Raw genomic sequence first — 72,089 nt, forward strand, 5'->3', positions numbered from 1 at the left:
GTATTTTCTAACTCATCTTAGAAGGCTGGAATTACTGATACTAAAACAAGGCAAAGGCAAAATAGGGACAAAATAGAGAGTCCAGGTACAGACATAGACATATGGTTGATTTTTGACAAAGTTGCTAAGATAATTTAATGGAGAAAGAATAATGTTTTCGACAAATGGTGTTGGAACAGTTAGGTATCAAATGGAAGAAAAAGATCCTAACACCATATGTAATTGTTGATTTGATGTATCATGGTTCTAAACATAAGAGCTAAAAATATAACACTTCTAGAAAAAAGTAGGAGAAACTTTTCTGACCTAGGTGAGACAAAAATATCTCAGGACACAATCATAAACTGTAAAATAAAATGAAGAAATTACCTCATCAAAATTCAAAATTTTGCCCTACAAAACTTTTGGCTTTGTAAATGGACAAGCAAGCCACAGACTGGGAGACAGTATTTTCAAAACATATGTCTGATAAAGGCTTCCAACCAGAATATACAAAGAATACTTTTATCTCCATAGCAAGAATAGAAACAAATCAGTTAAAAAGTGAGAAAAAAAATATGGACAGACACTTCTCCAAAGAAGATATAGAAATGGAAAATAAACATATCAAAAAATGCTCAATATCATTAATCTTTAGGAAAATGCAAATTAAAACCATGATAAAATGCTTGTTCTCATGCACTAGAATAGCTAAAGTTAAAAATATTGACAACATCCCTTGTTGGCTAGGATATGGAGCAACTGGAACTCTTACATATCACCAGTGGGGATACAAAATGGTGGGAATGCAAAATGGATAAAGTTAGGTAGTTTCTTAGAAAGGTAAGCCAACACTTCCCATATGTATTTTCTCAGAGAAAAGAAAACCTATGTCCACAGAAAAACTAGTATGTGAATGTTCATAGCATTTTTTTCACAGTAACCTTGAACCAAATGTGATATATCCATACTATTCAGCAATAAAAGGGAATAGACAGCTGATGCAAAATACAACATGGATAAATCTCAAAAGCATTTTGCTGAGTGAAAGAAACTAGTTATAAAATGGTGGGCACTGTATGATACTGTTTACCTTAAATTCCATAAATGATGGAACAACAGTGAGAGAAAGCAGATCAGCTGGTGCCAGGTACTGAGGAGAAGAGGAAAGGATTAACAACAAAGAGGCAGAGGAAAGTTTGAGGTGATGAAAAGGACTTGATTATGGCAATTGGACCATATAGTCAAAATTATTGCACATTATTGTATGTAAGTTTTGCCTTAATAAAGGTTATTTTTAAAAAACAACTCGAAAAACTGGTTAACTCCAGTGTTATGCAAGGGAAAATAGCTTCCCCTAGGATATCTTTTTGTGCCTGACAGTAAAGAACTGTGCAGAGTATACTGGGGGGGATGTCAAAAGGACCAAGGGACCAGTCCAAAGGAAGGGACTCCCACTGAACAAGTCAGAGACAACTTGAACATCAAAATAAATAATGATAAACCTCACTGCATAAAGTGAGAATTGACCAATCCACACTGTTATAAATAAATTAATGAAAAAAATAAATCAGTGGGAGGAGTAAATGGAACACTCTTCTTTATAGCTAAATGCCATGCAAGTAAAGGTGGAATGGTGGTATTAGAAAATCATCAGTGGACAGTAAAACTAAAAGTTTTACAACAGACAGGATATTAATGTAGTCTCGAAGTGTCCCACCCCTCCTAATCGTTCTTAACTATAAAGGGAAAAATGGTAACTTCACAGTGGAGAAAACTGACAAACACCATGTTAACTCAGTGATCAAAGCTAGTATGGCCAATACTGGGACAGAAGATACTGATAGCATCTTCTGAGAAGGATGCAGCAACAATTCCTTGCAAAAATGCATAACCTGAATCTAATAATTAGGCAGGACCAGAAAAACCCAAATTAAAGGACAGCCTATTTAAAAACACTAGGATATATTCTGCAGAAATGTCAAGGTCAAAAACGAAAGGCTCAGGGACTAGAACTCCAGATTAAAGGAGACGAGGGAGAAATAACAGTAAAATATGTTTTGATCTTGGGTTGGCTCAGGAAAAAATAGCTATAAAAGACATTACTGGCAAAATAGTAGCTATAAAATAGCTATAAACAAATGACATTGTAGGCACAATTTGAATCTGGACTGTGAGTTAGATAACAGTATTATGTGAACATTAAACTTCCTGATTTTGATAACTTCACTGTGGTTACATAAGAGAATATCTTTGCTTTTAGAAAATACACACTAAAGTATTCAGAGGTAAAGGGGCATGATGTTTTCAACCTACTCCCAAATGGTTTAGAAATAGTATGGATACAGATGGAGAGAATCATAAAGCAGTATAAACAATTCATGAATCTGGATAAGACATCCATGGGAGTTCTTTGTAATAGTATATTACAACTTTCCTGTAAGCTTTAAATTATATCAAAATAAAATGTTGTAAAATAATAATAACCTGGCTTAAAAGGGTCTGGGTCTCTTTTTAGATTCATCTTCCATTCTCTTAATAACTTGACAGCCATCAATTGAAAATCTGCCATGTGTCAGGAATGGATCTAAGCTCAATCAGCTCTACAGAAACAAAGCTCAATATATTGTTTCTAATGTCAAGAAGTGCACTCCCTAAGAAATATAGAACTGGGATAAGTGATGTAGCAGAGTTGATCCAGGACAACATGTGAGACATGAGAGAGGCACTGAGCAGATTTGGGAGGCAGGGAGACATCTGGGAGGAGATGACCTTTGAGCTGCGCTTGGAAATTGAGTGGGAGTTAACCAGGTGCAGGAGGCTTCCAGGCAGAAAGGGCACAGATTCAAAGGAATGAGTTCAAGTTCAAATGAATGTGTTCAAAGAAATGCAAGTTGGTTTGTTATGAATGGTCGGGGAGAGGTGAGCAGAGACAAGGTGAAACAGGAGCCCAGAGAGCAGCCAGGGTCAAATTATGAGCACCCTCGATGCCATGTTGAAGATCTTTTCATTGTACCCCGAATGTGACATTTCTGGAAGATATTCAAGTGGAGATATTCTTCAACACAGAAGAGTCTGTGGCTCAGGAGGATAGTGTTGGGTTGGAAACTGACTTTTAGGAAACATCCAAGTACAGAGGTCATTGAAGGCATGGGGGTGGCTGGGCTCATGAAGAGAGAGGGAGTTGGAGCATGAAGAGAAAAAGATATCAATATGATCCTTGAGATCATCAATATTTATAGGACACTAGGAGGGAAAGGATGCAAGTTCAGAAAAAGAGGCCAAACATTTGGAGGAAAACCAGGAGAGAATGAAATAGCAGAAACCAATTTTAAAAAAGCAGTGGGGGGATTTCAACAACAACAGCAATCCACAAAGCTTAATAGTAACACTTTTATTCCCAGATGAAAATCCCGTATATAGTATCTGAACTAAAAATTCATCTCCTCAGTCATCTACACGTTCCTCGCAATGTGACTTACTGAGCCCTGTGGATAAGTAGGTCAGCTACCTTTCCCCCCCCGCCCGCCTCTGTTTATAGAACTTCATCAGGAAAAGTAAGGAACTGTACCATCTGATTTCCAAAGTCTTTTCTGCTTTAACTCCCTGAGATATTACAGATGCTTGCTCAGGATCCAGGACTCGGATTTTTCTATGTTAATAGAAAACAAAGTTGCATGTGTTTCATCTATACTGTGATGTGGCAGGAACTGCAGCTGGATGTGACTTATTTCCAAAGAGGGCAGAGGCAAGCCTTTGGAAACATATTCCAAATAATTCTAACAGTCTGCAGTCATGTGAAACTTCAAGCGTTTAAAGCTACAGGAGAAACGAGACTGCTATTTGTTAGGCCTGCTCGACCACATGGCTTCATTTACATCATTACGTTGGGCTGTGATGTGGGGCTGAGGTTAAAAGTTTAGTCTTCAGACAAAACAGGTGATTCAGATGGTGTCACACATGAAGGGCCCAGCCATATACTCTCACACAGACTGTTTCTGGTTTTTAAAAGAAAACTAGTTGTTCATCTACTTGAAAGTATTTGTACACACATGTCATTTGTGTGCTTTTCCTATCAGTTTTGCTCAAATAAGTGTCAAATATGTGCTTTGTGTAAACCCAGTGCCGACCACTGCTGAGGAATAAAAAGATGAAAATGACACAGCCCCAGATCTCGAGGAACTTCCCATCTAACAAGGGCAGACTGACATAGAGGTGTGCAAAATGGGATCACTGCTATGGCAGGAGGGGAGAAAGAAGTCTTAGCTCACCGTGTCCTACTGCAGACACAAACAGTACACCAAACCCTGAGATCTGAGTTGTAACAGCACAAAGCCTTGGAAGGAAGAGACAGTATGCATTTGAATTTGGCTATCAGCTAAAATATTAATTAGAGGTGATACAAATTTACATGAAGACTTGATATTAAAGGTGGGGTGAAATTCCATTTCCCCTTGTCCCCTTTCCCAAGGGAAGGAAGAGGAGCTTCTGGAAGGATAAGGTAATGTGGTTGCCGTTGGGGCTCTAATATTGTGCTCACCTGTGAGATTCTTCAGCTCCCCGTTTGTGCTGTTTATATGTGAAGGAAGATTCTGAAGAAGTAAGACATTATGTATTTAAACAGCCACTTAAGTAGCTCTTACTCTGTGCCAGGTACTGTTCTGATTCACAAAGAGTAACTCGATGCTTTTAATAAACATGTAAAACCTTATTATCCCCATTTTACAGGTAAAAAATTGAGGCATAGAAGGGTTAAATAATTTGCCACAGTCACATTTATTTTATTTCATTTTGTTGAAAGTTCTCAGAGGTGAAAATGGCCTAAGACATTGTTAAGAAGAGAAGGGGAGGACCTGGCAAATGACACGACAGATGGCTCAGTCCTTAGGCTTAGAATTTTGATGCCGTCTTCAATGCCTCTCTCTCTACTTCGTGTGCACTCTTCAGAACTTACTGTTCCTTCCCTGTGGTATCCCACAAAGCACTGCCCTTAGTCCTGGGCCACTGGGGTCCCTCCTCTGGGTCCCACACCTCAGGGCCCCCCTCTGGTTCCTGGAACTGGCTGGGTCTACTGGTGCCATTCTGGAGGGTGTCCCAAGCCTGTAGGGGTCCTGGGTGGTCCCTGTTTCTCCCTTCAGGGCACCCTCCTTGTTCACTGAGGAAATACAGACCACTTCCCACTCTTGCATCCTTTCAATCTAACTACAGATCACCTTTCCAACGCCACCTCTCAGGTGTTACACGCTGTAACAAAGCTGAACTGGCTCTTCTTCAAGCTGTCTGTCCCTTTCTTATCTCCTCACCTTTGCTTTTAATATTCCTGCCCCACTTCTGTCTCTCCCATTTCTCTCCATTAAAATTGTACCCAATCTTGAAGGTTTCACATGCCTCCCTTTCCCCAAACCTTAAGTCATATGTCATAGCTCCTTCTTTTCATCTACAGTGCTTATTTATAAAACTATACTTCTTTTGTAGATTTTTCGGGGCCTCTTTAGAAGCTGACTTAAATGGCATGAAGACTAAGAGGCTTGGGCAGGGTTAGGGTTCAAATTAGTCCAATAGTTGTTCACATTGGCAGAAACATTTTTACTGCTGCCAACTATTGGCACTTACATGATTAGTTTTATTACAGAGAATCACAGACATTAAAGAGAATATGAAGCTTGTTCTTAAGGGGAAGCTGGTAACAGGAATAAGCTTGCAGTTCTCAAGATGAAAAGCCCAAATGCTATTTTGAGTAAAAACTAAGGACAAAAACAGTCTAAACCAAGACGGCCTAAAAATCTTATTAAATGCCATGCATCCACAAAGACATTTTTTTTCTTTTGGAAAAGAATAGAGTAGGAGAAAAGCAGCTTTCTATTTATTGCCTTTGTTGTCTTAAAAAAACAGATTCTGCCAAAACTATAGCAATCGTGCAGATCTTGGCATCTGTGATCTCTAACAGGTTTCAGATTTCCGAAAATGACTTGAAAGTCACATGTCAGCCAACCAAAGGGGCAAAGGGAAATGCTGATAGGGAGTGAGTTTTATGTGCTTTCGAAATTCTGAGGAAAAAAATATGCAAAATGCTAATCAGAGAGCCTTCAATCTTTCATCTTCCCTTTAGAACAGTGATTAAGCTCATAATGTCTTACAGAGACTTGGGCAAAGAAAAAAAGCTGGAAAATCAGTACAGCAAATGGTAAACATGCCATGGGTGTGGATTAGACCAGGAACCAGCATCAGTGAGAACATGGTATTTGGGTAACACTGTCCCGGGATTGGTAGACTTAGATCTGTTATATTTTTAGTCTGAAACACAGATGTGGATGTGAAGGCACAGATGCGATTAGAACAAGCAGTTTGGTGATGAAAGTTCAGATACCTCTGACTTCATCTAAATCCAGCCCACCTGTCACAAAGGAGGAAAAGAAGACTCCAGAATAGTGAAGTGACCTGCTCAAGTGAACAGGCTAGCTGGTGACAGGAACACAATTAGAATCCAGGTCTCTTGATTCTTAGTGCTCTGTCTGTTCTTCACATTGCCTTTCCTTTTTCATTAAGCTCCATTCAGCTTAAAAAGTAATGTTAGAGCCTGAGATCCTATGGTTATCTTACTGTCAAAGATGAACAATTAGAAAATAGATCAAAATTGTATTTTCACTTCTATTGTGAAGGAACCCAACTTGATAGTTTAAGGAAGCCCTTATGTCAATGAGATATCAGGTAGCATGTGATGGTGCAATCGGATTGGGGGCTGGTGGGCCACTAGGTCATAGTTAGCCCAGCTGAACTGCTAGCTACGACAACAGAAATATAAATAGGAGAATATTCTCACGTTTTGCAGACTTTAGAATGTTTGTGTGTGTATGTATATATCACTTACATATAAAAGGTATTTGCTTTATTTCTTTTATTTGTGGAAGTCAGAACCTGCTATTTCCTGAAATCAGTAGTGATTGGAGGGGTGCCTGGAAACAAAATATTGCTACTTAGCAACATATCTTTGGGACATGGACTAAGGGAATGTGGAAAGAGCAAGGAAGTACAGGCCAGATAGTGATCAACTGGGTAATTTGAGTTTTCCAGGTAAATAGGTACATGGGACCTTGAAATTTTTTTTAAAAGGTAATTTGACATTGTATTTATTTGTTTGAAATCACTTAGAAATTGATGTGTCACAGGAAACCTTTCAGACCTATGCAAGTACACCAGTTGCAAGAATTAGACTTTCTTTTAGAAAAGCAAGGGAATGTTTACATGGTAGAGCATAAACTGCAGATTTTTCAAAAAACTCTCCCCCAAGGCATTTTTGTTCCCAGCTCTAAAGCAGAAATCGAAGGAAGATATAAAACAGGGAACACAAAGATGTTTCTGTGCTGCTAACATGGCCCCCCGAGTCCAGCATGGGATCCATACTGCAGCAAGCTCATGTTCAGGGAGCCAGGCAAGGACAGGGTGCTTTATTTTGTAGACGGCCCAGACTGTCCCAAAGAGATTAGCTCAAACTAATAACAGTGCTTAGACCAAATAGCTCCATTCCAGAAGCCAATCCTAAAGCCCTCATGTCTGACCTCAGAAATGTCTTTTTATTTGTTTGCATCCCTGCTCTCCTGAAATGGTAGCAAATGGCAAAAACCCTGGTCAAGGATATCCATGTAATGCTGACTTAAAGCAGGCGCAGGTCCAGGAGGGTGTGGCTCATATGCGTTTCTTTTGAAAACTAGGTTAGAAATGTGACCTAATGCTAGAAATGTCTGTAGCTCCCAGAGAGGAGGGAGCTGTGACAATCTGGTGCTGGTGAAGATGGCAACTTGCCATCCTGACAGAATTGCTCAGTCAGCTTCCAGGACACGTTCCTCCAGTTTATTTTAGGAACCAGTAAACTACACTAGAGGGCAGACTAACTTAGACCTTTTTTCCCCTTCCAGTTTAATCCATTGTGTTTGACAAGAACCATTATATCAATAGAAATGTAGTCCTGTGAGTGAATCAAACTGTGGCCATGTTTCATTATCACTGATGGCGATTGTGCCTCTGCTGTTATTTCCTTACTTAACTTTGTCCTAGGGCATTTAATGTCTTAAACGCCTAATCTAGGTAAGATTTAAGGACAATAAAAACAACAAAAAGCCTGTGAAGACAGTGGCTGGCATATAATTATTACAGGCTATCTTAATGGAAAACAAATACCACTGTGAGAAGGAGGTAATGACCAGGTACAAGCAGAAACCTTTTCCAAAGGAAGAGAAAATACATGAGACATCATCACAGTGAGATAAATTGGATTCATAATGCTCATTTATGCTTAATATGGTGCTTTGTGATTTCTCGTTTTTTAAACCATGAAATCTCATTTCCTTTTCTTTTATGTGACTGTGAAGCAGTCTAGGGACAAAGAGGACAAGCTGAGCGGAAATGGACGGTTCCAGAAATAAGCTCAGATGGTCCTATACCACCTCAGATCAGCCTTTTTCATAATTTTAAGATATAGTGGAGAAGGGTGCAGAATTTTCAGACTGATCACTGGGCATAGATATTATGATGAAACTGCTTGATTGACACATCTGTTCACTAGTCATTCTTTTAATTTACCCAGATAACAGGTATAAGAAATAAATATTTCTCATAGCTAGTATATTCAGGGTTGTCCAGAGAAACAGAACCAATAGGAGATATATATGACATATGTTAATTTACATATATGATATATAATAATAGGATAACCAATAGGAGATCGATTGATCTATCTGTCTATCTATCTATCTACCTATCTATTTGCCATCTTCTTAGCTATCTAATTTATTATAAGGAGAACTGACCAATGTGATTATAAAGACTGAAAAGTCCCAAGATCTACAAGCTGGAGAGCTGATGGTATACTTCCATTTCCAGTTACTCATCCAGAAACCACCCTCAACAGACACTCCCAGAATAATGTTTAACCAAGTATCTGGGCACTCCATGCCCAGTCAAGATGATACATAAAATCAACCATTGCAGCTAGTCTCTTGTTGTATTTATGTCATGCTTTAGAGATTATAAAGTGCTTTCATAAACATCTCTTTTGGTCCTTACCACAAACCAGTGAGCTAGGTAGGACATATTGCCATTAACCTTTTCACGGGTGATGACTGTGACCAAAAGTAATTATTAAGTCAGTGAATGATCTTCATGCTTTTTACAAATTATGAAAATGAAGCATAGAGAGATTCTGTAACTTGGCAAACATATAGTTTATAACAGATCTTCCAAATCTTAGCCCTAGACCCTTTTGACTACATTTCACATTTATTTCAAAGTCTAAACGACAGCTACAAGAACAATCAAATCTCCAAAAGATGCATATTCTGACATATAATAAAAATTTCCTTGGCCAAGCTTGTTCATGTTATAACGTACATAGTGTACCTGTAATAGGCTTGACATATTAGAATAAATGTTAACTTGAACTCAGTGGTAGTAGAGGTTAAAATGGGCAAGAAATAAATGGAATAAGTATGTCAGCATAATTAATAATCAAAGAGCTACGGAACGGCCCCAGACCAAAGACTTCTTCCCACTAATAACTCAGATGTGTCAGATTTCCTTTTCTTTGTTACTTTTCTCAGACAGCATTTTTTCCCCTCAATATATTCCCGGGACGTGTAGCACATTAAGTTTATAGGATGTTTTCATTCGGTGACCAGGGGCACCAGAGCACTTTAAGGGTGTGGCCTCTCAGTGGTGGCAGATGCTAAAAGGGGGCAAAGAGCGCAGAAAAGGGAACGGAATGCTGAATCAGACAGAGTTTTCATTCTCTTGGTTTTGTGAGTATACAGTAGCCATCCAGATAAAAATGTTAACTCATTCATTCATGTAACTTCTTTCTTTACCTGTAAATGAGAGTTCAGTGTAGTCACATCTTGCTTAGGGACAAGACCTAAAGTTGTCACATAGAGCAAAAATCACTCACAGCCAAAATCACCCTTGAAAACCTGAAATCACCCTTGAAATGTAATATATAGATTTTATAATCCTGTTTAACAATTTGTATGCCTAAATGTGTAATATATACTATATAATAAAAATGCATATGCAAATTTAAAAAGATAGATACAAAAATTATGTGTATTAAAACCCTAGACTCACACTCAGCATGGCATGATGCTCATGCTTGGAGGGAAGTGTTAACTACAGCTAACTGAGGCTCTCACATCCCATCCCATCTTCTCTCATTCCATGGCCCATGCTCATTCAGTGGAATGGCAGATTGAGTTGCAATGTAATTTTTCTCTTTTAATATTTTATCTTGGCATAATTTCAGATTTACCAAAAAGCTGCAAGAACAGTGCAAAGAATTCCCCCAGTGTTAACATTTCAGCCACATTTGCCTTATTCTTTTTTCTCTCTTGTATTTTTGCAGTAGATTTTAAAAACTGTTTGCCCTTATTTGTGCATATATTAAGTTCACATATTTTAAGTGTACAATTGATACAACCCCACTCAAATTGCATCTCAGAGAAATTATGGGAGTGATTTAATTAATGTCACGGTGTGCATTAGAATCTGACAAAAATGCGAAAATCAGAGCTGAGTGAAATAAAGATGCCCAAAATGTTGACCTGGCCAAGTAAATGAATGCTAACAACTGTAAAGGATGAAAAACAGGCACTTCACTGTTGGTAAAAGTGCTATTTGGACTGAATTATGAAAATCTTCACTAAACCAGAATAAAGCCTGCCTTTTTGTAATTTGCATCACTAATGTGCTATTACACATTCGTGTTTTTTTGTTTGTTTGTTTAACATACAGATGCAAGCGACATGTATGAGCTCATGAATAATTCAAAGATCCACTGTGAGTTCTCCCCTCTGATTTCCATTGTTCCTCAGCAGAGGAGGTCAGCTTTCCATTACTGTCAGAACTGGAAGAATTGTCACTGTGCAATATTATTATTATTAACATTATTACATGTGATTATTGTGATTACAAGTGATTATTCTTACAAGTAATTATTAAGATCCTGAATTATCCGGTCTTCAAACATCAGGACACAACTCATGCACTTCAAAACATAACTCACTGCATCTTAATGTCTGTTAGCATATGAAGCTGGTCAGTAAGTTACTACCTGATGGAGAACTTGACCATCTTTGTGCTCTTGTACAGGCTTAGCATAGAAGTTACACTTTTTAAACAATCTGTTTCAGATCATAGAAGATGCTAAAACACTTCTGAGAGCAGAGTAAGGAAAATCCAAAAAGGGACCCCCAATGAATAAGTCAAGTCAACTGAAGTCTGCTGTTCTTTTTAGAAACGACACTTTGTCAGCTGGTTGCCTTTGTGATTTTAATGATATATTCAATACCTGCAGTACTGTTTCCAAATCGATGTACATAGAACTAATCTCCGTGACCTCCTTTGTTTTATAGGATACTTAGTTTTACTTGTTAACACATCTCTCCCCGTGCCCAACACCCGCACACCCCTGCCCCACCAAAAAAAACAGTGAAAAGATGGAATGGTCAGTGATGGTTCAGAAGCTCACAGAGAAAACAGTCTTTCAAATGAGTGCCTAGTGAACATGGAGGAACACCAGCTGCTTGCTCTTAACTATTATAGACTGTGGACATATAAGTCATTGAACTATAGTAACACTGTGAATAGAGTGAAATGTTTACTGTGAATATGGCACAGTGCAGGCACATCGTGGAAGGAAACTGAGGGCAATCCGAGAGCACGGAGACAGAGGACATGGGTCTCAGCACTGGATCTGCCATTTACTAGCTGTGTGACCCTGGGCATACAACTTAAGGGAGAGGCAAGAGGAAGGACCGTGTCTTTAATGCAGCATTTACTGGGACAAGAACTTATCAGAAGTCATGCCATTTAATCCACAAAACAGCCCCAGACACAGATGTTGTTAGCTGTATGCTATCCATGGGGAAACTGAAGCTCAGAGAGGTTGGAACCTGTCACCTTCTTAGAGCGAGGTAAATAGGAGGGCAGGCCACCGTAAAGGTTAGGGTATGGGCTCTGAGTCAGTCAGACAGAGGTTCAAATCCTCTGTCCTAGCTCTATCACTTATTGGCTGTGTATTCTCAGGAAAATTATTAAAATAAGCTTTATTTTTCTCATTTCTGAAATGGGAACATAATCACTCTTCTCTCCTGGGGTTGTTGTGAGGTGTAATTAAGATATTGCACTCAACTGCTTATCTCAGTGCCTGAGCCTATAAAGTGTTTAATTCTTTAGTTATGTTATTATTAATTTATGACAGAAGTGGAGTTTTTCAAACTCAAAAGCCCACAGATAACAATAATGAGTCCCCTCTCTCCCCATATTATAAGCTTTTGGGGGAGCTGGTGAAATAATGTGAGGAAAGTATCTTGTAACTGGATGTGTATGCACACTTTTGCAATTGTTCTATTTGTTCCTTATGAGTATGTCCTGGGTCTCTAGTCGCAATGTAAGCTTCTGAAAAGCTGGAGTCATATTTTCGTTTCTTCTAGACCTTGTGTTTCTAATTCAGATCTCTGAAAATGTAAAGTCCACAATAAACCCTGATTCAGTAACTCTCACTGTCATTTATCTGCAGCACTTTTACTCAAATTAGAGTTTCTCAAATTAGAAATTTTTTATTTCGTATTTATCATCTTGGATGGAAAATTATATAATCCAATTTGTCTTATATAGAAGAAGGGTATTATTGAGACCCAAGGATGCCATGAGTCCAGCAATCACATTTTTATGATATTATAAATCTCCCCTTCCACATGTCTTGAATATTGTTCACAGCAACAGAAATCATTTTAAAGGAGCATGTCACTATTTTTAATACCCACAGGTGTTTCATTCTTAAACTTCTTTCTTGTCCACATGAATTTCTACTCTTACCCAGTACTGAAATAAGTGCATATTAATTTTTAGGGTTGTTTATTTTATTTCTGCAGGTACGTATTAATTTTGGAGTCCAGTTAAGCCTGTCTAGACCTTAAATGCCAGCAGAGCTCTTAAACACATTTATTTTTTATTGTTTTTGTTACATTCCTTATTATCAGAATTAATGAATGTAGTTTTTATAAAGCTTATTACTTACTTACCCTGAAGACTGGATTTGAGCGTGCTGTTCTGGTCTGCTGAGTAAATGGAGATTTAATTACAGACATTTAATTGCTTATAATGAACTTCATGGCCTGGAACTAAATGAGCCCTTCTTACCCATTTTCCATATTTACATGCACTGTACAAACTCATCCTGGTCTAGCTTCCATTCTGTGCAACTTTCACTACCAACTCATGAATCATCATCTCCTGGGGTTTTGATGTCAAATGTATGTATGTTGGACATACAGGGACAGTCCCTGGCTTTTTAAAAGTATATAAAGGAAAAGATATTTTATTTGAAAGCAGAAATCAAGGTTAACCTTAAGAGAAATGAATTCATGAGCTAAAGAGGAAGATAACCTTCATTTTAATAATTGGAATAATTGGAATTTTGAAATCAGAAACCCCACTCAAAGATTCAAGTGAAATCTGGAGTAAAATGAAACTCTAATATCTAACCATATTTATTTTCAAAAAAGTCAAATACAAAATGGGATATAATGGAATAGAGGGATTTTGGTGGTAGCAGAACATAGTATTAATATTAAACTGTAACAGTGATTGACATAGTATTAATATTAAACTGTAACAGTGATTGATTAAAGTTCAGTTACTGTTCCCTTTCACATTACTATTTTTTGGTGAAATGTTATGGAGAAAACTATATTTACTAAGATTTAATGAACTGAATTTTAGTAAAAAAATTATTTTGCACTAGAAACACATTTATCCCGAAGTATAAAACAAACTTAAAATATGTATGTGATCCTGATGGCTGATGAGTGCTTTAATCTGAACAATTTTATGATTAAATTTTCACTTCAAATGAAAACAGGTATTAATATTTGGACTTAGAATCTGGATACCGTTTATATTGGCTTGAAAGCAGGGAGTTAAAAAAAACTAGTTTCAGCAAAACTGTCTCAATCAATATGACTCCCAATATGGTGCCAAATATACTGTAAATGCACAAATAGTTTTTTTTTTACTTTAAGTGTTCTTTGAATGTTATGTAACATCGTGGTCCCTTTTCTCTGTCTTGTGCATGTTTCCTTTATTAGGAAGTCCATCTCCTTCTCTCAGACCTCACCCCTGGGATGTCCAAGAATCCCTCAGGGTGCTGGCTCAGGTCTTAGAGAGGGTCACCCTCGCCTTGGTGCTGGATACAACTTCAGCTAGGCCAGGGAACCTAGGAGGCTGATGAACTTCACAATCGTCTCTAGAGATAGTTGCTTCAGAAGGAGCTGCAGATCTCAGGTCAAACTCATGGAGTTGTCCATGATCACCACTAAGACCACTTTTAACACTGCCTCCTGTTAGGCCAGAAGTGCTGACCCAGGGGCTGAGCTTTCTGGTCCAGTGGTTGCCACTGAGGCTGGTGTAAATTCCTCCTCTTGCGACAGTGGTTCAAGAATGTGATGCTGGCCTCGGGCAATGGAGTAGCCCTTTTTATTTGATAACACAACGATATTCTCGCTGGCTGCCTTGGGTCTTGGAACATGTTCTAGGGGCTAGTAGTTTATAAATGTGGGGTATCCATTCCACTTTGGTCCTCCTCATCCTCACACTGCATGAACAGTCAGCCTTTATTCCCGTCTCTCATGGGGATTTTATTTCCGGTCTCTCATTGCCCTTACCTGTCACTTGCCATTTGTCAGGATTATCTCATTTCACCTTGTTAGGTTTCAGTATAAATCTTTTGAATCTTTATAGAGATTTATCAACCTTCTGCCCAACAACCTTCAAGATCTCCATCCAACATCTACAAAATATCAGTTCTGCCTCCCTGGATTAGCCTCTACAAATATTTTCATTGAAGCAATTGTTTTCATAGAAAACACTGTATTTCATGAGCATTTCCATTTATGAAATTACAGTGTTTTAGGTTTTGGATAATGATCAAGATTCAATTTAAAATTATCTGAAAGAATAGTAACTTAGTAGAAATGATCTTCATTTGAAAAAGTGCGATACCCTTTAAAAAATTCTTAGTTTGTCTCATTGAAGAAAATTGTACAATATATTCTGGAAAAATATGAAACCTAAATACTCATGAAAACGTACTTTATCACATTTCATGCAATAGTTTTATTATTTTACTTTTTTTCTCATTTGCTATGAGGATGACAAAATGAATATAAATAGTACTCACAAAATTTGACATGTTCACTTTTTTGACTTTCAGAAAAATCAGATAATACATGATAAATTTTAAAAACTAGCTCTGCATTACATGTGGTCTATTGGACACAAACCAAAATCAGCTGATGCTTTTGACAGAAAGGAACTGCAGACATAAGCGTACGGTAGGAGGCTCTCTGAGTGTCGTGGGCTGGAGGGGATGGGTTAGGAGTAGGTGACTTCAGAGTGACCATAGGTAAAGATGTGAACACTTTCCTTCCCGTATGACCCTAAAAGATAGATGGAAGACTGTTTGAATGTAGTCTAGCTTTGGATGATTTAAGATATACGATATATTAACAATCACAAAAATATTGAACAATATTTTCAGGGAGTAGGGAACAGAAAAACATCTCCAGTTTAGTCTTTGACTCAACCTCAAAGAGTTTCATGGCCATGACTATGAGATATTATGGCAGTCAATGGCAGAAAGGGTTTGGGACATGTCAATACCATGGGGTTAAAGTCAGCTGTCAGCAGGTATAAGCAAAGTCAGTATTCAAAACAGCACTTTTCATTAAACTAAAACAAATTAAAAATATGCATGCTTTCTTTCCCTTGAATAACACATTTGTAAAGAATTATTGGGCAGACCCTTTGAGGGAAGGGAACATCAAGCATTGCGTTATCTCAGGGATTTGGGGAAAGATTAGTTCAGTCAGGTTGTTGGAGGTGTCAGCAGGGGAAGGAGGCTGACTTTCACTATCTCTGGTTCCTCTTGATGGATATGTCATCATGGACTCGGAGTGATTAATTGGAGTGATTTTCACCTCATATTTCTTTGACTCCTTGCACTTGGGCACAATTTTACTGATTACTCTTGGCTCTGTGACAGCCTAAGATAGTTTAACACATCAAAGGCACAGCCATTGGAATGGAACCCTGTTTTTTTTAATAGGAAGGGGCCCTAGTCATTGTTTAGAGCTTTACCTTTACTTTAGACCTAAGACACATACAAGTTACTTGTTACAAGGATAGCAGGAACAGCTAACATTTATGGGCATTGTGATAAGCAAATAACATGGACAATTTCATGTAATCCTCATGACGATCCTGTGAGGTCCCCAAAGGATCATTGTCCTAGAGTCCCCACTTTACAGCAAGAAAACTGAGGCACAGACAGGTTTAGAATCCTGACCAGAGTCACACAACTCAAAACAGCAAAAGTGAAATTTGATCTAAGTAATCTGGCTGCAAAGGCAAAAGCTTAAATCTTATATCAATACTATACTGCCTTTTTATTTTATGCAAAATATTACATGGCAAATTAGTGCAGCTGCAACCCAGGTTGTCTGCCTCCCAGTCTTCTGCTATTAATCATTTGATTGAGCAATGGTAATAGCCTCCAGTTTTAAATATATTCATTCATCTATATTATATATACACACACACGCACACGTATAATCAGCAGTCCTTACTTCATTGTCTTGCCCCTTTCCTGTATCTTTCTTTCTTTTCCCAGCTTTACTGAGATATAAATAACAAATAAAATTGTGTGTATTTAAAGTGTACAACTTGGTGATTTATGTATATATTGAGAGATAAAGTTACCACAATCAGGTTAATTAACACGTCCATCACATAACATTGTTATGTTTTGTATGTGTGGGGGGTGAGAACACTTAAGGTCTACTCTCTTAGCAAATTTCAAATATACGGTACAACATTATTATAGTCACCATGCTGTACATTTTGTATTTTCCTAAAGACCTTTGCCATGAGTTTAATTTACTCACCCTTAAGAATTTTGTACAACTGTTAATGTAAGTAACTGTTTGCAAACTAGGAGCATCTTTTTGTCCTTCCCAACCCCAATTCCCATATGTGAATTCTTTTTCCATTTGTTCCCCTTTCAACAAAAGGCTGTTTCTCTTCTGTATATTCCCTTGTTGATAAATTACTCTCCTTCAGTCCAAACAAAAAATCCCACACTCTTCCAAGTACCTCTAGCAATTGATTTTATTTTTTGTCTTACTTGTGAATTTATCATACAGAAAAGTGCATACACAGAAGCTCCTTGACAGATTAATTACCATACAATGAAGCCACCCTGGTCAAGAAATCAAACATTGCCAACACTCAAAAGCCCTTTGTGGATGCTCCTTCATTACGCGCCCCCAGCTCCCAAAAGGTAACCTCTATCCTCAATGCTGTGTTGATAATTTTTTTTTAATATGTAGTTTTACCAGCCATGTACGCATACATTGAGTTTAATTCGACCAGTGTGATCCCAATGTCTTCCTCTTTTCTTCATCTCCTTTAAGATGTCCTGTGTTCTTCTTCTTGTCACCTTCACATTTCCAGTACAGAAACTCTGTTTAATCTTTGCATCATGCATATTTGTTCCGCAGTTTAATCAAAGTTTTCCCTCTACCATTGCGGTGTACATTCATCTCTTGTGAATTCTCTGCTTGCCTTTTTTTTTTTTTTTCTCCATATTTGCTTATTTATTTATTTATTTATTTATTATTTTATGGCTGTGTTGGGTCTTCGTTTCTGTGCGAGGGCTTTCTCTAGTTGCGGCAAGTGGGGGCCACTCTTCATCGCGGTGCGCGGGCCTCTCACTATCATGGCCTCTTTTGTTGCAGAGCACAGGCTTCAGACGCACAGGCTCAGTAATTGTGGCCCACAGGCCCAGTTGCTCCGCGGCATGCGGGATCCTCCCAGACCAGGGCTCGAACCCGCGTCCCCTGCATTGGCAGGCAGACCCCCAACCACTGTGCCACCAGGGAAGCCCCCTCTGCTTGCCTTTTTACGTTATTTATTGCTTCATTTTGTCATTACATCCCATCATTCCCTAACACCATGAAAAGAAAGCAGAAATTCAGAAATGTGTTAGGGAAGGAGAAGTGGCAGGGTATGGCACTTAACTGTTTCTTACCTTCAGAGCTAAGGACTTGAGTGTGGATTCCACACTTGGTGAGCTCAGATCTCCAAAAGGCTGCATGTCAGCTGCTTGCACTCCTCCGCAAAGAGCTGAATCAGTCCTTCCACACCACCCCACCCCATGAAAAATCCTAGCGGAAAACGGAACACGTAATACATAGAACAAAACCTGGGAACTCTTTGTGCTTATTAGAAAAGGCCTATGATCTTCTCCAGCCAAAAACATTTCAACATTGGTCCATTTAAAGAAAATGACTATGCAGCCATCCCAAATCGTGTTTTGAAGAACATTTTATGATCCGGGGGAAATGCTCAAATTTCAAATTTTTTTACAGTCAGTAAAAGAGCAGGACCCCAGACTCTATACAGAGCATAATCCCAATTTGGTGAAATAAATGCAAGGGGAAGAAATGTGGAGGAAAATACTACAAAATATTACCATGTTTATCTTTGGGTGGTGGTGGGATTCTGAATTATTTTTTACTTTGTTCTTTACATTTTTCTGGATGTACAGGCTTTTCTATAAGGAGCATGTTACTTTCAAACCTGAAAAAAAAATGTTATGTTAAAAAAAAAAGGAAAGAAAACTAATGATCTCGTCAGGTAGTTTTCTGCCTATTCTCTGACAAAAAGAAACAAACAAAAACAAATCCGGGGAGAGCTATACAAGCCTCAGTGTTTGTCTGAGTCAGAGCCCTGCTCTACAGTCATCATGGACCATCGCTCCCCCAGCAAGACAAAAGAGTGCCGCCCCGGAGAACAAAGTCCCAGAGCTGTCTGGGGTCTTGACCTGGAGGAGATTTTGTTTTGATTGCAGACATTTAGGCTGGCACTGCTTTGCCCTTTCTGTTCCCCTTCCTCAGGTGCCTTGATCTGGGCACTTTGGGGTCGTACTCAGCCCCCGGACTTTTCACCTTACGTACCCCTAAGTGTTTCAGTAGGACCTGGGATCCGCGTTCCCCTGGTGAGTGAGGAGACCGGGAGAAGCAAACTGCTGCCTAATACTGCGGTCCTCGCCACCCCACACCTGCGTTCTCATGCCTGTAGGGGACACGCGGGACACCAGGGCATAGGGTGTGGCCGATTAAGGACATCCACTCTGTGGGTTCCTTTCTTCCTGCTCTGAGCTCACCCCTGCCCCCGGGCCCCCAATCGCTGGAGACTGCAAAACGATGGGCAGCGCCAGGAAGCAGCTAGAAATGTTGGGTCTCCGTGAAAGTGGGAGTTTGGGTTGCAAAGTTAATTGCAGTTTTCATCAGGATAAAGATATCCAGATGTGAGAGAGAATTAAGTCCTTGACCGTGCCATGGAACAGATGACTGAGCTAAAAGAAACATTTATTCTATGAAGGAAGAAAATGAATACACCTGCATTATCTTCTGTCTATTCTCATGTTTCTCAAATTAAATTAAACCATCAAACAGGTTATACTCGCTAAGGGAACAAATGCAATACTTTACTCAAGAGTGTTTGATGTAAATTTCTTAATGAAGGAAGGATAAAAATACATTTACGTGATATTTATAGATGTTGTAAGCATTGCAAGGGCTTACACAAAACTTCTTATTCCCAAACCTATCATATAAATGTGCTGAATCCATTCGGTACATTTTATCCATAGAACATTTGTGAGAAGTTATGAGAACAAGTTTCAGGTGCGGCTTGTATCTCATTACTTTAAATAGTACTTTATAAGATTTTTGACGGAGTCGGAGAATTCTGGAGTTGGATCTCAAGGTCAAGATCATGTAGTTAATTTTTTATATGAAAAAAAGAAACACCGAGGTCCAGAAATAAAGATATATACGTACCCATTACATATATATGACTTGAAACCTAAATTGAAGTTAATGGATTTTTCTTCACATTTTAAAATATCCTACAAGTTCAATGCTCTGTTATATCAATATTAATATTTGTCAATTAACTAGTTGGTAGATTTTTAACCATGGCGAAAAAATAATATTAAGCAAGAGAAGTAAAAGGAGCTAAAAGAAAAAAATATCTATCATGAAAGTGGAAACCATGGCTTGGCATATGAAGGAAATAATATGTTTTTATTGCTACTAGTTACACAGCATAATTTTTCGCAGTGTTCTCATCCCAGATGACAGAAATCACCATCACACACTAAATAAAAGCATGGGCTGTGGATTTAGAAAAGACAGAGGGATGAAATTTGGGCCAAGTCTACAGAGAAGAGGTTCAAATATCTTATAAAGGATCAGACCAAACTGGTCTTTCAGAATTTGGGACTGTTTACTTTTTGGCAAAGTCCAGTTTCCTGTTCACAAGAGCAATGGCTTCAGATTATTTTTTGAACATCAAACAGGCTTTTTTTTCAGGACCTCATTTTGATGAGTTCTGATGGGTAATCAGAAATACATGGATTAACTCTGCTTTCAAATAAACATGGGTTTAGCAATTAAAGAGAAGAAAGCTTGGCTCAGTGTGCTCTGAGTCCTGCCAAACTCTAAACATGGGACTCGGGAGTTCAGGGTATGGGATGAGAACATGTGGTTGAATTAGGCCTCCTCCAGTATTATCTTAATAGCCTACAGGTCACCCTATTTTGCTCAGGTCTATCCTGGAGGATGAGCAAACTCTTGATGCCAGAATATTAGGGACTGTCCATCAACAGCCAGCGACACTTGTGTGGCAGAGATTCGGGTGACTGATCCCGTGCCACCAATTCTTTGTGTTTAGATGTGTTCCCACAAACCTCATTAGCTTTCCCTTCATGTGACAGTACAGCCTGGTGGGCGAGGGCATGGTTTCTGGAAACAGATTCCAGTCCCAGCTCATCCGCTTCCTACTGGTGTGGCCTTGAGCATTTTACTTAACCTCTCTGTTTGCTTACCTATTAAATGGGAACGATAATACTGCCTGTTTTATAGGGTTGCTGTAATGATTTTATGAGATAATAAACAAGTGCCCAGTAGATGTAAGCTGTTATCGGTATCTATTTAAATTCTGAGGATTTGACTAAAATTTTTCAAAAATGTTGTCTCAGGCTATTAAGAACAGACATGGATGGACCTAGAGATTATCATACTAAGTGAAGTAAGCCAGACAGAGAAAGACAAATATCATGTGATATCACTTATATGTGGAATCTAAAAAAAAATGATACAAATGAACTTATGTACAAAACAGAAATAGACCCACAGACATAGAAAAAAAACAACTTATGGTTACCAAAGGGGAAAGTTTGGGGGGAGGGATAAATTAGGAGTTTGGGATTAACATACACACACTACTATATATAAAATAGATAACCAACAAGGACCTACTGTATAACACAGTGAACTATATTCAATATTTTGTAATAACCTATAAGGGAAAAGTATCTGAAAAACTATATATATATATATATATTTATATTTATATAAAGCTGAATCACTTTGTTGTACACCTGAAACTAACACAACATTGTACATCAACTATACTTCAGATAAAATATAAAATAAAAAGAATAGACAGCACTGTTAACTCTAATGATGTGATACTTCCAGAGAGAGCTGGATTAGAAAAGCATTAGCACTTTGAAAGGTCACATTTGATAGGAGACAGATATGGGAATGCTGCTATTCTCAGCACTCCTGGGTAGGGATTTACATTCTTCAGGAAGAAATCAAATTAACTAGGTTTTACATTGTCAGCGAAAATATTGATAAAGTAATGCGTTTAATAGGAGGAAGGTATGGATTTTTCTTAAAGGCTGGTCTACATTAATAAAGTAGATGCTTGATATGCATTGAGATGAACATTTCCCAAAGTTTGTCCTATGGAACACCAGTACTATAAGAAGCACCTTGCAAAAAGGGTTCTATGGTCCAGTACATTTGGGAAATGATGATTTGCACTATGCCACTATTATCCCATCTTAAAAATTCGTAAGGTACCTTAGCTTATGAAAGTCTCCGGTTAGTTCTGCTGTAAAGAAACCTATTTAACTTTAACCCAACATTTCCCGAAGTTATCTGACTGCATATCCCAGGGGAATTTTCCATGGACCACACTTTGAAACATGCTAACATATATATCACCTAAGGAAACAATCATGGTTTCATTGTGCAAACTCAGGTGTACTAGAAGATTGGATTTCTTCAAAATCTTGCAGATTGCTACCTCAACTGTAGGCTTTAAATTATTTAGTAGAGTGAACCTGCTTTGTTCCACCAGAAATCTGTGACTTAATCTGTCTTTCTTCATCTGAAGTTACAGAGAAACTGAAATTTCTGCAGGTAACTTCTCAATAGCTGCATTTCAGTACTTTTAGATTCACTTAGATAAACATTCTTTCTCCAGTGTGTTTCCTTAGCCTTTGAAGTAATTTGGAGCAAGGAGTGGCACATTCAGACTTGTATGGACTGGACAGAGAGCTAGTGGGTGGAGATCTACTGGAATTATGAACCTAAGGCCATGAAATGAATAACAAAGTGCCAGACCCTCAGTTACTGGGAAGAAAAGGCTCTCCCTCCATTTACCAACTGAGCAGATGGGATTCATCCCTGGATGAGACACTTTGAGGACCCCAGAGATGAGGGACAGTCGCATCTATCACGTGGCAGAGATGCTCAGATTTTTTTTTCCCAGGCCCTTACAATCAGTGCCAGAATCCTTAGGACAGGAAACAGCAATGAAGACCAAGTCAAATTCCAAGCCTCTCAGAATATCAGAATAAAGTGCCCTGTTTTTAGTCCTAGTCTGTGGATTAACAGCTGGGTGCGGCATTGGTGGAACACAGACACAGACCTTCCTCTTCACTTTGTTTAGAGCTGGGGCTGTGGGATGGGAGAGGGAAGCACCAGGCTATTCGCAGTGGAAGAGCAGCGCTTTGCAGATGCTCATGTCTTCTCCAAGCTGTGGCGGTAAGAAGGGCAATGGTGTCTGGGGTCTCTAAGAAGTTCTTGTACTCAATCCACAAGGAGGTTGTATGGGGGATCGTGACCCGGCACCAGGAGCCCTGTGAGGAGGGACAGTACTTGAAATACCCTTGAGACTTTTTATTCTTGCTGCAGCACTGCTGACATTCTGCCTTCTACCCTACCTACATGTGAGTCTGTTTTCCCCACGAACTGCACGTGTCTTAAGATCAGACCTGGATTCTTTGTGTAATGCCTGCTTCTCTGCACACAATGGCCTTCACAGAGCAAGAACTCAAGCAGATACATATGGATTAAGTCCATATCTCAGATCTTTCTTTAGCTTATCCTGGATGAGGCAGCGCAGCCACTAAGAGAGTAAGACCGGCACCAATACAACAGTAGACCCTTGCAAAGGAGCAAGAGAAAGGTGTGGCACTGAGTGAAATGTGGCGGGTGGATTCACATGGGGCAGGAACGGGGTGCCAGTCACGCTCGGCAGAAGGTGAAACCAGCTGCAGGAGGAAGAATGTGCAGGGGTCCTAAATCAGAGCCTCATCGTGAAATAATTCACCTTGCTTTTGTTTTGGGGTAATCTCTTATTCCAGAGATTAATGGGAACAAAGTGAACTTCAAAGTTCCACGTGGGTGTGAAGGCCTGCTCTGCTACATATGAACTATGTTCAAGGCACTGCAGTGGATTCTGGGGCTCAGGCACAGTTCTTGCCCCTGAGGATCTCAGAGTTCAGGAGAGGAAAGCAAGACAAGTAAACAGTGGAAGAACTTAAGAAGGAGAGGGCAGATCTGCTAGAGTGTACAAGGTAGAACAAGCCCTGTGAAACTCAGCTTTTGCTGAAATTGGAAAATCAGTGGCTAATCTAAATGATTGCTAGGTAGAAAGGGCATGGTGGCTAGAAGGGACCTCATGATTGAAGAAAAGGAGGTGAAATACAACCATGGGTGTTCGGTGGGGATGGAACATAGTTGAGAGGACCCAGAGCATGAGTGGAGGTGTCGGCACAAGGCTGGAAAAGTAAAACAGAGGCAGGTTCCTGGAGGTCCTTGTCTACCTCCCTCAGGGAGGAGTGGAAGCAGCTGACCACCTTTCACCTGGATCTGCAACGATTCATACGTGAATTTTTAAAAGACCACGGAGCTACAAAACATATAGAGGGCTAAGACTGCAAGACTAGAACAAAGAGATAGAAAAATCTGATAACTGCTGTAAGAGAGAAGGGGGTCGTAAAAGGATAGCAAGAGGGAAAGCAAGGAGAACCGACATAGAAACATGAAGACAAAAACATCAGAATTTACCTTCCTATTGATGTCTTGGCGCCAGAGTCTCTCTGATCAAATGCCATCTCTTCCAGGAGGACACCCTTTCCTTGACCATCCTTTCTAAGACAGTATCCTCTACCTCAGTCCAGTCACCTTCTGTCCCTTATCTTGCTGTATTTTCTTCACAGACCTCATCACTCCCTGGGGTAACATTTGTATCTTGTTTATTGCCCATGAGGGAGGGACTTTGCCTTTGTCTCTGTATTCTCAGCAAAGAGAATTGTGCCTGGTAAGGATAGATACATAATAAATATGTGAAAGAATGAATCGAGGACAATGGGGTCATTCATTGAGATTCCCGCTAGTAGAGGAGTAAGTTTTTAGGAGGAAATGAAAAGCTTAATGCTTGACATACTGAGTTTGAGAGGAATCATCAAATACATATTTGTAGGAACAATGGAACTGAGACCTCCCTCCATGAGCTATGGAGTGGGGAGAGGGCCATCATAACGACAACAACCACGGCTAATGTTTATTGAGCGCTTGCTATGTGCCAGAAACTATTGTAAGCACATTCCTTATGCTAATTCACTTAATCTTCACAATAGCCCTCGGAAGGAGGTACCATTATTATTCCCACTTTATAGCTGAAAAAATAGAGGCTTAGAATGATTTCTGAAACTCCTCCAAGGTCACACAACTGAGAAGTGATATAATTGGATCTCTTAAGAACACAATTATTTAAGAGTTGGACAGCAGACTAGGAACTGGTGAAGAATACTGGAAGAAGGAGACCAGAGACATTAGTGGACAAGAGAGTTTAAGAAGGAAAAAGATGACATTATTAAATGCTGCAAGATGACAAAGGAAAAGAGTTCTTTAGTTTGGAAGTTTCATTTACCTTTTTCAGAGCTTTTTCAGTGTTATTTTCATCTGGATAAACCAGGTGTCAGTGGTTTGAAGAGTGGCTGGGAGGTGAGTAAGTTGGTCTATCAGATTATTCTTCTGAGGAGCTTGGCTGTAAAGGGCTGGAGAGAGATGGGGAAATAACCAGAAGTAGATACAAAGTAGGGAGAGAATTTTAAAAATAGATAATATAGATATTATGGGCTGCGGCGGGGAAGAAAACAGAGATGGAAAGAATGAAATTACAGGAGAGGAAACAAAGTGCTGGTTTTGAAAAATATGAAAAGAGATGGGACAAAGAACACAGGTGTCAGAGAGATGACAATCAGGGGCTTGGAAAGTGTGGTTCAAGACATGGCAGAGGAAGCTGGCCAGGACCATGTAAAAGGACTACAGGTTTCTGGACTTTCAAATCAATTTAGATGATACATTTCTCATGGACTCCATCTATACGTGTGTATGTTTGTGAGTACATGTGTGTGTTTACACAATAATACTTAGCATTCTGTGAGTAGAAACTAAAAGGTCACTAGTGAGATTGAGCCAAAGTGGAAGGCAGAGTGGCAGAAGGATCCTGAGGGTTCTGGCTGAAGTGATGCAATGGGGCCTTTGAGGGTAGAGAAGGAAACAGCCATGGGGAGGGTTACGGTCAATGAAAAAAGAGAGGAGGAGGCTTTGAAGATCTGAGATTGAAGAGCAGTTGCATTGGAATCAAGGGGGTGAGATTGCAGGGGCCCAGGACTGTATTCAGGGGCCACTAGATGGAGCAACCCTAGGTGATGATGGGGCCCGGGAGGGGTTCATAAGGGTGGGTGGCTGGGGTGAAGTGCAGGTGAAGACTGTTGGTTTCAGGAAGTGAGAAGCTCTGCGGGTGGGTGATGGGTGTCACCCACAAGATGGTGGACGCTGTCCAGTGACGGCAGGACTTGGGGTGGAGAAGTGGACAGTGTATTCCAGGAACGGGTCTCAGGGGTGTGTGGGCTTGGGAGGTGTGTATACGACATAACAGCGGCAAGATGAGTGGAATGGCTGGGTGACACAAGCTGCAAGGCAGAGAGGTCATTCTACGAAGGAAAAAGGTTAACGGCCTGAAGGTGGTAAATGGAGGAATAAGCAAATTCTGGAAGCCATTTCCCCATCCTAGCTATTGCTTCAAACCATCTTAGATACCTCTTGATTCTGCTCATTTTAGGACACTCTAAATACACCTAAAAGAACCAGCCTTACGCTTGTGCTCCCCCCTCCCCCATCCACCTTCCGCCATATTCCACCCCCACCCCCATCTCCCCACCAGGGGTCACTTTCTTTGAGAAGGATAATGAATGCAGGTTTTCCAGTACAAGTGTCTCCAAAGAAGGCTAATATTTTAAGCTATCGTTGACTATGAACTGAGGCCTGATCACCTGTCCACTCAGCTAGGCAAGAACCTGAGAGTTGAGAAAATGAATGAGATTTGCCAGAGAGTCTCCAGAAAAGTTAGGTACAGAGCACCTTCCTCTGGATTGTGCCAGTGATCTAATCTGTAAATAGGAACTCTGACCCTGCAGCATGCATGGGCTACGTGAACGCCCGTGGGAAGCTCAGGGGCACTGGACAAGCAGGTGACAAGTGGTGCTACCCTGAGCCTGAGACGGGTGCGCAGGGCCCTAATGGCAGGGCTGAGCAGAGACCTGGTTCCCTTATGCATATAATCTTTATGCTGTTTTTTATCCTTTCTCACTCTTTTAACTTTTTAAAAATAGGAACAGAGTTATCTTTGCAGATGAGGCAGCACAGATAAGGAGGGATTGGGAAGGTTTTGTTAAGTCCCTATTTCTGTGTGTCTTGTTTGATGGGAGACAGGGCTCTAGGCTAGTCTTGGTTCTCCATCTACGGCTTTCTCTGAGCAGAGATCCCTGACCCTGTGACTGGGCACTTCAGCAGTGCCATCTGCAGTGAGCCCAGAGAGGCAGTGTGCCAGCCTGGCAATCCAGTGGGCTCCAGCAAATAAACTATTCTCCTCCATCGGTAAACTGCTGTCTTGTCCTCCATCCCTGCTCCCAGACAGAAATGGGGAGAGTCCAACCCCAGTGCCAGTGTTTGCAAAGGTGCTGTGCAGAGCTGCAGCTGGATTTTAATGGAGGAGAGAAACACACAGAGGTACTGAAGCACAAGTGCTCCTGGGAAAGAGTCCACCCAGAGACAGCAGAGAAAACTGCTCTCTAAATGTGCCATCATTATCCCAGGTATTTTAGTGGGTTATCTCAAAACAGGAGTAGGTATACTGAGAGGTGGCAAAGCAAATACATAACTTCTGAGTGCCTGATTTTATTGGGTGACAAAATATGCTGGGTGGTGAAAAGTGCCTTGGGTGGTTTGAACACTGTAGACACATACCACAGATAGTTTGGTCCTAGTTTTTTCCCAGATGTACAGACTGATTGTTCACAGGGGGAAGAACTATGGATACCCAATAGTCAAGCACTGCCTGCCTTTTCAACTCTTGGAGACCTAGCCATTGATTTTGATTGGGGTCTCCCTCATCATCTTGATGAACCGTGAACTAGTTCAGCAGTCAGACCTTCACATTTTAAAGAGAGCTCTCTCTCCAACAGGTGGGTCCACATTTTCACAGGTCTCTCCGTTGCAGACAAAACAGGTCCAATTTCAAGTCTCAAGCCAGAAAAGACCATTGTTATTGCTGTTACTGCAGGGGAATGGGGAAGGGAAAGGAAAAGCTAGGTAGAGGAGGCGAGCTGGCACTGGCTGCAATCTCTTCTTTAAGGCTTCTCCTAGTCCTGCTAAATTTGCTTGATGTTTGTTCATTCTGAAGGTTTCATATTTTGTTCATATATGCATTTAGTCACAACGAAGACATTTTTCTCTTTCATATAATGTGGAACATTAAAAAAAAAATAAGAGTCTGGTGATGCACTGGGGAGGTTTGCTTTTCCTAGTGTGTGGTTCTTGGCCCAGAGTGTATAATGGTTGGAAAAAAATCAACACAAGGCTGCTCTGTACAATATTATGTCTCTGGAAGAGAGTGGTTTGGAGGGTTTTATGGAGCATGGATCCTAAAGGTAAAAGTCTTTAACGAGTCGCAACTTAGAGACTGATGAAACCTTACATTCAAACCTTAGATAAATAAACTAAAAAATTTCCAAAGGAGAGCAAGTCACCAAGTGTTCATGTTTGATTTAGATATTGCATTTAAATATTTTCCAAGTTTGATATACTCCCCTTTTTTGGCAAGAAATTAGTAAAACAAACATACATACATGTTGGTAATGCATGTATCTTTTTTGTTTTTTAAACTTTAACTTTTAAATTTATTTATTATATTTTATTTTTGGCTGTGTTGGGTCTTCATTTCTGTCCGAGGGCTTTCTCCAGTTGCGGCAAGCGGGGGCCACTCTTCATCGCGGTGCGCAGGCCTTTCAGTGTCGCTGCCTCTCTTGTTGCGGAGCACAGGCTCCAGACACGCAGGCTCAGTAATTGTGGCTCATGGGCTTAGTTGCTCCGCGGCATGTGGGATCCTCCCAGACCAGGGCTCGAACCCGTGTCCCCTGCATTGGCAGGCAGATTCTTAACCACTGCGCCATCAGGGAAGCCCGCATGTATCTTACTAATGTAATATCTTACTATTAGGATTTTACTATGTCCCTTCTAAAACGACTTGTCACTCTTCAGTTTTCCCCAAGAGAACTGAGGAAAGACCATCAGGTACAGTTTGCTAAAGACTCTTTGAGCAACCCTCTCCATTAAACTTCTCTGCCTTTTATATTTACTGGTCTTCACTGACCCTGTATCTTGAGTTTCTTTCCCCTTACATGACATCACTCATATTCAGAGAATTCCGTAAAGCCCATCACTAGTCTGAGGTAAGGAAGGCTTAGCATGCACATATGATTTTACATATACCCTCATGTTTTAATAAAGGACTGAGGCAGAAGTAACAGATTCCAGGGCTGTTGATGGCCCTCTGTAAGGGGTCTTAGTGCAAGGGCGGGGATGTGGTGAAGAGGCTGCAGCACTTGATTCTGAGGCTAAATTGGCAGAGTGCATGATTTCGCCTGGCTTCCTTAAGTGCTGTCTCTGCAAAGACAGGGATTTATTGTAAGGAACTTAGGAGTCATTCCTGACTCCTCACTTTGTCATCAACCCCTAACATCCATTCATTTCCAAATACTGATTCGTCTAAAATATTCCTTGAGCCCAGGCCCTTTCATCCCCCCACTTTGCCACGCTGAACTGCTTCTAAGCTGGATTGGCTGCCTTTGGTTGCCTGCCCTTTCCAGTCCATTCTCTGCTGTGTCACAATGAAATCTAAGTCTGATCACATACCCTTCCTGAGGAGACACGTCCGTGGACCTCCCATTGCCTACTGAATGAAGAACAGAATCCTTACAGGGCCCACCAGGCCCCAAACGATCTGCACTGCACCCACCTATAGCCTCATCTTTAATTAGAAAAAAAAGTAAACCTAATGAGGGAGAGAGAGAGATGTTTGGCTAACAACAAACGTGATATTTGCTTGATGTACAGTGCAGTCAAAGAAACAAATAGATGCAAACACAAGTAGACGTTTTAGCGTAAACCCGTGTAGTTCCAGGAACAAGGCTAAATTTTTTTTCCCTCCCAATCTGCCTTCTCCCTTCCTTTTACTTTCAGCTCCACCCTACAATCTCAGTTTGGGGTTCTTTCAGGGTCCATGTAAGGTCAGCAAACTGTCTGCACCATGAATGACCAATAGAAATACAATGTGAACCATATATGCAACCTTACATTTTCTAGGAGGCGTATTTTAAAAAGTAAAAAGAAAGAAGTGAAATGAACATATTTCATTTAAATGTAATCATTTCAACATGTAATCAATATAAAAATGATTGAGATATTTTACATTGATTTTTTTTCACTCTAAGTCTTTAAACATCAGTGTGTGTTTTACACTTAGAGCTCATCTCAGCTTGTACCAATCTCATCTCAAATGCTCAATCAATAGTCACATGTCTCATGCCCACGCTATTGGGCAGAGCATGCCTAAGTCATTTATAGAGCATTGCAGGTTGGCCTGACATAAATTCCCATTCTTCACTTCTGTTTTTAAATATTCTGTGTTTTACATTCTGGGTATCTTTATAAGTTAAGACTATACCTCTGAGATGAAGGAATTAGGGTTGTTCCCCTAGAGGGCTCTGGAGCAGTATTCTTCCTTCTCTCCAACAAAATGGCCCCCAGATTCATTGTCCATCAGTCATTTATTTTGACAAGTCAGAGATTCCTAATATAGGGTCTGGAGTAATCACCCTAATCTTAGTTGCCCTCTGCACATCTGCATTCCAAAGTATCCAAGCACTGATGCTCATCCAGTGAGAGACTTAACAATGACTCATCTACAAAAGGTATTCATGGTTCCTTATAAAAATCCTAAAATATGGAACTAGAAGGGATCATGATTCTGATCTAATCCAATGCTGAGTTGTTAGGCAGCTTGATGAGGGAGATACAACCTAATAGTAGTAAGCACACATCTAGAACTTAGATTCCTGGACTCCTGGACCAGTGTGTATCCTGTCTGTTACTTAGCATGAATATTGATGATTCACAGTCAGGACTCTGAGACCCAATGAACCGTGTTCCCATCAAGGGCCATACTCCTTGACTTCCTCTCAGCACATGATCAGTGAATGCAAAATGTCATCTGGGTTAAATAGAAAGGCTGTGGGCAACACAGTATTAAGCCAACTATGCCCAAAGCAGCATGTCTTTTGGTATAGCTGAGTCAGGTATGTAGCCAGTCGTAAACCAGAATGAGGCCTACAGATTGTTGCTTTTCTTGAGATAAAAATGCTCTTTTCTCACGCACTCTACTACAGTCTCTTTCTCCCACTTAGTTATGAGTGAAGAATCTCTATATACAATGACAGGATTCCTTTTGGTGAGACTAGCTGCTGCTCAGCCCATGAACCGCCGCCAATATCCTGGTCAGAGAGCGAGAACCACTCAGCTACTTACATTCAATTTTTGCTTTTGTTCCAAGCTGCTTTTCTCTGTTTGAAAAGCACCAGTCCCCTTATTTGTTCCACTTTGTAGTAATGTGTGAAAAGTGCCATCATTACTGGCAATAGCTTCCCGGGAGCTTTTCTTATCCTGGTTCAGCAGTTGCATGTTAACTAATCTGAAAATTATTTCCATGTTAAGTTCTCTTTTATGTTAAAAATAATAAACAATGCAGCCTGCCTAGGAACTATTTACTAATTTTTAAGCAGGCTTAGTGGACACAGGATCTTGAAAAGATGTGAAAAGTGCTCAGTCTATGCCTGACTTATTCTAAATCATGAAGTGTGGAGCGCGCACTTAAAGAACTCAGACCTGAGCTGTGAGTTAGACGCGTATCTCCCATACAACATAATTGTGGGGTCTGAAAGGCACGGCTTGCCTCTGTGGAAATACCTTGGAGAATCACGCGGGAGGTTTCTGTAGCAGTGCTCTTTCCTGCAGCATGCCAGCGAGGCAAATGGCAAAGGAGGCCTGGGACATTAAACCATGGAAGAGTCATTAGCACTGTCCTCTAGGCCAGATGCTTTTCAAAGATTGCAATGAAGATTTCTCCCAAAGAAGATTGTCTGGTGATTGACTATTTGGCCACTTGAATAATTGCAAACACATTTCCTTATGAGCATGGTTTCCTTTGGGTTGGCTCACTTGGAATCCTAGGATGTGAGGATCCTACCATCGTTGATGGTAAGAGACGGACACGAGTTTTTGTGACTTGAAAAGGGTCACTCAGCTGGGACTAAAACCCAAATCTGTTCCTAATAGTTCCTCAAAACCAGAGGACCTGGTTTGTTGCAGTTTGTTTTATTAACTCATTAAGAGAGCTGCCTCCTGATGGAAATGTCAAAAGAGAATATACCAAATTCTTCTCCCTGGAAAACTGTCTAAATACATAGTAGGCATTACTTCTAATATCTACAGTCTCCATTGAATGTAACAGAATACACGCTTAGAATTTATATTAATTCTGGTTTTAAGCCTTCCCGTCTTAGAACATAGATAAGCCATTGGAACCAATGGTGAGAAAACAGGTTAGTCCCGGTCCAGCCACTCCAACCCAGGGGTAAACTAGATTTGAATAACAGTGACAGGGTAGAATTTCCTTACTCACCTCCTGTCTAAAAGAATGTGTGGGGACTTCAGCCTCTTTAAATTCCTCCCAGTTAGTTTAAGAAATCCCTTGAGCTTATTTCCGTATGTGATCATGTAAACAGTACTGCTGGCCAGTAGGTGGCGTCTTCCATTTTCTCCGCTATACACTTAAGGATGCTGTTCTGGTACCTCCTCATAGTACCCCTTGCTTTCTCCCATCTGTCTGTTATCGTAATGTTGGGCTCTCTGAACTCCATCTGATCCTCCTTGATGCATTATGTCCTGTGGGACTCCTAATCAACTCCAGACGTAGACCAGACAGACTAGTCAGGCTTCTGTGCCCTCTCCTGCTTTGCATCTTGTGTTGGGTTCCCTAAGTCCTGGTTCGGCATCCTGCTGAAGTGAAGAAAAATTCTCTATCCTAACTCGTCATACACTATTCCATGGTCACAAGGCTGGGCTGCCTCATGCTGTCAACATCATATAGTGAGCTTAGCTTATGAAATTGCATATTTGCTCCTGCTGGTGTCCTCTGTCTTTCAGAGGCTTCATCGTGTGGGACTGTGGCACAAAGCTGAAGTGGAGGGAAGAGCTAGAGGGCAGTATATATCCCAGCTGTGCTCACACCATTGCCCTTGGTCCATACTTGGGTGAATCACATTTTTCTGTCCTTAGGATATGTTATCTCACATGGGGCTCTTCATTTCCCCAGGCAGACATTGTCTTTGAGGCCCAATGCACGATGCTCAGACAGATGTGATTTATACGATGCACATGGCTCAAGTCCCTAAGCTGAGGGTGTTTCCTTCTAGAACAACAGAAGAATGCATTTAATGTAAATGAGTTTCTGATTTCTACCAGAGTTCAAGACACAGAGAGACTTTTTGTCCTGTAGTTAATTTCTTTCGGTTCACAGTTATCCACAAAACTTGTAGTCAATAAGGTACTGTTCGTAGTACCACGTATGAGCCGTGGAACAGTGTAGTCACTGGTATGCTGGTACGTTATCAGCAGCTACCTCTGGAGAGGACAAAAACCCTGATCTGTAGCATTTGTTGATTTCCATGGTGGAAATACTCCCACCAGTGCCAGGTTTAAGCCACCAATGTAACATCACTGAAGGTGGAATTGGGAAGAGACATTCAGGACCACACCATTATATAGTATTTTCACCACACAGAGTCAGTAGTTATAAATAACCTCAAGGGCAGAGATATTAATAAAATGTAGTAAAATAATTAGGAAGTGGTGAATTTTGAGTATTTGTTACCTTTGCTTTGAATATAATTTATTTAATTGTAAGTTTATTTAACTTTTAAATAATGGCCGTGTTGAATAAGTGCTCACAAAATTCTTGAAAATTTAACAATCGGTTCTTACAAGCCAGCACAGCCTGGTTCCAGCCCTCCGCTGGGTGTAATATAATGAGGCGAGTCTAATAATAATCTTCCAGAGCTGTGTAAGCTAGCACTGCAGATTGTCGTGAGGGAAAAATGAATGCATATGAAATAAAAACGTCTAGCATAACGCCTGGCACATTGGGGCTCAATAAATTCTGGGGGAATCCAGAATAGTCTTGGATGGTAGAAGAGGCAGGAATTAGTTTGGTGCACTGAAGCAAGTCAGAGCTTTCACCTTAATAATTCTGAGACTGTGTGCATATTGTGTCCCGCTCAGGGTGGATCAAATCCTGCAGTTAGAGACCGAGAAGGAGAAAGAGAGAGACCAAATGACATCATCTCACTTATGCTCCTCAAATGGTCCTCATTAAGTTGACTGCACAGACTATAAAGAGGGATTTTAAGAGCCTGGAAAAGTTGAAGGCAGACAGTCCCTTGTTCAGAGGATGAAATGGGGGTAAACCATAACATATGTACCAAATAATATAGTCTTTGTTTTATGTAAAATTTATTTTCTTCCCTCCCCTTCCTGGACATGGAAGAGACCTAACTTGAGGTCAGTTCTCAGTACCCTTGAAAGCTGAAGAAAGGGCAGGACTGATGTGACGGCTTCTCTGGCAGGCACACGGCTGGAGTCCACTGCACAGTGGCAGCCTCGCCAGTTAAATTACGAGGGCTGCTTTGATGAGAGGAGGTTTCGTGCTTTATGAGGCTGATAGCATTCAGCGTTTAAACCATTAAATTTGCATCTGGGAAAGACTTGGTCAGGAAAAGGTAAAAAGGTCAAATTTTCATAATGGCTTTCAGAGCCAAAATGGTATCTTTCCTGAGGGGCTGGCTGGAAAACATTCAGCTTTTTGTTGTAATAGAGGTCTTGCTTAATTGAAAATCAGTGAGATAAAGAGATCTTTCAACAGGATGCTGGATACTTAATACTTAAACTCATTGATAGATATTTTCCTACTAATGATTGGGACTAGTGGCTAAATATAGGGCACTGCTGTAAACAGAATGAATCTCCAGGTTTCAAGTTGTGAGGATCTATTCCCCTGAGTCCATCTTCGTTGATACTGTCAGATTAAGCAGATGATTGCCACACCTCCCATGAACTTAGTGCAGTGTAGAATCAGACTTAAAGTCAGTTTTTCCAAATTGTTTAGATGGAACCCCAGAATTTAGTAGGGATTTTATAATTTCATTGAGCCAATGACAGCTTACTTTAAAATGATGTTTGCTGCCCTAATAGTTCTTAATTCTATTTCTCCCAAGAACAGTTAGTTCTGCTGTAATGTGACACGTGCATGCCTTAAAACCACATGCTATGCAAAATCATTTAACAGAAACCATAGAGCTTTGGCACCAAAGCATGAACCACAAGAGGCAAAATTGACTGAACCTCATCAAAGTGAAGAACTTTTGATCTGTGAAAGACCCTGTTAAGAACATGGAAAGACAAGCTACAGACTGGGGAAAAAAATTGCGATCCACATAGCTGACAAAGGACTAGTATCTAGGATATATAAAGAATTTTAAAATCTTAACAGTACAAAAGCAAACAAGCTAATCTAATTAGAAAATAAGGAAAAGACATGAAGAGACATTTTACTGAAGAGGATATACAGATGGTAAATAAACACATGAAGAGACGTTCAACATTAGCCCTTAGAGAAATGCAAATTAAAATCACAATAAGATATCCCCAAACCTGTCAGAATGGATAAAATAAAAAATGGTGACAATATTAAATGCTGGCAAGAATGTGGATTAACTGGGTCACTTATACCTTGCTAGTGGGAATGTAAAATGGTGCAGCCACTCTGGAAAACAGTTGACAATTTCTTAATAAAGTAAGCATGCAAATTCCATACAGCCTAAAATTTACACTCCTGGGCATTTATGCCAGAGAAATAAAGATTTAGGTTCACACAAAAACATTTACATGAATGTTCATAGCAGTTTTATTTGTAGCAGCCCAAAACCGGGAACAACCCAGATGCTCTTCAACCCCCAGTAGTTAAACTGTGGTACATCTGTACTGTGGAAGGCTCCTCAGCAATAAAAAGGAACGAACTACAGATATATACAATGTGAATCGCCAGGGAATTACACTGAGTGGAAAATTTCAGTCCCCAGAAAGTGTTATACTGTAGATTCCATTTATATAACATTATTAATGTGACAAATCCATAGAAGTGGAGAACAGATTAGTAGTAGCCAGGGGTTAAAGATGAGGAGGGAGACCAAGAGGAAAATAGTAGTATTTATAAAAAGGCAACAGGAAGGATCCCTGTGGGGATGGAATCATTCTCTAACCTGACTGTCTCAATAACAATATCTTGATTGTGATATTATACTATCATTTTGCAGGATGTTATCATTGGAGGGACTAACTGGGTAAAGGATACACTGGATATGTCAGTATTTTTTACAACTGCAAGTGAATCTACAATTATCTCTAAAGACAAATGTTTAATTAAAAAAATTACAAGGGTACTTTTAAATAATAATAACCTTATAAAGCTGGTAGCACAGTTTTACACAGTATTTAAGAAATACATAAATACCACGCTAAACATGGCACTTTACCTTAACGAAGAGCTGAAGTTTGCGTGTGGAAGTAGGCATTGCAGGGCTTGCAGTTGTGAGTTACTGTGATGTGGTGGAAGGAGGGTTGTTACAAATGGGATGAAGAGTTATAACACCAGATGCATTGGTGTGGCTCATAACACATGCAGTGAACTGAAGTAGCTGGTGATGTTTGAGAACTGAGATGTTGCACGTATGTGTTTTGTGTATTCCTGCTTGTCTCATCATTGAGCTACGTACAGTTTTCTGTGTTCACCTACTGTTTCTTCCAGTCAAAATTACACATAAACACAAAATCTGTGTTATCCTAAAATTGTTTCCTGTTATATCAGTTGCTTTGAAACAAATTTGCATTTTTCAAAACAAGAATTAGAGCAGAACTGATTGTACAATCAGTAAACAAAAGTGATGGAATGTCCAGATAATTATTGGAAGGGGAAGAAAATCCCACTTCAGATAACAGATAATGTCATCAAAGATTTCAGAGACTTTGGGTCATGGTGATCCTACATGAATTCCTTTCTACAACTGGAAAGTATGTTAAAGTTTTGGTAAGATTTGGTTCTCTGTGTTTCTCCAATGTAAATTGATTAAACTTAAAAATAAATAAAACCTTCTAGATTTTGACTTAAAGATAGCATTAGGGTGGCATCAGATATGAGCTAAAAGGAAATAACACAATTTGAGAAAAGAGATTGGGCATAAAATATTCTTTTTTTCTATTTTGTTTATCTTACCTTTACTCTGGTCTAACATGTAAGGGAGAGAAAAACATAGATGTGGTGAAAAATAATAGCTTTTTTTAAAGGAACTTGAAATTTATTATATTTTGTTATTAAGAAGTATTATACTTAATGAAGTAGATGGGAACATAAACAGATTGAAATAGAGCACATTATGACAGATAGGAATTGAGCCCCATGGTTGATTGGTTCACTTAGGTAGAAACAGAGTCCTAATAAAACAAAGGCCATAAGTTGGAGTCCTATGGCCAAGTTAACTGTTTATTTCTGTTGATACAGATGGCTCGCCTAACCAGACCTGCCATCTTGCAGTACATTCTATTGGTCACAGAAGAAATTTATGAAATTATACATTGTTCAAATCCGTTGAAACCCTATTGCTTATAGATCAATAGTATAAAGGAATTTTAGCTTAGATACCTAGGCAATGAGGCTGCCCATGACATTACTATAATCATGGATTTATTTTTGTATAACTGGTCTCAGAGCTGAAACACTGAAATATTATGTGGTGATACACAAATTATGGGGAGAGAAGCACCAGATGATTTTCTTGTTCCCAACTTAAAGTTAATAACCCCCAGAGATAGTGGGATAAGAAGCGGTTGTGGAGAAAAAGTCTGAGCTGGATGTTGAGACATTAAAAAAGGTTCAGTTTTCTAGATGTGAGAAGATGATGGCAACAATGACAAAAAGAGGGAGATACATGTGGGTAGATTACACTCCAAAAGAGGAAGGCACCACTGGTAAAACTCACACTCTTTCTCAAAGCCAACTGTGAACAGTAAATTAGTGAAAAATTGAAGGGAAAAGCTCTCCATTTTTAATAAAACAGAGAAATAACCACAACCTCAAACCACAAATTATAAAGCAAACCTTCCAAATACTGAGAAATCTACACCAACGAAAACGAGAGGGAGCTGAGTGCCAGACAAACCTTTTCAGACATCAGGCAGGAGACAAATTTCCTTAGAAGTCAGCGTTACGGTCCTGAAAGGCTCAGCCAATGATCCTTTAATTAAAGGGATAAGAGCTCCAGACTGTGGGCCAACCTAGGGGAAGTAAGATTATTCCTTATAGACGGCTAGCTCAAATAGCTCAGAATGGCCAGGAATTACGTCTGCTCTAGCCTCTTCGCCTAGGTAAGTGATAGGGCAAAGAGGAAACAATCTGGCATATGAGGGATTTTACTGTGAAGAACACTGGATTTTTGAATGCCAATCTTGAAAGAAGAGAAATATGTACCCAGATAAGAAGCGAAACAGACACAATGAGAAAGTGTCCAATATAAACCTGTGTTGCAGAGTTGTTCATCTGTTTATTCAAATAATATTGAGAACCTTCTTTGTGCCAGAACAACTGCTCTCTGTTGGAGAAACATCTCAGCCTTCATAGAGTCACCTTCCAGGGAGGAAGGTGCATTCAGATTCCCAACTCAAGAACACTCTTCATGACACTATTCTTTTTTTTTTTTTTTTTTTGGCTGCATTGGGTCTTCGTTGCTCCATGCGGGCTTTCTCTAGTTGCGGCGAGCAGGGCCTGTAGTAATCCTGTAGTCCTGCATTGGCGGGTGGATTCTTAACCACTGTGCCACCAGGGAAGCCCCATGACTCTATTCTTTAGCAAAAAGCTGGCTCCATTTAAAAATGAGTAATGATTAGAAAAAAGTGAAAGTGGATCATACACATGAAAAGTGAATAAAAATAAAGCAAGGAAAGAACTTAAGCAGCAGGTAAATGAAGAATATTATCTTTTTATTCTTATCACTATAAATGTTAATTTCACATCAATAAAATAAGAGTATATTTTTAATTCCCAGGGACCAAAAATGAAGATGGAACTGAAAACCTCTTCTAATGCTAAGGCAGCCCTAAAGGTGTTTGCTAGCACCAGAAGCACATGGCCATCGATTTTAACAGCTACGTACAGGACAGAAATAAGGCATTAGGTCTGTGCAAGGTGGGGATTAGAACTAAGAATGCTATAGGATAGACAATAAAAATTTATGCTTTTTTGAAAAGGGAGACAATCAATTTATTTGTCTTTACAGAGGAAAAAAAAAAAGAAATTCTCTCCTGAGAATTTGTAACTGGAGACCATTATGTGAGTTTGGAGTTTTAAATTTGGACTACCTGTGCAGTCCAGGAAACCTAAAATAGGAAATTAATTTAAAGTGATCATAAGTATTCCAGAGTCACTGGAAGAAACCAATGCAAAACTTCTCTGGAGGAATGTCTCTGCCACTTAAACCTTCATGATTCCCACAAACATAGATCACCAAACTAGGCGCATACACTCAAATTATAAACAGCAAAACAAACCCCACAAATTAACAGAAACAATAAGGAATTAAAGCTCAAAGGACTTCAAATTTTGGAAGTATCATGTAAGAAACATAAAGTGATTATCTTTAAATATATAAAGAAACGAGTGAATCTAAGAGACTATGAGAGCAAATTAGAAATGAAATGAAATGAAGAGTTTAATGGACAGGTTAAATAGGAGACCAAATACAATTAAAGCAAGGAACAATAAACTGGAAGATAATTCTGAGAAAATCATGTGGAATATACATGAAAGAGAAAGTGAGGGAAAACATGAAAATGAATTAAAGACACATAGGGAGGGTGGTAAAATGAGAAAATCAAAATCTAACTAATTGGATTCTTAAAAAGAGAAAATGATAGGAGCCAATGTTAGAAATAACTGCCTAAGAAGTTTTTATAACTCAAGAGAAACATCAATCCAAAAATTCAGGAATCCCAACAAATCCCAGGAAGAATACAGTAAAAAATACATATCTACACACATTGTTGTGAAACTGCACAACACCCAAACCAAACTAAAGATTTTGAAAGCACTTGGAGAGAAAAGAAACATTATCTATAAAGGAAAGAGACACTGATGGCTGACTTCTCAACAGCAATACAAGTCAGAAGATAGTGAAATAGTATCTTCAAAATGCTGCCAGAAGAGTATTGTTAACTTGGAATATTTCTCCTAAAGAGCAAAATAGTCCATTTTCAGACAAATCAAAATGGAGATTAGATTACTAATGGACTTTCACAACAAAACCTTCTGAGATGTACTTCAAGAAAAAAGAAATTGAACCCAAAAGTCCTCAGAGTCAAGAAGGAAAGGTGAAGAAAGACATTTTAAACATGTGGGAAACTCCTCAAAAATATGAAGCATATAAAATAATAATGATTTCTTTAAAACAAGAGTTTAAGTATAGAAACATAAATAACAAGATGGAAGATTAAATTGGACTTGTGGAATTTGTGTTCCAAGGTTTTTGTGTTGTAGGAGAGGGAGGTAAAGATGATTAACTTAAAAAATCACTTCAACAGTGTTAGGGAGTACCAAACGTGAGAAGACTCTGGAGGGTGGAGAGAAGAAATCATGCCAACTAGGGACCTTGGGATCGTTCTTATTTATTTTTATTTTTCCTGCCTTTTCAATTGGCAGATTTCATGCTATTACTTGTTTGAATACTTTTTTCTTCCATTTGTTCTGTTCTTTTTTCTAAGAACAGCAATGTATACATTGGTATTCTTTTTTTCTGCTTTTCATCATTTTTAGAATCACTTTTATATCTTTTTCTTTTCCATTTTATTTTTATATAATTTTATGAAACTTTTCTATCTCTTGTTTACCTTTTATTGTTTTTAATGTAGCTTTCATCTGTTGAGGTTTTCTTTTTTTCTTCGATTTCTTTCCTGGGCTTTAACTATTTGGTGGTCTTCTCCTGATGTTTTATCATCTTTTCTTTAACCTTTTATATGATTTATTTGGGATCCTGTTTTTTTCAAAGACCATGTTTCAATCTCTCAGAGATTATGAGAATGATATAGATGCTTTCTCTTTCATATAAGGTTTTCATGTCCCTTTCCTTTGAGGTGTGTGTGTGTGTGCATGTGTATGTTTCTGTGTTTGCTCCTTTCTCATCTTTGGACCCAAATAACTATGTTAAAGTTAGTATTTGCTGATGAATAGTGTGGGGAGGGTTAGAACAGGGATCTAAGTCCGTATGAGGCTTCAATTCAGGTTTGTTGTCTCAAACATCTTTCAAAAATTTGTTATTCTCTGCCATGGAACTACATATTCAAATCACTAATCAACATATGAAAAATGTTCAACATCCTTCATTATCAGGCAAATGCAAGTTAAAATCACAATGTGATACACATCCACTCGAATGGCTATGACAAATTGACTGAGATTATTAAGTGTTGGAGTGTCTGTGCAGCTACTAGACTATCATATACCATTGGTGGGAAGGATAAATTGATGCAAATGTTTTGGAAAATGGTTTGGCCACTAAAGTTAAATCTATATATTCCCTGGGCTATACCAGCATTGACCTGAGTGTTATTATAATGATGGAATAGAGAAAGTCAAGGTGAAGAGTGGATTTAACTGTTACACCAATCTTATTCTGAGCAGTAAAATATTCATACTTTACAGAGTAAAACACTGGTTTCTTATGTGAAAAATTTAGTATCAAGTTGATACAACAAAAGATACAGAAGTAATAAACTGTTGGGTAGATAATTTCTTTATTCATGGAGTCATTCTACAAATATTTGTTGAGATTTACAATGTATCCCCCAGTACAGTTGCCATTACCAGGAGCTAACATCTGGTAGTAGGAGGTAGCTATATAAATAAACACAGTGAAGTGTTGTGTAGTTGGGATGGACATGTGCACACTTACAATGAGGGCACAAAGGAGGAAGTGGTTGGCTTTACCTGAGACAGTCAGAAAGGGCTTCATGTAGAAGGTTATCTTAAGCTGAGTGTCTGTGTAATCATCATTGTTATTGATATTATCATCATTATTAAAGCATATAATTTAGAAATTTATAAGCATGGCAAAAATTACAAATTAATAGTGATAAAACTTGTATTTTTGATTTGTAGAGCAGCATCATACAATGGTAAAGAACAATAAAGAAAGCTTAGGAGAAAAAGAAAGAGATGGATCATTTTGGGGGTACAAGCTTCTAATCATTACTTTTTAGCCTTGAGTTTGTGTTTGTTGACTGTGATTCCAGTGACTAGGCACTGAAACCTGACAGTTTTTCAGGACAGCCCCTCCACCCCTCTCCCCCTCCCCCCTACTCCTTTTGTCAAAGCATGAGTAGACCCAGTGTACACACCTGTGAGATCAACTTTCCAGTCTAAATATCTTAACATAAAAATCTTTGAAAGCAATAGGGTGCACTCACTTGAAAGCTTGAGGAATGGGAGCCAATTTTTAATTTGTTCCTCCTGTTTGCTGAAAATAAGTATTTTTCTTTCAAAGACTTTATTAGAAGCCTGGTTTCTTATGGGAACACAGACAAGCAATTTATGGTGATAAATTAGTGATGATGGTTAGAGTCAAGAGTTTCTTCAGTTATTAGAGGTTTGTACTATTTTTCAAAAGCATTAAGTTTGCACAAATATTTCAAATTTTAAAGGAGGCAATTCCAAAAAGAGAAATAAAAGCAGTTAATAATGACAGTCATGATGACAACAGGGACAATGACGGCTACTACCGTACCTCACGATGTGCCAAGAACCATACAAAGCATTTTGCATATAGTTTCTCTTTTAAGGGTAAGTGCAAGTGGGTGTCAGGGTCTTATTAGAATTATGTCAGGAAGTCTATTGTAAAAAATGTTGGTGGCAGAAGAAAAAACTTGCTTTGGGTTATTTTTTGAAGCCATAAAAGCAAAGGAAAAATAGGCCTGCTGCCCAAGGACAATGGTGCAATTTTGGAGATACAAAAAGCTGAACTCCACATTCTATTTTGCTTCTCTTTTCCATCAAGAAGAATCATCTTTAGATGGAAAATGGTGAGATGAATATGAATAAGGGGAAATAAGCCCATTAAACACAAAATGATTCTAAGAGTGGCCCTAACAGCTCTAAAGGAGTCTACCTAAAGACCAGAATAAATTCAACCACAAGGTACAAAAAGAACTTTCAAAGGAGAGCAGCAGCAATCTTGGAATACAGAGGACTGCTGAGAGACTAAGGATGTGTGTGTGTAGCTCTGCTATTTTACAACAGGAGAAAAGTATGCTCCATGAACTGCTTTGACAGGCTAGATTGTAAGAGAGATTATTATATTTTCTTGATTTTAAGTCACACTTTTCTTCTTTGCACATTAACATTTTGGAAAATGAGAGACATCTAGTAACCAAAGACAAAGTACACCCTCAAGCCACCAGGCCCAATATAGATTTTTAATGCCTACAGATGCATTAGTGATGATTAGTTACCACGTGTTCTTCTGTTAAGTTATTTGCATTTAACATATATGGTAGATTTGAACTCAAATTTGATTCCTTTTTTTGTCATATAAAATAGCTTACAAACCATTCTGATCTATTGGAACGAAAAGCTCTGGGGCGTACGTAATATACATTACAAAGGAACGCAATGATGACTGGTAAGAATGGTCATGTTTTCTGGAATAGATCATAGAATTTTCAAAGTTCAAAGAGTTTGTTGTGATGAATCTATGTGATGTCCTCTACCTGCCAAAAACTTCAGAGTACATTTTTAAATTTTATCAACAGCCAAGCCTAAAAGTAACAAGAGATCATGACTATGAGTGTGGGTTGTGAAAGAAGAATATTATGGCAAAGCCAAAATTATTCAAAAGAATTCTTAGCTTCTGCATGTAAAGAAGGCTGAGATTTTTTGAAAGTAGTATATAATTATAGGGTAACTATGGGCTAGTTTTAATGAAAGACAAAAATAATGTAATTCCCCCCAAAATACACTATTAAATTGATGTAATTTCTTATCATTCTGTTATATTACAATTAGATAATAATGGCATTAAAGATAAACCCTAACATTTATGGTTAAATGGTTTTAGACAAAGGGGCCAAGAAAATTCAATGAGGAATTTTCATAAATGATGCTGGATGCTGGACAACAAGGTATCTATATGCCAAAAGAAAAAGAATTTAGACTCCTTGCACCTTACACAAAAATTACCTCAGAGTGGATCATCGGCACCCATATAAGAGTTAAAACTATAAAACTGTTAGGAGAAAACACAGAAGTAAATCTTTATGATCTTATGTTAGTCAATGACTTCTTAGACATGAAACCAAAAACACAAGTGATAAAAGATTGATAAAAGGGACTTCATCAAGTTAAAAACTTTTGTGCTCCAAAGGACACCACCAAGAAAGTGAAAAGACAGCCAGCAGAATGTGGAAAAATATTTACAAATTATAGCTCTGTTAAGAGACTTGTAGTTAAGATATATAGAGACTCAAACTCAACAATAAAAGGCAACCAAATTTTTTAAATGTACAAAGGATTTGAATAGACATTAATCCAAAGAAGATGACTAATTAGCAAATGAAAAGATGCTCAACATCATTAGTCATTAGGGAAATGCTGATCAAAACCATGTGATACCACTTCATACCCACTGGAGTGGCTATAATAAAAAGTGTTGGTGAAGATGTTGAGAAACTGAAACTCTCATCCATTGCTGGTGGGAATGTAAGATGGTACAGCCACTCTGGAAAATAGTTTGGTCGTTCCTCAAAATGTTAAACATAGAGCTAAATATGACCCAGCAATTTCATTCCTAAGTATTTACCCAAGAGAAATGAAAACATATCCTCACACAAAAACTTGTACACAGGAGCATTATTCACAACAGCTAAAAAGTGGAAATAACCCAGATGTCTATTACTTGATAAGTGGATAAATAAAATGTGGTGTATCCATAAAATGGACTCTTATGCAGCAATAAAAATGAAGTATTGATACATGTACAACATGGAAGAACCTCAAAAACATTATATAAAATGAAAAAAAGCCAGTCACAAAAGAACACATATTGTGTAATGCCATTTAAAGAGAGTGTCCAGAATAGGCAAATATATAGAGACAGAAGGTAGATTTGTGGTAGTCTGGGGCTATGGAGAAGGTGGATGGAATGGGGCAGGGATGGGGAGTAACTGCTAATGGGCATAAGATTTCTTCTGGGGGTGATGAAAGTGTTCTAAAGTTACATTATGGTGATAGTAGTATAACTCTGTAAATATACTAAAAATCATTTAATTGTACACTTTAAAAGGGTGAACTTTGTGGTATATAAACATATCTCAATAAAGCTATGTTTTCAAAAGGCATTAAAAGTGAATAGTTTTCAAGCAAATTGAAAAGAGACCAGAGATCACAAGCGCCTGGACTGAGTTTACTAAAAGTAGGTCCAATTCCATTTTTCACAGGTGGGGTTACTCATCTACTAGATTGAGAAATGCCATTAACCTAGTGTATCTGGATTTTATTAAGGTATATTAGCAAGGTCTCTCATAATGTCCCATTTGACAATTGAACAATTTTGGGAAATCAGACTTGAAATCATGGAGAGTTTGATGGATTCATAACAGAACAAATGTACAAAAAAGGGCTGATTAATGAATATATATCATTGTTAGAGGGATACTTTGTTGTGAGTTGCAGTATTATGTATCAAATATTCTGATTAGCATTTTTATCAATGACTTGGTATGTGAATGATCGATGAGAATAATCATTTATTGAATTCTAGCAGCAAAATGCTATCACTGACAAAAGATCTCAATACATTTGCTAATATTTATCTGGATACACCTAGTAAAAGAAACAAGAGGAAAATGAAACAAAAGGCAAGAAATATTTCCTGGGATGAAATTTTTACAGCTTATCATGTATTCATATGTTCCAAGTAACTTTATAAATGTTAAAATTTAGAAAAATGGGGTCTCAAGTTAGCTAGTTCTTTTTCTCCAAAGTTCCCCCCAAATTTCAATTCTGGACTGAGTAGCTAAAGCCACTGGACGGTACACACATGCTGAACAACATTGCTAGTCTTGGCCAGCACAGTCCCCCAGGGACTAGAGCTGCAAGCCAGCCATAAGGAGTAGTACTGGGTTATGTTTCCAGACACAGAATCCACTTGCTAAAGCAAGGAAAGGCTAAGAGACTCTTGGGGAATTAACATCGTCAAAGAACCCATCAAGTCAACCCTCTGCTCTTCCAGCCAGTTTGAAACAGAACTGATGATTCTGTGCACATGTTGTCCTTCTGGATTGCATGTTGGCTGCTCCATCATATTTACTAAAAGTGGAAACGCCAAGTACAACATGTTTTGGAAACTAAATACCTGGTGTTCTGACATACTTTCTGGATGAGCCGTGAGTTAGTGGGTTCCTCACAAACACTGGTCTGTTCACTCATTGTTTACTGGGAAAGATGTTTTCTCCGCTCTCTCTCTCTCTCATTTTAAAATTGTTTGGTTAGAATAGATTTTTTTCTTTGGACCTTTGGAATGAAGTTGGAAGTTACGGTTCTGCCAAAATGCAGGTTGCAAAACACCTCTGAGTGACCTAAACTACTACACCAAGCATGAATCACATGCTTTCAACACTTTAGCAAGGGTCTTTCAAATACCAGTGTCTGTCCTATTCTCCAATGAAATAGATACTTGATGCTTTTCTCCCGGAGCTTCTCTCAGCAGCCTACTTACACAAACAGTGCAAAGCAGAAGAGTCGTAGCATTTAACAGGATGAATGCTGAAGATTACATTTCTCCTCTAAATAACGTGTACTATGTGAGGGCTTTAATAATTAATTTAAAGTATTCGTAACACAGTCATTTCTACCTAGAATTCTCTGATAACATCTCTTTCCTCAGTCATAAAATGTAATTTAGGTCAAACCACATGATTGCTTTGATTTGGATATGGGATTACTTTGCCTTGATTCTAGAGTTTTCAATTATTCTAGTAATCCTAACAATACATACCATTTATGGAGGAAAGTGCCAGGCAGTTACGCCAAATATATGCCGTGTAACATGTCCAGACCTTTTAGCGTTTCTGGAAGATAATTATTACTGTTCTCATTTTCTATATGAAGGTGTTGGCACTCAGTAATTAACTCATGCAGACTCAAAGCTAGTAAGTGGCAGAGTCAAGATTTGAACCCCTGTTTGTCGGACTCCAGTCTATTACCCCCCATTTCTGAGTTGGGTAAGCCAGTTCCACATTCATTTTCTTTCAGATTTGAAAGGCTTTGTTGTTGCTGAAGTGGGAATATGTAGATGATTATGTAGAGTAATGAATATTAGGTGAGAAAAGAATATTCCACTCAGGGGTGTTAACTATATGTGCTTTTAAACCTTCATTTTATAAAAGTTGTGATTATCCCATCTGTTTCTTCATAGCACAGATTATTTTCTTAGTCTAAACCCCTACCATTTTTCTACCTATATTAAGTCCTGAGTCTTACTTTTTTTTTTTTTTTTTTTTTTTAATTTAATTTTTATTTTTGGCTGCATTGGGTCTTTGTTGCTGCGCGCGGGCTTTCTCTATTTGCGGCGAGCAGGGGCTACTCTTTGTTGCAGTGCACGGGCTTCTCATTGCGGTGGCTTCTCTTTGCAGAGCTCGGGCTCTAGGTGCACGGGCTTCAGCTGTTGTGGCATGTGGGCTCAGTAGTTGTGGCTCGCGGGCTTAGTTGCTCCACAGCATGTGGGATCTTCCCAGACCAGGGCTCGAACCCGTGTCCCCTGCATTGGCAGGCGGATTCTTAACCACTGCGCCACCAGGGAAGTCCCCTGAGTCTTACTTTTTGATTTGATATTTTATTATCTTTTCTCCTTACTTATTCTAAACTATACATTTTTTAAAAATTATTTCTCTCACTTATTTATTTGTTATCTCCAATTTCACATTTTTCTCAGACAATTCACACATGCAAAGAATATTGTGGACCACTAATATCAGAAAAGATAAGACTACCAAAAAAAGAAAAAACCCAATCCCTCCCCAAACCTCTATATTCCTATTCATTTGTCCTGTCTTTTTTTTTTTTTTTTTGTCTAGCAAGAACCATAGCAGAGATATTACTTCTGTCCTATTTGTGTCTTATAATCAAAGATTTAAGAAGCGCTAGAGCTGCAGTATTTTGTAAGTAAAAAACAAAAAAACACAAAAACTTGATATAGAGGAGGGGAGTAATAAGACCAATTTATGTTTTAGGAAGCATATTCTGGAGATATGGAGCATATTTAGGAGATCATTGTAATAGTTTAGACAAAAGCCAATGAGGTTTGAACAAAAATAGTGGGGATAGGTGATAGAGGTATCAGATAAGGAAGCTGTTAAGGAGATACTATCTACTGAACTGGACGAATGAATGGATGACAGGTATGAGAAAGAGGAAAGGTTCTAAAGTATCTTTCAAAATGAAGAAGAGTAGGTTTGGGAGGAAAGGTGACACAAATAGATTTTTTAATCTATTTGCTTATCACTCTGCCATTAGACTGTAAGAGTCAGTAGGCCATGGACTTAATTTTGTTTAATGCCTGACGTTTAATAAGCACTCAATATAGGGTAAGTTTAGTTTTGGTTATGTTGAGTTTAAGGCTTTCATGGGTCATATAGTTAGAGAAGTAAAGAGACTAAAAGGAAACAACTAAAATACACTTGTAATTCACTCTGGTTGTTAGAATTATGATAATTTTCAATTTATCATTTTATTCTGAGTACCCCAAGTTTGTTTTAGTATTTTATTTTGAATACCCCAGATAACTACAGTGAATATACATTTTTATTTTAAGAAAAAGGTAAAGCTTATTTATTGTTTCAAAAAAGAATAAGACTGGACAGACAAATATGAAACCATCAAGGCAGCCTATAGGGACAAATAATATAATATAATATATTGATATAATAATATCAAGGAAATAGCTAGAAATTTGAACAGCAAATTTATACTAATTTATATTCCAATCCAAATTTTGGTAGTGCCTGTGTCACCACACAATAGAGCACAGATGTCATAGCTTATTTTCAAATTTCATATACTCCTTTATTATTTATTAGGAGAATCAGAGTTCAGAGCTAAATCACTTGGTCCTAAAGACTAAAAAAGCAAATAGCTGGTAACATCCCTTACCCATCAGCTCCATTCTTAACATTATCCACTTATCCTTTTGTTTTGAGTTTCTGAAGTCTTTTAAGGCAAAAGAGGTCACTATATCTGCCTATAACTGCTGCTAGTTGTCTTTCAAACCAACCTTTTACAGAAAAAATTTTTATAGCTGGCAGACTATTTTACAACAAAACTAAATATGAGGGAAATGAAATAAAAGCCACACATATAAATTAGATGTACATAAAACAGTTCTTTGTTTTTGTCTTTCCAGCCAGTGAAACTTTCAATTGAGTTTCTCCAAAACAGAAAGGGTAAGACCTAACTTTATATAAGTCAGTAAGGCTGCTTTCCATGGCAGCGTAAAGAAAGAAAAGAAAAAAAGCCGAAGAGATTTCTTTCAAGAACCATAGGAAAAAAAGAATTAAAGGATGTTTAGTACCACAAAAGAATGGAAGAACTGTGATGCATTTGAGGAAACAGAAAAAAAGATTTAGCAAGGAAGAGAGTAAGTACAAACAGAGCAGACATATTTCCTCCTGATTAAAACATAAAATATTAAGTATTCATTGCAGACAGCAATGAGAGCAGTGAAGAGATGGAGAAGGAATAAAAGAACAAAGGCTGTCAAATGTCATATCGTGTTTCCTGTCATTAGCTTGTAGGATTGTAAACTCTAACCAAGTGCATGATACTCTGTATGTGTCTGTAATGTGGACACATACATTTGATATTTCTGGAAAACTTGGCTTTTACTATCGACACTCTTCCTCTGCAAGAGGTTTCTTAGATGCAGACGTATTTTTAGTGAGATATGACAGATTAATGATGTACCAAGAACTGAGAATAAAAGATCTAAAAGGTTTCCAATGTCCCAAGAAGAGAAGAGGAAAAAAGATTACTTTGGGGGGAAAGCACCAAATTCAAAACCATCCTCATATTTCAACATTCAGAAAGAAGTTCAAAGACGTTATCAAGTGCCCCCTTCAGGATTTTACTGTGGGCATCTTCATTATAAAGTCACTAGGAATGTCATAAATGCCAAGTGTGAAAGAACATGATGTAAGGTTTAGAGATTGGGGAAATTCTTGACTTACTTTTGAAAACCCATGTAGAGGGAAATAGTAAAAACTGCTGGCTGGAATATGTCATGAGGTCAAGGATGTATATCATTCATGTATTTATGAGCAAAGGTGTTGCTAGCTAGGTCATCATGCACAAGAGACATGACGATGTTACAAAAGTCAGCTGTGGACCAGTTTCTAGGCAGATTTGAAGTATTTATAGAAGAATATAAATATAAGCAATAATTGTGACCAGGAGAGACTAGTATAAACCATCAATCACAGCTCTTTTTCATAACAGTGAAAACCTACAGAAGATATATTTGCCCTTAGATACTCATCATAAATTTGGGTTTTACATGCACTTAATTTGACTTGTGCAAAGTTTAAACATTTCAGTTGTAGTCAACAGTGGCACACTATAACATGGAGAAAAATGTATATATTATATTATTTGCTTGATAATAGAGTTTATATTTATTCCAGAAGAAAAGGAAAAATGGAAACAGTAATTCGGGTGAGACAAACTGTGAGAGAAATTGACAAATGCAGGAAAGGTGGTACAAGATGGCATTCAAGGGCAAAGTATGCATACATTAATGTATTATGATGCATGAAAGTTACTGGCCTAGGTTGTGAATTATATTATTAATAGCTTGGTAGACTCAGTGGCGATGATCTATTTACATGTACATGGGTGTGGTAAACTGATATCATTAATGGTCTCAGGTCTTCACCCTTCCCTAGATCCCTGTCCTTTGCCGTGTGACTTTGCATGTGGAGGTGAAGTATATATCCTTGTTTCTTGATTCAGGCCCTCAGCTATGTAACTCACTTTGGCTGGTAGGATTTAGAAGATATGACCAAGCAGAGACTTGAAAAGGTGTTGGCACATTTCTGCTTGTGCTTTCGTCCTCTGCCATCACCATGATGACAACACGTCTGAGCTAACCAGGATGATAAAATCCATGTGGAGTAGAACTGAGTCATCTAAGTCACTCTAGCCACAGCCATTAGATCAGCCTTTAGCTAGCCAACCCTACACGTGCAAATGAACCCTGCCTGGATTACAGAGATGCTTAGCTGCAGACCCTAGATATGTGAGCAATTGATGCTAATTGTTGTATGCCACTGAGGATTTGTGATTGGTCCTTATAGGGCATCTTTGTGACCATAGAAAAACAATTCAATGGGCAAGATGATTATACTTGTAATATCCAGGGCAGCCAAATGATTTCTTATGGATAGACAGAGTGGATCATATACTTTTGGTTATCGGTCACTCCTAAGATTTGTTTTGAATAGTGGGAAATGATCAAGTTTTCAAAGACTTTTGTAAACGTCTTCCCTTGTAGAAATCAAATATTTAAAATATTTTATTAAATGTATTAAGAACCTAATGTCAGCCATCTGGCCCTCTATTTTGAAGGATGAATTATAAAAAATAGAAAAGACCCCATAGAAATGTTCAATTTCTATGTAGAACCAAAATTAAACATAATTTTTATCCGTATCTATTTTCCAAAGGTTTGTGTGGTTTACAATAGTTAACACTGTTAAGTGCTTACTGTGTGCAATATTTTAAGAGAGGTACTAATACTGTAATTTACAGTGAGAAAACTGAGACCCAGAGAGGTTAAGAAACTTCTTCAGAATCGCTGAGCTAGGAAGTGATTGAACTAGGACATAATAAACCTCCACGCTTAACCACCACACTTCACTAGCCTGAAAAATAGGGAATAATTAAGTGCTGGATTTGGCAATACGCTTGTGGTTTTATTTTTATTTTTAAGGCAGTATTTCAGTGTAAATGTATTTTAATCATTTATAAGTGCCCAATACTTGTAATTGCTTTTCTATTCAATAAAGTGAAAAGAAAGAAATGTGGAATTAGGCATTTGGACACCTGCTGCTAGTTCTATGTCCTTTATTTTTAGATATTTTTAGACATTTTTATAAAGATTAACCACTTTTGTCTTCATTTCCATCATATACATAACTGGGGCAATAGCATTTGATTCATTAAAAAAAATAGTGCTTTGCATTTCCTACATTAAAATACAGAATAATTATCATTGTTATTTGTTGCATTAATACTTAAGAGATGGTAATGATGGCAGTCACATGATGTCTAATCACATGATGTCTAATCACATGATTCTGCAATGTATTGATAGAATCCTGATCTATTGATGGTACCACAACCATCAGTACAGATGCCAAGACCCTTTGTACATAGTGTCCCCAATCCCAGGCTGATAATAACCATGCTTTGCCACTTCTAGGCAGTCAGGATTAATACCATTTAGCTTGCAAAAGAGCTATGCCTAATGCAGGCAGAGTATACCACTAAATTTTTTTGAAGAAAAAATGGTTTTTATTGGAACTCATCTTAACATCAGATATACCTGGTGTTGGTTAGAAAGAACCATTTGTACATTTGATATTGATGGTGCCAAAACCAAACAGTGACTGGACATGATGGGGAAAGATGTTGAGAACAAAAACCTGATTTTGGAGAGGAAAATAAAAGCCAGTCAGATTCAATGAGGATGCCAAACCTGGTACAAGAAAATCCTTTTACAAAATATAAATTTATTATGAAAACCTGGAAGGATAATCTGAGAAAGGGAAAGAAAGATAAAACGAAGCCAGCAGGAAGGAAACAGGAGGAGGGAGAGAGGAAAAAGAGAGGACAAAGGGGAAACGAGAAGAAAAAGAAAATATAGCTGAGCATGACAGAGGTGCAGAAACTTACCTGCCCAAATGGCATTAAAGCCTTGCTATGTAATCTCATCATAAAACAAAGCATGCTAGAGTACAGTGCTCTAACTCCCATCCATTACACCACTTTTAATTAGTTACTTTGACTAACATTAAACCCATAAAACTTGTGTTGGCTGCACCTCCAACTACTGCGGAGAAAGGTTGTAACATGGGCTATGCTTGTCTTGGGTGGATCCTGGCATTGTAGAGACCTAGAAGAAAAAGGTGGAAACATCTCACCCTGTTCTTAGGCAATAGCTGAAGAAAATGAATGATACAGACCATGAATTTTTACTTCTCTTTCAAGCAGAGTTTTCCTAAATGTGTTCCTGTTATTCTTAAACAATGTGAAAGATCACATAGTGGAAAAAGCATAGGTCTGAAGCAGAGGTTCTTAACTTTCATTATAAGTCTATGGTATTCTGTTCTGACAACCCAAGCTGACTAACACATTGATAGTCACAGGAAGTATGAATACCACAGAAATGTGTTGCATACATTTAAAATGGAAAGAAATGTTTAGTTACGAATTATAAAATAAAGATATAAATTGGTTTTGCTATCCAAGTTCATGGATCTCCTGAATCAGAGTTGTAAATCTACGTTTCAATAAGGGCTCTATCACTTACTGACTGTGCAAACTGTCATTTTAACTTTCCAAGCTGGGATTTTTTAAATCTGTAGAATGAGGGCATGAATATATACTTTATAATGTTGTTTCATAATCAAATGAGATAATAAAGATGGAAAACCTTTGTAAACTATAAAGTGATAAACAAATGTTAGCTAAATTTATTTTGTTTTTTTATACTTGCATCCTTAAAGCAATTTTGAATTTGGTTTGGATTCAAACCAAATTCAATAAGGTTGGAATCCAATTTGTTCTCTCCTGAAGTCAAATGATTCCTCAATCTCCCATCACCTTCTATGTAAACACAGGATTAAAAAAAAAAAGATGTGAGAAAAAGAGATGAAAGAAGCTAAATAAAGTAGAACAGGATATAGTGAAAGGAGACTAACTGAAGCTAGTTCTCTCCTCTCTTCATTTTTTAAATGAAGTCAAACATTCATATAGTCAAGTGCACAAAATGCATGAATTTTAGGATTATACACTTTAATGATGCTTTACTTATGTACAGACTTGGGTAACTACTACCTAGAGCAAGTTAAAAACATTTCCAGACATTCACAGAAAGAGAGACAAGATGAAGAGGCAGAGGGCTATGTACCAGATGAAGGAACAAGATAAAACCCCAGAAAAACAACTAAATGAAGTGGAGATAGGCAAACTTCCAGAAAAAGAATTCAGAATAATGATAGTGAAGATGATCCAGGACCTCGGAAAAAGAATGCAGGCAAAGATCGAGAAGATGCAAGAAATGTTTAACAAACACCTAGAAGAATTAAAGAACAAACAAACAGAGATGAACAATACAATAACTGAAATGAAAACTACACTAGAAGGAATCAATAGCAGAATACCTGAGGCTGAAGAACGGATAAGTGACCTGAAAGACAGAATGGTGGAATTCACAGCTACGGAACAGAATATAGAAAAAAGAATGAAAAGAAATGAAGACAGCCTAAGAGACCTCTGGGACAACATTAAATGCAACAACATTTGCATTATAGGGGTCCCAGAAGGAGAAGAGAGAGAGAAAGGACCAGAGAAAATATCTGAAGAGATTACAGTTGAAAACTTCCCTAACATGGGAAAGGAAATAGCCACCCAAGTCCAGGAAGCACAGAGAGTCCCATACAGGAAAAACCCAAGAAGAAACATGCTGAGACACATAGTAATCAAATTGGCAAAAATTAAAGACAAAGAAAAATTATTGAAAGCAGCAAGGGAAAAATGACAAATAACATACAAGGGAACTCCCATAAGGTTAACAGCTGATTTCTCGGCAGAAACTCTACAAGCCAGAAGGGAGCGGCATGATGTACTTAAAGTGATGAAAAGGAAGAACCTACAACCAAGATTACTCTACCCGGCAAGGATCTCATTCAGATTCGATGGAGAAATCAAAAGCTTTACAGACAAGCAAAAGCTAAGAGAATTCAGCACCACCAAGCCAGCTCTACAACAAATGCTAAAGGAACTTCTCTAAGTAGGAAACACAAGAGAAGAAAAGGACCTACAAAAACAAACCCAAAACAATTAAGAAAATGGTCATAGGAACATACATATCGATAATTACCTTAAACGTGAATGGATTAAATGCTCCAACCAAAACACACAGGCTCGCTGAATGGATACAAAAACAAGACCCATATATATGCTGTCTACAAGAGACCCACTTCAGACCTAGGGACACATTCAGACTGAAAGTGAGGGGATGGAAAAAGATATTCCATGCAAATGGAAATCAAAAGAAAGCTAGAGTAGCAATACTCATATCAGATAAAATAGACTTTAAAATAAAGAATGTTACAAGAGACAAGGAAGGACACTACATAATGATCAAGGGATCAATCCAAGAAGAAGATATAACAATTATAAATATATATGCACCCAACATAGGAGCACCTCAATACATAAGGCAATTGCTAACAGCTATAAAAGAGGAAATCGACAGTAACACAATAATATTGGGGGACTTTAACACCTCACTTACACCAATGGACAGATCATCCAAAATGAAAATAAATAAGGAAACAGAAGCTTTGAATGACACAATAGACCAGATAGATTTAATTGATATTTATATGACAATCCATCCAAAAACAACAGATTACACTTTCTTCTCAAGTGCACATGGAACATTCTCCAGGATAGATCACATCTTGGGTCACAAATCAAGCCTCAGTAAATTTAAGAAAATTGACATCATATCAAGCATCTTTTCTGACCATGACGCTATGAGATTAGAAATCAATTACAGGGAAAAAAACGTAAAAAACACAAAAACATGGAGGGTAAAAAGTACATTACTAAATAACCAAGACATCACTGAAGAAATCAAAGAGGAAATAAAAAAAAAAAAACCTAGAGACAAATGACAATGAAAACACGACGATCCAAAACCTATGGGATGCAGCAAAAGCAGTTCTAAGAGGGAAGTTTATAGCTATACAAGCCTACCTCAAGAAACAAGAAAAATCTCAAATAAACAATCTAACCTTACACCTAAAGGGACTAGAGAAAGAAGAACAAACAAAACCCAAAATTAGCAGAAGGAAAGAAATCATAAAGATCAGAGCAGAAATAAATGAAATAGAAACAAAGAAAACAACAGCAAAGATCCATAAAACTAAAAGCTGGTTCTTTGAGAAGAAAAACAACATTGATAAACCATTAGCCAGACTCATCAAGAAAAAGAGGGAGAGGACTCAAATCAATAATATTAGAAATGAAAAAGGAGAAGTTACAACAGACACCGCAGAAATACAAAGCATCCTAAGAGACTACAACAAGCAACTCTATGCCAATAAAATGGACAATCTGGAAGAAATGGACAAATTCTTAGAAAGGTATAACCTTCCAAGACTGAACCAGGAAGAAACAGAAAATATGAACAGACCAATCACAAGTAATGAAATTGAAACTGTGATTAAAAATCTTCCAACAAACAAAAGTCCAGGACCAGATGGCTTCACAGGTGAATTCTATCAAACATTTAGAGAAGAGCTAACACCCATCCTTCTCAAACTCTTCCAAAAAATTGCAGAGGAAGGAACACTGCCAAACTCATTCTATGAGGCCACCATCACCCTGATACCAAAACCAGACAAAGACACTACAAAAAAAGAAAATTACAGACCAGTATCACTGATGAATATAGATGCAAAAATCCTCAACAAAATACTAGCAAACAGAATCCAACAACACATTAAAAGGATCATACACCATGATCAAGAGGGATTTATCCCAAGGATGCAAGGATTCTTCAATATACGCAAATCAATCAATGTGATACACCATATTAACAAACTGAAGAATAAAAACAATATGATCATCTCAATAGATGAAGAAAAAGCTTTTGACAAAATTCAACACCCATTCATGATAAAAACTCTCCAGAAAGTGGGCATAGAGGGAACCTACCTCAACATAATAAAGGCCATATATGACAGACTCACAGCAAACATCATTCTCAATGGTGAAAGACTGAAAGCATTTCCTCTAAGATCAGGAACAAGACAAGGATGTCCACTCTCGCCACTATTATTCAACATAGTTTTGGAAATCCTAGCCACGGCAATCAGAGAAGAAAAAGAAATAAAAGGAATACAAATTGGAAAAGAAGAAGTAAAACTGTCACTTTTTGCAGATGACATGATACTATACATAGAGAATCCTAAAGATGCCACCAGAAAACTACTAGAGCTAATCAATGAATTTGGGAAAGTTACAGGATACAAAATTAATGCACAGAAATCTCTTGCATTCCTATACACTAATGATGAAAAATCTGAAAGAGAAATTAAGGAAACACCCATTTACCACCACAACAAAAAGAATAAAATACCTAGGAATAAACCTACCTAGGGAGACAAAAGACCTGTATGCAGAAAACTATAAGACACTGATGAAAGAAATTAAAGATGATACCAACAGATGGAGAGATATACCATGTTCTTGGATTGGAAGAATCAATATTGTGAAAATGACTATACTACCCAAAGCAATCTACAGATTCAATGCAATCTCTGTCAAATTGCCAATGGCATTTTTTACAGAACTAGAACAAAAAATCTTAAAATTTGTATGGAGACACAGAAGACCCCGACAAGCCAAAGCAGTCTTGAGGGAAAAAAACGGAGCTGGAGGAGTCAGACTCCCTGACTTCAGACTCTACTACAAAGCTACAGTAATCAAGACAATATGGTACTGGCACAAAAACAGAAACATAGATCAATGGAACAAGATAGAAAGCCCAGAGATAAACCCACGCACCTATGGTCAACTAATCTATGACAAAGGAGGCAAGGATATACAATGGAGAAAAGACAGTCTCTTCAATAAGTGGTGCTGGGAAAACTGGACAGCTACATGTAAAAGAATGAAATTAGAACACTCCCTAACACCATACACAAAAATAAACTCAAAATGGATTCGAGACCTAAATGTAAGACCGGACAGTATAAAACTCTTAGAGGAAAACATAGGAAGAACACTCTTTGACATAAATCACAGCAAGATCTTTTTTGATCCTCCTCTTAGAGTAATGGAAATAAAAACAAAAATAAACAAATGGGACCTAATGAAACTTAAAAGCTTTTGCACAGCAAAGGAAACTGTAAACAAGATGAAAAGGCAACCCTCAGAATGGGGAAAACATTTGCAAACGAATCAATGGACAAAGGATTAATCTCCAAAATATATAAACAGCTCATGCAGCTCAATATTAAAACAACAAACAACCCAATCAAAAAATGGGCAGAAGACCTAAATAGACATTTCTCCAAAGAAGACATACAGATGGCCAAGAAGCACATGAAAACCTTCTCAACATCACTAATTATTAGAGAAATGCAAATCAAAACTACAATGAGGTATCACCTCACACCGGTTAGAATGGGCATCATCAGAAAATCTACAAACAACCAGTGCTGGAGAGGGTGTGGAGAAAAGAGAACCCTGTTGCACTGTTGGTGGGAATGTAAATTGATACAGCCACTATGGAGAACAGTATGGAGGTTCCTTAAAAAACTGAAAATAGAATTACCATATGACCCAGCAATCCCACTACTGGGCATATACCCAGAGAAAACCATAATTCAAAAAGACACATGCACCCCAATGTTCATTGCAGCACTATTTACAATAGCCAGGTAATGGAAACAACCTAAATGCCCATCAACAGACGAATGGATAAAGAAGTTGTGGTACATATATACAATGGAATATTACTCAGCCATAAAGATGAACGAAATTTGGTCATTTGTTGAGACGTGGATGGATCTTGAGACTGTCATACAGAGTGAAGTAAGTCAGAAAGAGAAAAACAAATATCGCATATTAATGCATATATATGTGGAACCTAGAAAAATGGTACAGATGAACTGGTTTGCAGGGCAGAAGTTGAGACACAGATGTAGAGAACAAACGTATGGACACCAAGGGGGGAAAGTGGCGGGGGGTGGGGGTGGTAGTGTGATGAATTGGGTGATTGGGGTTGACATGTATACACTGATGTGTGTAAAACTGATGACTAATAAGAACCTGCTGTATAAAAAAATAAATTAAATAAAATTTAAAAATTAAAAAACAAAAATTTCCATACGCCAGATGTTTCCTTCATGCCCTTCCCAGGCATGTCCAACCCTTACCCTTGAGATAACCACTATTCTGACTTGAACACCATAGATGATTTTGCCTATTCCTGAACTTCATATAATGAACCATATAGTATGTAGGCTTTTATGTCTAGCCTCTTTGCTCAGTATCTGTGAGCTTCATCCATTTTGTTGCATGTTATCCATAGTTCATTGTTTTTATTTCTGTGTAGAGTCCCTTCACTTTTAGCACTGGTTTCATCTTGCTCAGAATCCTACTAATTCAAATAATAATCTGTGCCTCCACTTTAGTGATGGTGCAAATATGGCGACCAGTTACCCTCTTAGAAGAAATAGTTTCCAAAGACAGCTCATAATTCCCAGATCTTTCCAATTCAGGAAGAAAACTCTTCCATTTCTTGTGGGTATCCTTTCTTTCTCTAGGTCTGGAATGCATGAAAATGTAAATAATCTATAGTGTGAAACAAGATAATATGAACATTTTTGTGGTCTTTTCTGCCACCATCTTTGAGCAATTTCCCAATAGACCAAATCAACATTGAATCAATAATGACCATTGTTATAAATTAAAGGAAAAAAAAATCCAGATCTAACATTAACAATAGAAGAGCAGAAAATCATCTGAGACTCTAATACAAACCTCTTCGGGAATTTGTGAGTATAACTCTGGTTCCATCATATTAAAGATTGTTATGCTTACAGAAAAACTGAGACACTGGGATCTGTTTGCAATTACCAAATCAGAATGCAATTAACTAGTCACTGGGAACAAACAATGGTGTCTTTAAATGCCCTTTTGGAAATGTAGAATTGGTAACGGGGATCAGGTTCCCAAGGTTCGGATGTTTTCACTTATGAGTCTTCCTATAAAACATAGGTATGAGGGCCACTGTGGTGGTTTGTCTTAGGAGAGAGAGAGAGAGAGAGATGGAAAACACAAAGCAAATGGCACTTCCATCTGTGTATTGGAGCTTCTCTTATTCTCAGAACACTTCAAAGGAAACTTTCCCTCCATTCCCTGACTCATTTTGTTCTGACCTCACTTATGTATAAATACATTTCAAACTAAGGATTGAGTTTTGCTGGCACATGATCTTTTTTCCTTATAAAATTATTATAGGAGGTGTCTCTGATACGGCTGAGATGGGTAATTCGGGTTGAAAAAAACTTTGCTGCTTATGGAAGTAAGAATATTTCATTTTTCTTTCTATAGCAGCATAGCTGACAAGATAGAAATGTTCATTTTCCCCCTTCTCTTTTGCAAAAGCATTTCTCTAGTGTATGATTTCCTAAACATTCATTTGATGTGTGTTAGCTAGTTGATATTTCTCCCAAAATCGGTCTTTAGTCAGCTTTGGGCTCTAGCTTTTAATGGAGAGCAAAAGCATTGAAATAGATATGTAATGGTAGCAATAATAAAAACAAAATAATAACATTTTCATACTTCCAATACTTGTCTATTACAAGGGACATTAACTCAGTGAAATTAATATCCATTTTCTTTATATTTCTCCTGATACTGTACTGATAGAGGTGGAAACGTGTAGTACAATGGTTTAAAGTTGAGCAGGAGAAGAAGCAGTGAAGAGTCTGGATGATCCATGAGCTATTTCTCAGACTCAAGTTTGTTTCACTCATGGCCCCATAATGATGATCTCAGAGAGGAACATGGGAGCTGTGAAGGATTCCCCTGAAAGCAGTCGACTTCTAAGGCTCATGTTCCACTCACTCAGGAACAGTGGGTTAGTTGACTCTAAGCACTTTATGCAAAAAAGTAGAAAAAAACAATTATCTCTAAAGCGTGCTTCCTCAGCAAGAAGAAAGAAAGCAAGAAATCACTCCTAGTGATTGCAGACCTGGGGGGAGAGTACAAATAGAGTATCTATACTGTTTGTCTAAATACTTAAACATGATACATCAAGAGAAAATACTCAAATAAAATATCCTAGCCTCCTACCTTAACAAATGTACCTTGATAACAAGCTGGAAAACCAGGTTAGAACTTGACAACTCAAGACTCCTCAGAGTTCCCAGCTGGCATGTGGCGGTATAAGGGAAGCTGGTCCAGGCTCTGCCCACCTCTCCCCACAACCCAGTACCACTTCTCTTTCAAGCCCAGCTCCCTCCGAAATCTCAAGGTTTCTCATGGGTTCACAGGCAGACTAGCCCGCTGGTCCAAGCTCCATCCACAACCCCTGCAAACAGTCATCCCATAGCCAGCCTCCAGGCCTAGGGGTATGTACATTATTGGCTCAGAGGGCCTCCCAGGAGATCAGACCTGCAGAAAGTTTGGCTCAGGTCCTTCAAAAAGCATTTGGGGCCATTTGTGCAGTGAATTCCAGGGTCCGTGTATCTTCAGCATAGTCTAGAAACAAGGGGAGGGCCCTGGGTGGGTATGCCCCTCAGCCCCACAGAAGCCTCACCCCACTGGGAGAGGCATGACTGCAGGAGGCCAGGGCAGAGCCCTTTACAGAAGGGACCCCACTTGCTTGGGTCTAAGACAGTACTGAATAGCTGCTCTTGATTATATGTTAAAGGATGTCAGACACTCCCCAAAGTCTGCCCCTTAATGTACCAGGGACTGTGCCAGATACTGCAGATTCAGAGATGAATCAGTTACCACCCTTGAATGAATTATCCTCTTGTGAAAAGGCTACTGTGAAATGCAAACATTAACACAGGCAGAGAGGGGAGTTCCTTCCTTTCCCAGAACCACTGTAATGTGACTTTGCCCCTAAGATGGGCTAATTGTTCTATTTAATGGGTAGTACTGAAAGCCAGACCCTGGTCAGCACGGCCACTGGTTCACATTTTCTGAGAGATATACATGGTCAGGTAAACAGCTCTTGACCTAGTTCCTGCTTCAGTCCTGGCCCACTGCCTGCTCCCCACCCCTTTCCTCTGACTGCAATTTCCTAATCACAAACTCAAGAAAAGGGACACTCCCCTGCTAGCCAGTGCCCAGACTACCCCATCCGTGATTTAGAATCTTCCTGAACAATAGACGCACACACCAGGGCTCTCTCCTGGCCTAAACCAGAAACCAGGGGAGGAGGCGTCTGGGTCTTTCGATTTTTTCCCATCCCCCCAACCCCCAGCTAGATTATCTGAATAACCAGACAAACCTAGAAGGTGAGACACTTTGCTGGACTACTTTCCCTGTCCCGTCAACAAATTGAGGTCATAATAAAAAGATTGTGCTTGAATAAGAGACCTAAGGAACCTCATAACCAGATGAAATGAATCTTCTTGCATCCTAGACTTGACAAACCAGCTGTACAAGTTTTAGAAACAACTGGGTAAATGTGAATGTGGTCTCAGTATTGATTGAAATGAAAATTTATTAAAAGGGAAAGATGGAGATTAGCGATTGGGAAAAAATCAAGTTGGCAAGAAAGTAAAAAATAGAAAAGAACAACACTTGCAGAAATATCTGTAAAGATATGCTTAAGAATTTACAGTAGTAATCACTGGGTGGTGGCAATGTGAAGATTTTATTTTTTTCTAATTATCTACAATGTCTGCATACTTCTGTAATAAAAGTATTATTTAAAAATAATTGGAAGTTGTAATATTATATTTTTCTTTTTTTAGAGAATTACTACATACCTCTCAGCCTATTCTTTCAGACTAGCTCAGACCAGGTGCAGACCCCAGAGCAAGTTGTGATCTAAAAGTCATGCGTTCCCACAGGTATTCACAGGCAGAACCACATTAATCTTTTACCCTCAGTTTACTGAGTTGAGGTTAATGTTATTGCTTTAGCTTCCACAGAAATGAAATGGAAACATCCATTTGAAGAATGATTTAAAAAACTATAATAGAAGTCATTTTCTATTATTTCATGTGGTATCTCTTCAGTAAGTACCTAATTTATGAATTCTTTCTGGAGTTCAGTGCCTGGAAAAGAATGTTTTTCCTTTTATTAATTCTTTTTCTGGACAAGAGAATTCTATAATCTATCAGGTTTTCCTGTTATCTTGGCTCCTGGGGAACTCAGATGTAAATTTAGCATGTAATTGCATTAGCTAACTAATTACCTCAGAACTCGAAAGAGTCATCTATTTTCTCATTACATTTCATTATTATTTCATATAAATCTATTTTTAAAACAATTCTAATTGCCCTTTTCTGCTCATATGATCATTTTCTACACCATTTGAAATTCATTTTGGGGGAAGGTAGAGTATAAATAAATAATAGGACTGCCCTACAGATCTCTGTAGAGCCTGCAGGCAATTTAAAAAAAAAAAAAAGTGGTAAATAGATAGTGTTTTATAGCGTCTTCCCAGCCTGACACTCGCCTCACTTTCTCTGAGTTGTGAGGCCCGCGGGGATGGACCTCCCCCACCCCAGCTGCAATTGTATAACTGGATTGGATGGACACATGACCAGATCCAAGCGTGAGAGACTCTATTCTGGGCATTTGGAATTGATAAAGTGAGTCTCTCTGGTCTTGCTTCCTTACTCAGGGTGCTGTGAGGCATAAATAAGCTAACAATTAAAACAGTGTGTAGTTGTCTCTTTTTGTCTTTGAAAAGAAATGTAACTTAAACAAATCATGTTGAATCATCTTATTTTGCTTTTTTCTAAAAGATGTTGGAATTAAGAGAATATTCTAAGTTCTGGAACCAAAGACAATCAAACACAACAGTACACTGTGCAGTGTTTCATGAAGCACCCTTAGTGAGGTGGGCAGGGCAGGAGTGAGGTGACGACCATCATCATCACTTGGGCAGTGAGGACCAACAGCACATTTCATTCCTGCGTCCCCCACTTCCCTGTAGACGAGGCAGATTTCAGGAAAGTTTGTTTTTTAAAGGCTACTGATAATTCTCAGGCCTACCTATATCCCTACTTCTTCCAGGACTGAATAAAGAAAGGATTTGTGTCCTTTTTAATGATGACTATCCCACTGAACATCATTGTAAAGATAATGGTATATGTGCAGTACAACAAAGTCCCTGCCAGGGAAGTGTACTTACTTCCCTACATATTATGATCATTTTCAATCAACTCCACCTTTGTAGTTTCATACAGCAATTTTTGTTGTTGCTGGTGTACTATGTGGCATTTAATGCACTGTATCTCCAAGTTTCAGTTTATTATGAGCACCAGAGTTGTTCCCCAAAAACTAGGAATTACACCAAATCCATGTCTTGTCTCATCAATTTGGTCTCTGTAACTAAGTGGGTTAGAATAAGAATTCTCTCTTTTCCCACCGGAACTGATTAGGTTAGTTTTCAATAAATGGTCACTGATTTCAATTGAATTAAAATTAAGGTCACACTATTTTAAGTGGCATGAGATTGCAGCTTGTTAAATAAGTTCCTTCTGGTTTGGAAGGGTCAATGAGTTTCTCAGATGAGACAGGCTCAGTGCTCTTACAACTAAAATGCCCTGAATAGAGCAGTGAGAGGTGGCTGGAATAGTTAAACCTCCACCAGATCAAGGACCTACTGTGAATCCACTGTACTATCCCCCCCAAACCCCCAACTCAAATTCTCTGCACAGATTTCTGATCCCTCTATTTTCTGATTTTCACATGTCTGTTTTAAAAAAAAAGTGATGTATTCTCAAAACAGAAACAGATGTGAGATCCAATTTCTTATTGGAAGTGACAAAACATATAAAGATTTGGCAAGATATGTGTTACACATATTTCAAGATTTCAAAAATAGTCATCAAACAAATGCAAGAAGAGTTAGATAGCAGGGTGGTCTTTCTCTGGTTTCTTTGTTCCTTTTTCTAAGATTCCCATGATGGCCTATTGTCAATAAGATATGGAAAATACAGAAATGTCTCATATATAACAGAAAATACATACTATTAAAGTAATGATTCAAGAGAAAAAACAGTAAATGTTCTCCTAGTTTTAAATAACTGAATATAATCATTTCTACATTTTAACGTGACCGTAAACTTTCATCAAATCACTTTTAACCAAATGAGCTTTTTCTATCAAAAAGAGAAAAAGCTCAGAAATGAATAATTTTGCTCATTAAGTTCTAAGGGCAGTTGCTATACAGAGCCAAGAAGCAGGTGTAATAGCCTTTAAGAAAGAAAGGTGTGAGGAGGCACCCTGATGAGCACGTGTGATTGTGATAAGTGACTAAGCTTGCATTTATACAGCACCATCTCTCAGCATTTATACAGCACCATTTCTCAAGGGAGGCAATCGGTAATATATTCGCTACAGTGCAGGGCTCTGATGTAAAACCCATGCTAAAGAGAAATGATGTGGCTCTTTTTAAAATAAAGGCATTTGGATCTGATGAACCCTTATCTAGTTCTTACAATGTAACAGGCATCGGGCTAGATAGGGAATTCTTGCTGTGATTTAACTTTCACAATAACTCTCTTTGCTATCACTACCTCCATTTTTGCAAATGGGGAAACTGAGGGTCCAGAAAAATGACTCAGTCAGAGTCACATATTTGGTGAATTGCAGAGCCAGGATGAGAATGCAGAACTTTCTGGGTCTAAAGTTGTTTTCACTCTACCCCAGTTAAATCAAGGGAAAATGCTACAAATTTTCAGGGGTTCTTATACTTGAAAAGCACTTAAAGTTTGCGAATTAGTAGGACACTGTGGTAGAGATGAAGAAGGGTTTGCAGAATTTCAGGGATGTGCCAAGTCTGCATGGCTTGGCCGCTTTGGGGGACTTGGTTTAGTGCCTGACACTCCAGTCAAACTCAACCATAGAAATGTTACTGCATGTGTCGCATGAAAAATCTGTTCTCCTTAGAAGAGTTGTCTTCCAACTGTGTCTTGAGGAGCCTGAAGACCTCTTCGGAGAGTCTCAGGTGGGCGCCTGGGAGAGAAAGGAAACAGCAGCTAAAGAACAAAGAACTGGGGTGGAATCCATGCAAACAGGGCTGTAAGCAACCTCTCCCCTTTAACTGAGGAGGCTTGATATAATTTGCTTTGTATGTTTATCTCCCTCATAAGACTTTGCTTAAAGAAAAGGGTTCTGTGGCCTTAAAGTGTTTGAAAACTAGATATTGCATCATTTTAAAGGTTTTGTACCTTTTGTATCCAATGCATTTAAGGAACCCAGTTAAAGCCAGTGATTATGAAATAGACAAGAAAGGAAGGTGGTGCAGAGTGTTTAAGAGTGCAAACGGTTATACGCTATTCTTCATGGATGTCACAGTCGATACTTGCCAGCTGGTTAATGTTTACCAGTAAGCAGAAAACTAACCAACTCTGTCCATGTTGAGGCTTCTGATATCAAACTTAATAGATGTTCTTAACGGGAGCCTTGTTAGTGTCCCAACAGCTGTCTGTGGAGCCTGAGGAAGTGAGCACGACACTGATGGTTAGACTTCCAATTTTTAGAGTCACTGTGGGTCTTAAAAGTGAGTTGTGCTAAGATTTCTTACAGAAGGAGACAAATAGATCTCATTGTAGGCACTCTTTCCCAAATTATCAACCACTTGGGGATATTCACACACACACACACACACACACACACACACACACACACACGTACACCCGTGTTCTTCTTACGTCGCTTCTGAGTCTATGCTCTAAAGAATTTTGTGCATACCGTTAGTGTAGCCCCTACTATACAGCTAGTGGTGTCTGTGTCTGTTTCTCCCACTGGCCTGTCTGTTTCTCATAAAGATCAAATATTACTCATCATTGTAATCCCTGGAGTTGGCACTGAGCATGGCACACAGATGCTTAATGACAATTTGTTGAGTATTAAAGACTATATTAGAAAAAATAAAGAACAGAAATATATCAACTCTCATTTGATCCTTGTTAATACAAAGAGAAAGAAGGTTTATCTTCAGGTCTTGAAAAGCAGTATGCTGCCTTACAACTTGACTATTATTCATAATTATTCCAACTTCAAAAGTATCTGCAATTAGGAAATTTGGTAATGGAGTTAGAAAAATGCCAATTTCTTTTTTTGCAAAACATTTTGTCTTAGCCAATATAAGTCTCAGAAGACTAGGTGGAAAGAATGTGTATAATCTGACTTTGTACCTTCCAAAGTCAGTTTGCATAACGGATGCCTTTTTATAACAAGGGTGTTGACTGTTCTTTGCAGGAAGAAGAGTATTGGATGAACTTCCAAGCTTCCTTAATACCAAAATCAAAAACTATCCTGACTGTTGTACACTGGTTTTCTGTCAAATTTCTTTTACTTTTTCGCAATTTTAATTGGGTTGAAGTAAAATGGTGTGGTTTCTGTCTTGTGTGACTCAGAGTTTCCCCATTGACAGTCCAGGCCAGTCTGAGCTCAGGGATGGGACCTTATTCCAGGGGACAGCTTTCCTTCTATGGCACCCAGAAAGGCTAGTTGAGTCTGCTGAGAACAAGGGCCCTGGGACATGATCCTGAACCTTCCAAAGTTCTTACTCCTGAAAGGGGCCTCTCAGCTGCTACAGGAGCCATTGTGACTATTGCTCTATTCTGCTCCAGCTGCCCTTGGCACCTGCTTTATTCCCATGTTTAAATGTCCTTCCCCACTTTCCTCTGGGAGTTGAAGGAAAACACGAATACGTCTACTTCTGAGTAAGTTGAAAGGAAAGGTGAGAGACATCCTATTTCAAGATATGTGTACCTCTCTGTGTCTTAACTAATCTTTCTTCTTCCTTTTTAATATTTACAATTGCATCAACTTGGCTCTGGTAGTTCAGAGTTCACCTTCCACACTGTTCTCAGGAATGCTTCTATTTTTTTTCAGTTGAAGGTACCTGAGGCAAATGAGGTGGCTTGAATCATGAAACGCCTTGTAACTCCCCAGTTGGGTGGCTGGGACATGATAAGGGAGGTTTTAACAGCATATTCTGGAGAAGAAGTTCTCAAGCTCGGTGGCCCATGAGAGTGCCCCCTGCACATCCGCCCAATTCTCTATGAATCTCTGAGCATGGAACCAAGGCATCATTGTTTCTTAAAAGTTCTCCAGGGGATTCAAAAGCATGGCCAAGCAGCCACTGCTATAGAGAGAGCTATGATCTTTCAAAAATGGTGATTGGGGGTAATCCATTAAACATATTTTATGGTTTGTTTCTTGCTGCTGTAATGGGCATCTTTCCATATCCTGAATGCAGAAGTCCATCCTTTCCAAATCTAAGTCGCCACAAGAAGATTTGACTTAGCCAGATTGTTTTCTTTCAAATTTAGGTACATCATGTAAACAGCACAAAATTGAAACACTGTCTCTCAGATGAACTCAGAGACAGATAATACATCTTTATGAGACAGGAGTACTACAATTTAACATTTAGAATTCATTTTCACTGCCATTCAAAATAAATTGCTCAATCACTGATAATTCTAAATTTCTTGACTCATACTAGATGATAGAAAACAAACGTGGGTGTCTGGTTCCCAAAAGCTTTCTCTTATAACCCAGTTTCTTCATTCTTTCCCCTCCTGTCAAAATTTGGTGTGAGAGATGAAGATTTATAAAGAAGTGGGTCTAGAAAATCTAATGTCAGTCCAAGAGCTATAGATGTTTTGAAATATCAGTGTCTTCTGTCATGGTTTTTAGTTTTAAATTCTCAGTCAATGTTTTAAAAGGCATAACTCATTTAAGTGGCCAAATGTTTCTCTTTTCAACCAAGCCCAGAAATATTTCTTTTACTTTTTGGAAACAAACAGGGTAGGGATGCTTGCTGCTTAGAACGCATCTTGCTGGTAGAAAGGGAAGGCCTCTGTGTTTAGAAGGAAGCGAAGAAAGATCTCGGAGATATGATGTCATAGAGCAGTAAATTAGGGAAAAAAAGGAAAAAACCATTTTCAGACATCATTTAAAAAAGAGAAATAGGCTAAATTTGCTTTGTCAGATTTGATGGACATGCCATAAGTGGAAAGCCAGATTTGTTTTCCTAGAGAATAAGGATTAGTCTCTGGTTGGTAGCTACATTCTGTGAAATACCTTTCTCTGTCTTTAAAGTGTTTAAGATTGGGTGCATGGCCTATAGTCTGGGCAGGGCATTGGGAGGGCTGCCTCACTGATTGCAAAGGCTCCATCAGTATCTACCCAGTGACTTTATCTTTACAGTGGTGGGAAAGGACACTGCTTTCTCTCCTTTAGAAGCTGTGTGAGTTAATTAATTAGTCTGATAAACCCATGTTACTCTTATTTTCCACAAGAGAAAGGAGGGATAAACCTAGAAATAGCCTCAAAACTGGGCTGAGGGAGCTTCTTTCCTCCATACACAGACAAAACGAAATGAAGGGAAGTGAGCCCTTCTCTAGTTCAAAGAAATGGAATATGTTCCCTTTTATAACATGAAACATTTTTATTCCTTCCTTTCTGGAGAAGTTGGAAATCGAAATTAAGGTCCCAGGGCCTCTCTGTTTCTGGTGTTGATTATGAACATAATCAAGATCTAATGCCACTGAGAGAAAATCCTTCTGTTAAATTCAGGAGGTCTCTGCGGAGAAGGAACCTCTCTTTGCTCACTCATCTTTAGACACCTCTCTCTATCACGTCAGCCCTTACAGAGAACTTTGTGACGTGACGAGGAATCTCTTCATTCCTGTTACCATTATTTAAAGTACTTTCATTTATAAAATGACATGATTTGACTTATTTCTTTCAATTTGATTACTAACCTTCAGAGTTTAGCAAAACTATAAGTAGTAGATTACTTACTAAATTAAATAAGTCTTACCAATTTTAAGGAAAATCTGATTGCAAGTATAGATATTTAATATATATAATTAGTGCTTTCCTATAGGTATTTGACTAGGCTCTCAAAAGATGTTTGTTGGTTAGTGGTTGATTGATAATAGGTTACCAGTTGAAATAAGACAAGGACAATTCTCTCTAAATACTCAGTGAGATACTTTTGAGCCTATCTGAACAGCATACATGAAAAAGGAATGAAGAATGAGCCAGAATAAGATTTTTGCACCTGAGCTGAACTCCAAGAACTATAGCCCATTCCTGGACTTCAGGTGTATTGATGATGAGAAACAAGCCTTGAACAGAGAGTTGAAGAAATTCAAGTTCAAGTGCTAGAGAAGATAGATGGTGACCTAATCGGGGCCAGGGGTCCAGCTTGGGGTCTGCGATAGCCTTCCTCATGGGTGCACCACACCAGCCAACTAGCTGCTAGGTGCAGGGAGCATGGGAGCAGTCACATGTGATACTTTCTTTCATTCCTCTATTGAAGGAACAAAACAACAGCAAAGTTATTGTTGTTTTCTGAAGTTAGTTTGGGGAGGATGGGAAAAAACATAAAACTAATGCATGCTTTTTGTAATAATTCCAACAGTACAGACATGTTGTATAAAGAAAATGTTAATGTCTCACCAAAGCTACTCCATTCCAGTAAACAATGTTATCAGTCCAGTGTGATGATGTCTTATCCACCTTTTCCTATGCTCTTTATAAATATATACAAACATATTCTCACATAAGTCTTCTCCTCTATTATTTTTTTACAAGCATAGGACCATAACATATATATTGCTTTGCAAACATTCTTTTTAGTAATTACATGATAAATTACAGTATGAATGTCCCACAGTTAGAAGGGGGTGGTGGTCCTTTTTTTTCATGGAGGATAGGGGCACAGAAGTTGCATTATTGGGACAAAGAATTATTATGTTTAATAGATACTTTTCAAATATGATTTTTATATGCGTTACATATATTACAATTAGCACAATGAAATAGAGTGTCTCCATTTCTCATCCAATAAGGTAAGGAAGTACATAAAGTGTATAAGTTCTCAAGGTCTTTATCTCTACTAAAGACCTCAAAAGATGATGATGATGAGTGTGTGTGTGTGTGTGTGTGTGTGTGTGTGTGTGTGTGTGTGTTATATGTTAAAACAAGTCTGGCTTAATAGAGCTTGACCTGGGAAGTTATGAAATTCCTGTAGTTATTTTGTCAGTCAAGGTTCAATCAAAGAAGTAGAACCACTAGAGTATATTAATAGATAGATCTATTGATATTTTATCTATCTATCTATAGCTATATCATCTATAATTATAGATATCAATGATATAGATATTAATACAGACTTTTAGAGTGATCTGGTCTTACACAATCATGAGAGCTGGTTGAGCAGTCTCTATAATGCCACTGTCCTTGCATCTGATGCTAGAGCCTGAAGTCTGCAGGGCAGGCAGCAGGAAGGGAAATGGGGAAGAGCAAGAGCAAGGTGGAAGTCACAAGCACAAGTTGGAATATATATGAGGACACACACATGTCGGTTTTCATTGTCTCTGACCTTGCTGGTGTGTGTCCCACAGAAGCTGGAGATCCTTTGTCTTGAAACTAAACATAGACACTGGCCCAAGAATCAGAGAAGCTGAAGGAGTTCCAGGGAAGGGGGAGCAGTTGCAGTCTCCAAATCCCACAGAAGACTCTCTCATGGGGTCCACCTTAATGGGAAATGGACAGGAAAGGCAATTCTGGGAAACGTATTTCAGCCTAGCCAAGTTAACACTGTGGTTATTATGCAAAAGGCTATAATAACCGCTCTAACCAATCCTCAGTATTCCAGCAACATTCTCATTTGGTTTTCTGGCTAGCCCCCAAGAAATTTTCTAGTGCTCTAAACTAGAAAAACAACATTCCCAGAAAGATGAGATTGTTGTGACACAAACTGGCACATGTGCACACACACACACACATACACACATTCTTTGATTATGATTACTGCCAAGGTTCCTGTTTCAATGTCTAATTCATCTGTTTCTACTTTCACCATACACCCTGATTTCTGTTATTCTAAAACACCTATAAACTCCTGAATAATATAATTTCTGTGTCATCTGAAAGTTAAAATAAGGTCATCATTTATTTTTATGCTTAAAATATGGTAAAATGGGCTTGAGGGCAATTTTTGGCTTTTGTCCAAAATATGCTAAAAGTAACTGCTTGCTGTTTGTGTTGTGTTGTGGTGTATTCATACCCTGTTGGACAAACTGTATGTCTCCAATCCATCAGCATTTTGGATAGAAGAGGATCAATCTTGTCTTATGACGTCAATAATGTCTTATTGATGGCAACATTGTTTCACTTCAGTGAGTCTTGATTCAAATGATTCTTCTGTCTTTTACAGT

This window comes from Balaenoptera musculus, chromosome 3, assembly GCF_009873245.2.
Source record: "Balaenoptera musculus isolate JJ_BM4_2016_0621 chromosome 3, mBalMus1.pri.v3, whole genome shotgun sequence".
NCBI classification, from domain to species: Eukaryota; Metazoa; Chordata; class Mammalia; order Artiodactyla; family Balaenopteridae; genus Balaenoptera; species Balaenoptera musculus.